We start from the raw sequence: 71,778 nt of genomic DNA on the forward strand, positions 1-71,778 counted from the left end.
TGCCCGATATGCCCCTACCGGCATATCAGGCGTATTGATATTTTCAACCTTGGGGTGGACCACTAGAATTTTATCTCGAGCAACCTTTAGTCAAAAGAAATTCGATGATAGAAATACATTTCTTCTCACAAAATGCCAACTTACTCGAATGCTGGTAGGGGCATATCGGGCGAATCAATACTGCTTTTTGTTGCTTTTTTTTTTATTTTTTTTTCACAACCAGTTCAGGGGGGACAGTTTAGGGCTCCTCCACACCCTGAACCAGTAAGACCCCCGATACACCCATTGTAGGGGTGTATCGTAGGGGAATACTATCGACCGATACGGGCCAATACTTTGAACCTTAGGTTCAAAGTCACCCCAAAAAAACAAAAGGGTGTATCAGCATTTGATCCGTACATTTTTATATATATTGGCCTGAGTACCATTAAGCATGGATTATTAACATATAAAGGAACTTGAAAAATAACCTTAAAAATGGCCGCATGGATTATTAACTTATAAAAAAGGAACTTGAAAATTAACCTTAAAAATGTCTGGCACTTTGGAAAACCAAGTTTTTAACAAGCTATTCGAGCTCGGCTCATGAAAAAATTGTTTCGATTCGATCTAAACCCAATTTTGAATCAAACTCGAGCCTAATATATAAACTCATTTCTCATTCGTTAATCAAGCCAAACTCAAACCCAATAAAGCTTGGCTCATGAGACTCACAAATTAATCGAGCTTTTACATATATACATATATATTTATATTATTATATATAAATATATAATAATAACCAATTTTCGTACTTCATAATTTTTTATATATATATTTTTTGTTTATATAAAATATTTGGTTCACAGTCAAATTCGAACCGAACTGAATTTGAACTTACAAGCATTAAACTTGAGTCAAATTCGAAGTCTAAGTCTAATTCTAGTCAAAAGCTCTAACTCGAACTCGAGCATAATGTTTATTGGCGAATCAAATTCGAATAACTAAATATTTGGTTCGGCTTGACTCGAATCCACCCCTTCATGCGAATGCAATATGTCGATAATTTGAAAGAGATTTGCAAACACACTTGATGTATCCACTTAAATCCAATCATAATAACCATTTAATCTAATACTCGGGAATAATGTGGATCGGTGGTAACTGGACATGAAACTCACATTATGCTGGTTCTAAGTCAAAACTTTCAATACCTGTGACAAAAATCAAGAACGATAGAGAGAGAGAGAGTGTTGAGGGCCCGGGAATAGGATCTCGTCACGGGTCAGTTCACAGGGAAAACCTCCTGTTTTCCCTTATTCCTTCATGCTCGTGATGAACCTATCTTGGCGCTTTCGGTGATTTGTCCAAGAGATCACCAACTCTCCTAACTCACTCTTGACTGAATAATTTGATATCTCATTCAATAATGGGGTCTCCTTAAATAGGAGATTACAAGAGTCCTAATCAAAGGGAGTCTCCTTGCTGAATAGGAAGACTTCCAGTTCTATCTTGCTAAGGATAAGATAAGCTAATCCTAATCTGATAAGCTACTAACAAGATAAGATAAGCTAAGCTAATCCTAATATGATAAGCTATTAACAAGATAAGATAAGAGATAAGAACAATAAGATAAGAACAAACAAAATGAGCTAATCTAATCTAGATAAGGCTGCTATTGCCGAACTGGGTAGGATGAGCATCACTGAATCTTTGCTACTGCTGGCGGTGGGCCCGGGGCCTGTTGCTGCCGGCGGCGATGGTAAGTCTTTCCGAGGAAGGCGTCCATAACATTACTCCCCTCTTGGACTACGAGCTTGTCCTCAAGCTCGAAAGTTGGATATGTGGCTTGGAACTCTGCCAATGGGATCCATGTGGCTTCTGTTGGTGGTAGATCACACCATTCCACCAAGACTTCAAGGATTCCACGATTGAAACGAGAGCGGGTGACAGTTTTAGGCTGGGAGACCAGTTTGCCATCTTTCAAGGGTGGCAGGGAGGGAACTTGGTCCGGGGGAACACCCGTAAATGGTTTCAGCAAGGAGATGTGGAAGACATCATGAATTCGGCTAGTCTCTGGCAATTCCAACTAGTAGGCCACACTGCCAATCCGTCGCAAAACCTTGTAGGGCCCATAGAACTTAGGGGCCAACTTCGGGGCAGCCTTGTGGCGCAAGGAGCGCTGCCGGTAGGGCTAGAGCTTCAACCAAACAAATTGTCCTAGATCGAACGACAGTTCCCGGTGGTGCTTATCATAGTGGAGCTTCATGCGGAGTTGGGCCTGCTGTAAGCGAATGCGGACGCCGGCGAGGAGGGCGTCGCGGTCTTGTAAGGAGTGATCGATTGCGTCCAAGCAAGTAGATCCGGGCTCGTAGGACAACAAGCGGGGAGGATCCTTGCCGTAAACGACGCGAAAGGGAGTCGTGCCGAGGGAGGAATGGTAGGCTGTGTTGTAGTAGTACTCGGCCCAAGGAAGCCATTCCAACCACCATCGAGGTTGATCGCCTACGAAACAGCAGAGATACATCTCGATAGTACGGTTAACCACTTCCGTCTGACCGTCGGTTTGTGGCCGATAAGCTGATGAGTAGGCCAGGGTGGTGCCGTGTAGTCGAAATAACTCTTTCCAGAAGGCACTAGTGAAGACTGGGTCTCTATCGCTGACGATGGATTCCGGCAACCCATGTAAGCGAAAGATATGTGTAAAGAAGGCGAGGGCAACCGAAGTGGCACTGTACGGGTGTGATAGAGGAATGAAGTGCGCGTATTTAGAGAAGTGGTCGACTACCACAAAGAGAACTGATTTGCCCCCTACCTTGGGAAGTCCCTCAATGAAGTCCATGGAGATGTCGGCCCAGATCTGCGATGGGATGGAAAGGGGCTGAAGGAGGCCTGTCGGGTGTAGGTTTTCCCATTTGTGCTGTTGGCATGTGGAGCAATTCTGGACAAAATCTTGAATAGAAGTCTTCATACCTCGCCAATGGAAATCAGTCCGGACGCGGTGTAGTGTTTTTTGAATGCCCTCATGGGTGGAGTTATGGATGCCAATGATGATGGTGGGAATCAACGGGCAGTCTGCTGGAAGATGGACTTGTCCCTTATACAGTACCAACCCGTCGTGAAGTGACCAATCGGGGTTGGTCGTGCCGGTCTGGATCTTCTGCAGTAAGAGCGACCATTCCGGGGACTGTGGTGCTACCTTCTTAATGTCGTCAAACAGAGAGATCCGAGGTTGGGAAATGCTACATAGAATCATCGCATCTTCTTCTCGCCTAGACAAGGCATCAGCTGCACGGTTAGAGGATCCCGCCTTATTTTCCACCCGGAAGTCAAACCCGAGCAGTTTGCTAACCCAATGCTACTGAGGGGAAGTGGTGAGACGCTGCTTTAAGAGGTATTTGAGGCTGTAATGATCAGTTTTGACGATGAACGACCGCCCCCACAAATATGGCCTCCAGTGCTGGATGGCTCGGGCAAGGCCGATTAGTTCGCGCTCATAGGCTGGAAGCTTCAGATGCCGGTCGGCCAATCTGCGGCTAAAGAAAGCGATCGGGTGCCCTTGCTGCTGTAGTACGGCCCCAATACCCACTCTGGAAGCATCGCACTCGACTGTAAATTCGAGGGCGAAATTAGGTAATTGCAGGACAGGGGTTGAAGACAGTGCATTTCGCAGTGACAGAAAAGCTTCATCAGCTGCGTCGTCCCATCGAAAGGAGTTTCTCTTCAACAGGTTGGTTAACGGGGCTGCCAATACTCCATAGTTCTGTACAAATTTGCGGTAGTAACCTGTTAAACCGAGGAACCCGCGTAAGACCTTGGCGGATTGAGGTTTGGGCCATTCTGTTATAGCCTGAATCTTGGAACTATCAACTGTTACACCCTGCCCATGGATGATGTGGCCGAGGTAAAGAACCTGTCGTTCCCCGAAGGAGCACTTGGACCGTTTTAGGAATAAGCTGTGTTGGCGTAGGAGTACGAAAACGGTCCTCAGATGGTGGACATGCTCTACCCATGATTTGCTGTAAACGAGGATATCATCAAAGAAAACTAAAACAAATTTGCACAGATGGTGTTGGAATACCTCGTTCATTAGTGCCTGAAATGTAGATGGTGCATTGGAGAGTTCGAATGGCATGACTAAAAATTCGAAGTGGCCATGGTGGGTGCGAAAAGCAGTCTTCTTCACGTCACCGGGAGCCATGCGAACTTGGAAATATCCGGACCTGAGGTCCAACTTAGAGAAATACTGGGCACCATGCAACTCGTCCAGCAGTTCGTCCACAACGGGAATAGGGAACTTATCTTTGATCGTCTGGTCATTGAGTTCTCTATAGTCAACACAGAACCTCCATGTTCCATCCTGCTTCGCCACCAACAGAACCGGCGAAGAGAAGGGGGAGTGACTTTTGCGTATGATCCCTTGGTTCAGCATCGCTGTACATTGTTTTTCTATCTCATCCTTCTATAAGTGAGGGTAGAGATAAGGCCTGACAACGACTGGTGCTGAACCCGCCACCAAAGGAATACGATGGTCGCAAGCTCAGGAAGGGGTAAGGCCCTTCGGTTCCTGGAACAGATCTGAAAACTCGGCGAGAAGTTTTTCCATGGCTGCCGGTTCTGTCTGGAGTGCATGAACCTGCGGTGTCTTTTCTTTAACCCTGCAACCGTGCCATGAAACTTGCTTGCCATTCAGGTGGAAGGTCATGGTGAGTGCGCTGAAGTCCCACAAAATCGGGCCTAGGGTAGTTAACCATTTGACCCCGAGAACAATATCGAACCCATCCAATGAGAGTACAAATAAATCAACAAGAATTAGTTCAAAATTGACCTGTACTGGGACATCTTTACAAATCCCTGGACTGTGAACTTTTTCACCATTTGCGACGGCTACCTGTAGTCGCGGCCGGAGTTCCATTGGTAGTTTTAACTGCAGGGTTGCATGTTCACTTATGAAGTTGTGTGTGCTCCTTGAATCGACGAGAATGCGCACCGGCTGACCTGCGATCTGTGCCTGTAACTACATGGTCTGAGAGGTTTTAATACCAGTGATCGCATGGAGAGAGATCTCTGGTTCGAATGTGACGGGTTCCCCTTCCTCCTTCTCTTGCTCATCTATGAGAAGGCAAAAAAGCCTCTTACATCTATGTCCTGCCGAGTAGAGGTCATCACAGTTGAAACATTGACCTCTCGCTCGACGCTCTGCCATTTCTTCCCTGGTCAAGCGCTTGATGGGAGGAGTGACCATGTTACTGCCTGTACTTGTCACTGCTCTAGAGGTGGTGATCGTGGGAGGCTTCATTTCCCGGCTGGTAGCATAAGAGGGGGTCGTTGCTGCTGGTCTTGGGGGCACCCACGAGTTCGGTGGACGACCCACATTAAAAATTCCGCGGCTGAGTTGCAGCTTGCACTCAAATGCACGGGCTAAGTTCATGGCTGTGACCAAATTTGGGGGATTCTACATCTCGACATCCACTCGCAGGGGTTTTGCTAACCCTACTGTGAACATATCCACTTGCTGGTCTGGTCGCACGAAGGATGCCCTCGCGAGGAGGGTTTGGAACTGTCGCTGGTATTCAGCAACTGTTCCGGTCTGTTTAAGGTTAATTAGCTCACCCAGTGGGTTGCGGGTCAATGAGGGTCCAAACCGAAGAAGGCAATAGGATTTAAACTGGGGCCAACTGAGCTTGGGTTCTTCTTGCTCTAACCGATAAAACCAAAGCTGTGCTTCTTCTGTTAAATGAAAGGCGGCTAGGCTTACCTTGTTCTGGTCATTTGTCCGTTGATTCCGGAAGAACTACTCACAGCGATACAGCCAGCCTAGGGGGTCTCCGTTGTCGTTGTACAATGGGAACTCCAGCCTGCTGTACTTGGAAATGATGGCTGTTCCATGGCCGATGGACTGCTGTCCGCCGGAAGACTCTGGCAGATCTAGCCGACGATCGTTAGTTGCTGTCCCTCCGTCAGAGTTCCTTTCCCTGCTGGAAAGAAACACCTCCATTAGTCGTCACAGTTTTCGCACCTCACCTTTGATCTCACGAACTACAGAGCTGGTCTCCACGAGTTGGTGCTCGAGGTCGTGGACCCTGGAAGGTAACTGCTCCAGATCTCCCATGACGCTTTGCTCTGATACCAAGTTGTTGAGGGCCCGGGAATAGGATCTCATCACGGGTCGGTCCACGGGAAAAACCTCCTGTTTTCCCTTGTTCCTTCCTGCTCGTGATGAACCTATTTTGGCGCCTTCGGTGATTTGTCCAAGAGATCACCAACTCTCCTAACTCACTCTTGACTGAATAATTTGATCTCATTCAATAATGGGGTCTCCTTAAATAGGAGATTACAAGAGTCCTAATCAAAAGGAGTCTTCTTGCTGAATAGAAAGACTTCCAGTTCTATCTTGCTAAGGATAAGAGAAACTAATCATAATCTGATAAGCTACTAACAAGATAAGATAAGCTAAATTAATCCTAATCTGATAAGCTATTAACAAGATAAGATAAGAGATAAGAACAATAAGATAAGAACAAGCAAAATGAGCTAATCTAATCTAGATAAGGTTGTTGCCGAACTGGGTAGGATGAACATCACTGAATCCTTGCTGCTACTGGCGATGGGCCCGGGGCCTGTTGCTGCCGGCGGCAATGGTACGTCTTCCCGAGGAAGGCGTCCATAACAGAGAGAGCTTGCAATTCAACAGTAGCCTAAAAAATGGAAATATGGAACGTAAATGTAAATCCACTGAATTAGTAATTACCCCACCATGAGTTTTTGTACAAGGAAAGAACCATTTCATGCGTTAAAGCTTCAAAAAGTAGATTCTCTTATATATTTACAAACCCAAATCACCAAAATGAACTTTCACAGACATCAATTTACAAGGAGATGAAGATTCAAGTCTATTTACTGAAACCAGCCAAGCACCTCGGATATACCAGGGTGTTAGTGACATTCTTTGACATGTTCTCCATATCATCATGCAACTCTACTCGCATTTTCTTGGGGACCCGACCCAGAGACGACCTCTACTGAACTGAAATTGCATAGAAATGAATTTACCACCATGTTAGCAATGCAAGAAATAAATGCTCCCATCAACGTTTAACCAGTGGGAAAATAGAAGCTATACCGTACATGAGAGATGCAGAAAGAGTTCTGTTAGCATCACTTGTTGCAAGCGTTGGGGCAGGAGTACCGTTGGCATCACTTGCTGAAAGCTTTGATGCAGAAAGAATTCCCTTGGCATCACTCACTGAAAACTTTGATGCAGAAAGTGTTCCATTGGCAACGCTATCTGAATGATTTGGTGCAGGAAGAGTTTCATTGGCACCTCTTGCTGAATGATTCTTGTAATGCCGAATCGAAATCAATCCCATTGTTGTAGGAGATCCATTGAAATTCAAAATTGAACGGCCTATGGAGCACATTCCTATTGAATCAAACATAAAATATCAAGGAAAGGGATGATTTTGGTGGTTCAAACTAACCTTAAGTTTGTAAGACGGTGCTTGAACTGGAATATGCTTAAGATCGGGGAAACATAAGTTTCAGTTCTGAAGATGAAATCCGATTTAACACTTGAAAGAAAAACAAAGATGAAATCCAACCTTACACTTCAAATTAAGAAAAACAAAGAGGTTCCTAGAATTATTATTGAGGTTGGATAGCCTTTAGACTGGTTGCAAAGTTCAGCTGATTATGTTTCTCTACCATTTGAAAATAAAAATGGTTGGTGTATTTAAACAACCAATGGATCCTCCTTTAAGACTTTCTGGCTACTCTTCAAACAAAGCACCAATTCAATTTAGGCGAAGTTTGGAAGTGCTTATTTGAAAAATAAGTGCTTATTCTAACAAGCACTTATGAGCATTTGGTGAAAAAGCATTTATTTTAAACAGGGCTAGTATAGGTATTTTAAAAATGATGTGGTGGGATAGGCTAGAAAGGAAATATGCACTTAAAAATAAGCCCAAAATTTGGGCTTCTCAAATAAGTGCTTATTGGTGTGGTTCCAGCCCAAAATAAGTGTTTATTCAAATAAGCACTTATTTTTAAGCACTCCCAAACTTAGCCTTGGCACAGTTCACAAAATGAATTTTCCACCAACAAAATAAATCATAATCGGTGGCATGGGGTTGCCTCAAAAAAGAGGTCTACTTATGTTTTATCCAAATAGAACCAGCAAACAAACGGTGAAGGAATAAATAAATGAAATGCTAGAGACCAATTAGAGATCAATAAGAAGTTTAGACCAAAACCCAGTAACTAATATAGTCATCTTAGAATGGGAAAGCCATTACTGAAAGGAACAGTGAACAAAAACAAACTGGGAATGCATCATTTCCACATCCACTAGCAATATCAATGCAACTTTAAACAAAGATGTACTAAGCCGCATATAATGATAAAAAGCAACAGACCTCCGACAGAACATTAAAATATCTACTAACTTTCTCACAAATTAATGTTGAAAAGAATATAGGATTTGAAATCCATCAGGACTTGTATAAAGGTAAAAGTTGGACTTCAAGAACGCATACTTCCATACAATCATTTGCCAAACATTTCACAGAGAAACACCAAGAAGACAGCTTTCCTTCAAGGCAATTACCTAATCAATTTGACAATGAAATCTATATACTACGACAATTTTTTTGGAAGAAGGGGATTCCAAGGTCGAACGGGGTTTGTTCAAAGAAAACATTACTCCCATGGATATAAATACATGCAATAAAGGAGGCAAAAAGGCTGACCGAGAAGCTGAGAATAACTTTCAATTGGACAAGCAAACAGCCAACCTTATGGCTGATATGCTGGTAAGACTAGTAAAATAGTAAATAGCATAGTTGTCAGGTGATTAGGTGATAAGGCCCTCATGGAGGGTCACCTCACTTGATTGCTTACCTTTTTGTACATGATGCTATAAAATACTCCTGTATTCTTTATTTCTTGGGATTATAATAACAAAATAGACATTATAACTAAACATGAACCAAAAAGCAAAATTCTGCCCAATCAAGACAGACACACACACACACACACACACATTTCTTAATTGTTAGAGTTGATTCAACTCTTTGCTGTCCTAAACCCTCAAAGACTTCAAAACATGAACCAATATGCAAAATTCTGCGCAATCAAGACACACAAACACACAGATAATAGGGGCTCAATCCACTCATTCTTTTCTTCTTTCCCTAGGACTAAAATAGGAACTCAAACCCTATATTTTCTGAATTTTCTTTGGTTTTCTAAATTTTCTTCTCATGAATATGTTGATTTTCTATGTCTTAATACGAAATCCCTATATTTTCAGCTCATGTAAGCCTATTTTTAGCTTTCCAGTTTTTTACCAAACATGGCTTAACGGCTTTCCAGGATTCTTAGCTCATGTAACACCAGAAGCCGCTATGTGAAAGCCCTTCCAAACAGGCACTAAAACTTTTGCTAAACTCTCATGAACATGGATCCCAGTTTATCTTTTCATGCTCATGCTAGGGCGTTCTCCACAAACTATGAAAACAGAACAAACCGGAGAAACAGGATTCATGACCCCATATAGTTGGACCCAAAAAATAGAAATGAAGACAAAGTATCAGCCATTCTCTATGGCCCTGAAATTCTTATTATCTTTAGCTCATTGTAGGAGAATACAATCGATGGATTAATTTACAGCAAGATCATGACGTAAGTCCTCAACATGGAATAAGAAACATAATTCACTGCTTTTTGGAAAAAGAAAGTAAACAAAAAGAAATAATGGTATCAAAATAGAAAAATAACTAGAAAGGAAAAACATCTCCTTTCTAGAATAAGTATCAAAATTATATTTAGTTTAAATATGAGAAAATTCAGTATAGAAGACCAAATTCAAAAGCCAGTTCTAAGCAAAGCCCGCTTATAGAAAATTGGAGCAAACTTCTAAGTTTTAAAAAGTGAGCATAAAGAAGAATAAGAAATAGGACCTATTTGTTAAGCTTAAACCAAAAGCTCACATAAAAACAAGAAAAGATTCAAAGAATCTGGTCTGATTCTGCGAAGAAAACTAAGAGCAGAAAACCGAGAGAAGAAAAACAAAAACCAAATATCCAACAGTTTTGAACTTCACTTCAATCTAGTGGCATATGAAACATAAACCATATTTAAGTTTCTTCTCTGGAAAATAGACAAATCATATTGAAATTTCTCAGTTGTTTTTTGAGTTATGGTCAATTGAGCATAAAGGGTAAATTTTGGGTTTAAAAAAACAGCTAGAAACATGTAATATCACATGCTAACAAATCTGGACAGATTATTAAAGATGTCTTTGTCTGATGACATCATCAGACAGGGATGTATTAGTTCAATTTCAAAAGTGAGGGGAGGTTTCAGTATTTATGAGAAAACTTCAGGAAGGTTTAAGTCTTACCAAAAATAGATACGAGAAGAACTATTGTTGTTTTAGGTGGTGTCAAAGAGTTAACAAAAATAAAAACACAGTTGCAAATTTCATTTCCATGTAACCAATGATTCAACATAACAATAGATGTCTCATATAATGGTCAAAGATAAATCAATGCGACGTATATTGTGCTCATAACTCAAAAATCTATTGAGACAGCTAATATAAATTTCTTATGCTTAATATATATATATATATATATGATCAGCAACTTAAAGAGATTTATTAGATCTTAAAAGGAAGAATAGACAACAAGTTGTTAGAGGTAACACCTAATACAGCAGAGAGTCCCACTACCCAACTAACATTGAGCCCAAAACAAATGATGTCTATTCACTCCTTGTTTAGCTAAGCCATCCACCAAACCATTAGCAGACCTCCTAACCCATCTTAACTGGAATTCAATGTTTTAAAATGTGGAGGCGTGACGCGAGGCATTCCACTACCTAGAGGCATGAGGCATAGTTCAGAACATAAGAGGCCTCAAGAACACAAGGAGGCGTAAGCCTCCTTAAGAAGAGGGGGATGAGGAGGAAGAAGAGGAAGGAGGATCTCACTTTTCTTTATTTTTAATAAAAAACTTTTATATTAAGAAGAATGAAGTTTCCCCCGGCCCACTTTCCTTCCCCTTATCTTTTCTTCCCTTTTCTTTTGTATTTTGTTTCTTCTCTTTCTTTTTCTTTCCCTTCCCTTTCCTTTCCTTTTTTTTATCTTTTTATATTTAATGTGCATGAGGCGCATGTGGTGTATGCCTCTAGAACACCTCATGAAAAAGGTGTATGAGGTGTATGCCTCTTGCACCTGAGCGTACGCCTCAGAGGTATCAGCGCCTCTGGCATACGCCTCAGGGCGTTTTGGGGGCACCTCGCCTGGAGGCGTGCCTCCAGGTGTATGCCTCCCACACCTTTTAAAACACTGAACTGGATTTGCATGTCTTGACAGCATCTTGAACTGCCTGAGATCATTTTGAATTGCAATAATACCCCTTCTCTTTTTTTAGCCAGCCAATGACTATTTTTGAATCTCCTTCTACTATTAATCTTGTAATCCCTATTTCCTTGGCTTTTTGCACCCAAACAATAGCTGCCAAGAGCTCAGCTCTCACTAAATCACCCTGCTCAATACTCAATAGCTCCGAAAACAAGCCACAAATGATCCCACCCCCATCCCCAATTACTCCAATTTCAGAGGGATCCAGATTACAAAACCACTTCCATCAAAGTTAAGTTTAATCCAGCCTTCACTTTGGGGGGGACCAAACCCCCAAGACCTTTTGTTTCCTAGAAGAAGAAAAGGCAATCGACCTCCAGTTTCGGAAAAAGTCCTCCATTGAAACATTCAGAGAATAGCTTCAAAGTCCTCACCCAATGAGCAACACAAACAGTAATAGTCTCCAAGATTATTTCCTTGTTTCTTTCTTTGTCCTCAAAAATTCTTAAGTTCCTTTCTTCCCAAATGGTCCACATGGTCGCTGCTCTCGTACACTTCCCTACAATTCTGCCCTTTCTTTTTGTGCATCTCACAAAGGATGGGCTAAAGAGACTTTCCAAACTAACAGGAGAGATCCATCTGCAACCAAAGAGAGAGCAGAACCATTCCCAAATACAACAAGCAGAACTATTTATTATGCTTAGTATTAATAAACAATATCCATTTGCAACTGTTGAAACCTTCTCCAGTGAATTTCACTGTGCCACTGACATGGGCTAAGCATAGATTGGATAACTAGAACCCATTTGAGCCCATCTACCCCATTAAACTGGCTTAAAAAAAATACCAAAACTGTTCATGTTGGCACAAGGGTAAAAGTGGTAGTGGGATTGAATGTCTAGAGCCCATATTACCCCATTAAACTGGCTTCAAGGGTAAAAATGGTAACAGAGAAAAAACAACCAAGAAAGTAGTTGCTGCAAAAGAAAATGGGTAAGGGAAATTGTCTCACTTACCCAAGAAAACTTTCTGACAAAAGAACATGGATAAATGCATTTATCCAAGTGAACACATTCCTGGCAAAGGAACTAGGCCTTGGGGATAAAATAATCATTCAAATAGCACATTTTAAAATTGAAATATTATCAGCATTCAGCTTTATTACCTATTTTAGAAGTTATCAAATTCCACCTAAAAAGGACCCATTCAATGCAATTTGGGCACAAACTTCTATTAGTATTAGACACTTGAACTAGGGAAAAAGGAAACCCAAATTTATGTAGTCATTATTAAAAGTTAATGATAATGGATTGTAATTTGGGCAGATCCCAATTTTGATAAAGGGGGTATACTCCTAATAGTAATCAATCAGTGCATTTTTATAATGACAAAAGTACCCCTATTTCTTCATATCTATCACTATAAATGGGTGCATCTTCTCTCTTCCTGTCCCTTGTTTGTCAAAAAATAGAATTTGCTCAAACCATGTCAATGTCCTGTCAATTGCAATCTAAGCAAAGAAGTTTGGATAGGAAAACTTCAAACCCAAGTTGCATAATGTCATAAACCAGGGAAAAAATAATGAGTTTCATTTAACAGCAACCAGTTGAAAGATTCCACCCAAAAATCAACTACAATGTAGTGTTCAGTTGTGCATCCTTTTTCAAAACTTTGACCTCTAATCACCCTGGGGTCCAATTCCCAGTCTGAGAAGTCTGGTGTTGCCCTATTCCCCCTAAAGTGGGTGCTTTCTGCTGGGAGGTCTACCACGGTGCAATTAACACCTGTGATCTGATGTAGAGGAAGAGGCCTGGCTGGTGCCTTTCTCCTAATTGGTGTTGTTTGTGTGAATCAAATGGTGAAACTACTCATCATACATTTGTTTCCTGTCCTGTAGCTAGCAGCATTTGGGATTGGTTTTTTTTCTCTTTGGATGCAGGTGGGATACCCCGGTGCGCCTGGGGGGACTGTTTGATGCCTCCACATTCAAATGGCCAAAAAGAAGAGGAAGAAGTCTATGGAGATGCACACGGGCAGCAGTACTGTGGATGTTATGGGAGGAAAGAAATCAGAGAATCTTTGAAGGGAAGAAAAGGTGTAAGGATCTACTGATAGAAGGGATTATGATTAAAGTAATTTCATGGGTGAAATCTATGGACTTATTTTCAGACTTTACTATGGATGATATAATCAGGAACTGGAAGACTGTAGCATCCTTGTCATCTGCAAAAGAGAAGGAAGTAAGAAGTTGGGATCCTCATGAATCTGGACTCCTTAAATTAAACTTTGATGGGAGCAGCTTTGGCAACCCAGGTGTGGCTGGAATTGGTGGGGTCATAAGAGATGACAGGGGAACAGTAGTGGGGCTGTACTCGAGCCCTATTGGTTGGGGAGACCCCATTACAGCTGAACTAAAGGCAGTGGTCTTCGGAATACAACAAGCCATGGAAATAGGGATCAGGAAGTTGGTTGTAGAAGGTGACTCCAAAGTAGTTATAAGTTGGCTAAAGCAAGATGGGAAAACTCCTTGGGTATTCAGAAACAAGATCAAGAAACTTAATCATATTACAAAGGATATGCAGATATTATCATACCAGTGGACTCCAAGAGAAGCAAATGGATTTGTGGACCAGCTAGCGAAACAAGGGGCTAATAGGGAACACTGTTTCTGGGCTCAGTTGTAAGGATGTAAAGCAAATCTTAGATGGAATCTTAAAGGAAAATGGGGTAGCCGAGGCTACTCAATCTCTGTACTAATTTTCATATCTCTTTATTAATAAAAGCACTTTTACTGATAAAAAAAAAAAAAAAAAAAAACAACTACAATATACTAACAACTCTCACCAATTTGCAATAGAGCATGCAATACATAAGCAGGCCTCTTGTGAAGGTTATGGAGGATTGAATCAGAGCTACTACAAAGATTGTTAGATACAAATATAATTTATTGATTAATAAATAATTCATCTATTAATAGTCAATAGTAAGAAAATACAATATAAAACTGTTACATGTTAGTGTTTCTTAAGCATAGTAGATCAAGTAGCCCATAATGGAAAATTATAATATCCATATTAACTGTAAGAATAACGGATGTGATCAGAACAATAATACCACAAGCTTTGAACAGTATATGCAGGATCCAGACCACAATATCCAGCAAAGACGAGGATAATCATATGATAGCTCCAATGTTTTCTTTTTTTCTTTTTTTTTTTTTTTTGATAAATGTATGATAGCTCCAATATTGCATGTACTAAGTGCAACATCAGATCATATTCACAGTTGAAAAGTAGTAACAGCAGCACAATCATAGTAGAAGATGGACAATTTTTTTTTCTGTAACGCTAAACAGCAGGTATATAAGTCTTTAAATATTAAATTTGGATTAACCAAAAAGTAGGAAAAATACAGTAAAGATCAATTATGAGCAATGCCACATTGCAATCACAAGTCAAGAGTCAAATCCTAACTAAATGAAATTAAGAAAAGTAAAGCCTTTTTAGAGTTCAGTCCCCTCAGATTTGTTTTATTGGTTTCTCAAATGTATTTACGCACCCCCCCCCCCCCCCCCCGTGAATTGGGAATCTTCCCCCTCCCCTTTAACACTGACCCGCACTGTACGAACGCGTTAGGAATTCCGAGGGGGACTGAACTCAAATTACCCCAAGCAAAAAATAAGACAAAGAAGAAGTACATAAGTTAAATTGAAATTCTAAAAGAGGGGATTACCTTGCAAAATAATTACAATGCAGAAGAGAACAGTGATGAGCATAGCAGACAAAGTGCTATTCGATGATGAAGCCTTAGCTGCTTTCATCTTCTTCAAAGTCTTCATCCGTTCAATTCTCGCCCTCTTCAACATAGCAATCTCCGATAACTCTTTAATCAGTTTCAAATCAGCCGCATCCAAAGATGGACCTCTGGGTGGTCGAGGAGGCTTTGGAGGTTTTTTAGACCTTGGTTTCTTACGTTTCTCCTTGGCCACTTTCTTTTCCGGGAGGCCGACCGATTCTTCCCCTCCAGAATTCTTGTCTGTCACAAACCCCTGATTCTCGGTGGAAAACTCACCAGAGTTCGAAGTACGGCATGCATTCATGCCATCTTCACCTCTGACTGAACCACTCCAAACCCTGTTCAACAACCTCTTTACTTGTCCAATGCCTGAAATAGGTTCTTTACTTCCTTCTTCGCTAGTAGTACCACCACTTTCAAGATCACTTGCATGATCTCTGTCTCTCAAAGCCATATCATCCATCAAACATACCCTATCTATTCTACTTGCGCGCTGTTCTCCCACTCTCTAAATCATGAAATCAAGCAACCCTGCGATCAATGCAAAAGGCTCATAATTCTTCAGTAAACACATTAAACGATTTCCAAGTCCTTTTTTTTAAGAATGTCGCTTTTATAGGACATTTGACTCAAGGAATCTCGTTCATAAACTAATCAAACCCTTCGAAGAAAATCCTGCATTTAGAGGAAAGGGAGAAGAAATCAATAAATTATATTGAAAATGGAGCTCTCAAGCGCACCACGCAGCATGGAGAAGAAAATCCTGCATTTAGAGGAACAGATAGGCCTGGAAACCCTAGAAAACATGCTCCAGCTTAAAGTGTAGTTTCAAAAGAATCCTCACAGGACAAAGAAGCTGGGCTAAAATCAAACCCTCCCCAACCCCGGCAAACCAAAATGTAGCTATTTTAAACAATCGCCAAGCTAACACCAGGCGGATAGAAAAGGAAAAGAGATAAAAAAAAAAAAAAAAACCAGAAATACAGCAACTGTTGATCAAACCTCAATCCTAGATTTTTTTTTTTTTTTTTTGTTGATAGATAACCAAAAAAAAAAAACTAGAACTCAGAAAATCACCCAAAACAAAACCAGTAGGAAGAAAGCATACGATGCACGTACCATAAGCAAAACGAAGAAGCCCTAGATCGCCAGGGCCCCCCCATCGATAATGAGAGCGAGGAGATAAGGATGAAATGAGGTTTTGGGAAATTTTACAGCTATACCTCTTCCTACTTCAGCACATAGAAATAGAAAGACGAGGAAAAAAAAACATCAAAAAGCGAAAGAAGGAAAAATAAAAGAACGTACAGACCACAGAGAGTACAAGGCTTAAAAATAGAATTATCCATTTCCATTTTTCTACCCAAAAAAATAAAAAAAAAAAATTTGGAATATCCATTCGAGGTTTAAGGAGAACCTTCGATAGCTCGTCGGTGGAGGGTTTCCTCTCGTAGGTCCCACCGCCGTGGTCTATACAAATTTGTCTGGTGGTTGGTGGTGACGTAACGTTACTAGTGCCACTACACGTGTGCAAGTGTTTGCTCACTACGTGTGTCCTTTCTATGTGTGGGACCCACAATTACAATCATACTTTTGTCGTTGAGTCTATGATCGATGAGATGCATTCATAGATCACACGTGGCAAAATAAGATATTTTAGAAAGTAAGTAATTTGAACACATCGACAAAACACAAAAGTACATATTTGGGTCCTCCTCAGACAGAAACAGAATAGAAGCTTGTGCCGGGTCGGTCTTACCCGACCGAGCCGATTATATCGGTTGGTTACGTGATTTTGTCCTGAACGGCACCGGTTCTTTCTGTTTTAAGACAAGAATCGATTATTGTGTTTGTTAAATTATTAAAAAAAATCGATTATTGTGTTAATTAAAAGGGTAAACTTAAATAAATAATATATAAGATAACTTGGTTAAAATTTTTGATTAATTAACAAATACAATTTACTATTTTATCGTCATTTTTATTTATTAAGGCTATATTATCAAAATTTAAGTTTTCAAATTTTTATAAACATAAATAATTATAAATGTCAATATAATTGAGGTTTTTTTAGTTCAAGTATAATTGATTTTAATCAAGTCAAACCTGATTATCCTCGTCAGTGTTTTTGAATAGTGGTTGACCCAGACATTTGGACCATTCAGCTAGAGAACCATCCAAGCAATCGGTTATGTTTCACTCTTAACCCTTTTTTTGGCCAAAAACCATTGACTTGGTTAGCGAATCATTGGTTTGAGCAATCAAACCATCAATCTACTCGACCCAGAGTCCCAGACCATGATTTTTGGTCTTTCCATTTTAATTATTTTTACTTTTTATTTTTTAATTTAGGATAGGTTGTCCATTCCAACCAGATGGTCAAACCACCGACCCAAAAGCCAGTGGCCAAAGCGGTTTCGATTTCGAGTCAGTTTTTAAAGCATTGGTCCTGATTAATAACCAGGGCAATTTTCAAGTCGGTGAGTTTATCCCGATTAAATGGCTATTTGAGAGGGCTTTTGGGATGCGTTTCTAGTGTTTAGAGCTAGGCTTCACCCAGGAACACCAAAGTTGTATTTACTAAAAATTCAGAAAGTCAACTTGGGCTTTCCAAATGTCCAAGTCACTGCGCAACTCGAGTTAGGATTTGCTCCTCACAGATTGCACCTCATACAACTTCCCCCTGTATGTTTCAGTTGTGTATCTGGAACATCTGTAATTGTAAATTTTTATTCATGGGAAGATGTTCCCATTGCATGGCTGAAACATGCTTTGAGGTCGATGTGAAGCATGCATTGTGAGGAACAAATAAGAACTCACTCAACTCCAAGGGTTTCAACCTCTTGATTGCCACCATTGATGAAGCCAATATATGGTTTAGGCTCCTAGGCCTCCCTATGGAATGTTGGACTTTGAAAAAATTGGGCAATGTTCTCTGACAAGTGGGACTAGTTCTCAAAATGGATGAGAACACTTAAAAGAGATATAGAACTCTATTTCCTAGAGCATGTGTCATTGTAAATTTGAAACGTCCATTAATTCGGGAAATCCTAATAAATATAGGAGGGATAGAACACACTATCAACATCATGTATGAGAATATTAATGACCTTTGCATAGGATGTGGGTTCCTAGGCCACAAGTCCTATAATTGCCCCACCATCATTGGTGAGGGCTGGAATGCAATAAAGAAGAGAAAAAAGTATACCACAAAGAGACCAAAATTTGGCAGAAATCTAGAGTTGAGGAATGAGGGAAAGGGACATAAGTTCACCTGGTTCAAAGATAGGGAAAAAGACCTTGTGGATAAAGATAAAGCTTTAGCCATAATTAAAATGTTACGGCCAGGCCATACCTCCCTTGTCCCTCCACACCCCAAGCTCAAATGTGTGGCAAAAAACCAAATCACTATCACTGATGATTTTGAACATTCAAATGTATTTGATGTAATGGGCATTAAGAAAGTGAACATTGAGGACAAATCAGAGAATGAGAAAATGATTGAAGGAAATGATGGTGATGGTGAGATTGATGATATTGAGGAAGATGATGAGGAATTTGTGAAAGATGCAAAGCAATTGTAGCATTACTTGATCAGTAGTGGGAAATTCAAAATGATGAATAGGACAAAAGTGATTTCTTAGTATTCTCTTCCCCAAGAGCCCAAATTATTGATAAAATAAACAAAGGGAAAAAGATTGCTGATATGGAAGAAATGTGTCCAAATTATGTGGCTGATGCAAACAACTACAATGAAAATATTGGTTGATGTCACCCCAAGCTGCAAAGGCAAGTTGCTGGTCTTGTTCGAGTCAATAAACCTAGAATAGTGTCTTTGTTTGAAACTAGGATTCAAAATTTAGATGTGAGTCATTTTGCAAGTAGATTACTGTTTGATGCATGGTATGTTGGGCATCCAGTAGGCTTTTCTTGGGGTATATGGCTGTTTCTAGAACAATGAAATATGTAATCTTGATGTTATTTATTCCAATGAAAGAATGATCTATTGTTTGGCTTCTCTTTTCTTTCATTCCCTTTAGATGAGAAATGTTTTTCATGTCTTTCAATGCCATGAGCCATACATCTTTCTTGATCAAGAAGACTTTACGTTGAGGTGAAAAATGAGATGGGGGCAAAATGAAATCAGAGAATTGATGTTTAGCCTTACTAGCTTAACTGTCTCGTTTGTTTGTTTGTTTATTTGTTTGTTTTGTTTTGCTTTCGAACAGGCTGACTATTGCCTAAATGAATGATAAGGGATCAAGGGAAATGATCAATTGAAAATGGTCTCCAGTCCTTTCTTTAATCAATCAACAATTGATAGTGGTTTTGATGTCTTTGATTTATGCTAACTCATGAGTAGTTGCTACTACAAGTCAACTCAATTGCCCTTATGCCTTCAATGCCTGTCACCCAGTGTTGTCCCATTCTTTGAACATTTTCTTCTTTGAATTTCCACTCAACAACCAACTTTTCTCAAGAACATATCGGTGGGACTTGTTACAAGTTTTCGATCATCAGTCTAGATATACTAGAAGGATAAATTGGACTCGGTCAAATTTATTGTTTTGTTGGGAGTAAGCATTAGGATACAAACATAGATTGACGAAAAAACACAAAACGAACTTTCATTAAGTAAAAAAATTGAGTACACTAAGATTTAAGGCATAAAGAAGGACAAAGTTCAATGCAAATGTGTTTTAGGCGGTAGCATGCCCACAAGCTCGAGCCCAGGGTTGTATTGGCCATCATTAATGAGGCGTTGAATAGCATATTTCAATTGCTAGCATTCATTAGCCTCATGTCATGGTTCTTATAGGCACAGTAAGCCTTCTGGTTGAAATTCCTTGGACCCGTAGGAAGTTTCCAAGACAATAAATGAAAGTATCATTTCTCGACCAAGATGGGTAAAAGTTGGGAAGGTTGGCAAGGTCACGAGCTAAATTTCTTCACTTCTTTCTTAGATGGTGTAGGATTTGAGAGAAATGATGGTGTAAAAACTGGTGGCGTTTCTCCTGTATGAGACATTGGCCAATCAACTTTGAAGGTCAACATGCTCATTGCTTTTTGAAGTTCTTCAGTCTTTAGTAGGTGTTGTCATCTTTCCTATTGGGAGCATTAGACTTTAGATAAAATGCAGCCATGCATGGAATTTCTAAACTATAAGGGTCCGTATCTAGAGGGTTTCTGGGTAGAAAGCCTAGGTTTTTTAGGAGAGGATGCTAAAAAGTATTTATTTGAGAGTCCTAAGGTTTTACATTTATTTCCTTATAAGGGATCAGACCAGTTGTAGTTCTCAAAAAGGCTATAAATTTGGTTATATATTTTAGTGATGCCTTAAGGGATACCGTCCGACGTTGATGAGATCTTGAATGTTGCCTTTGAGAATTGTGCAATTGTTCATCGAGTGCCCCGGTCCTTAGTGATAAGCGCAATGTTCGTTTAACTTGAAGTTCTTCAGTATAGGACTAAGAATTGGTTTTGGTGACAAAAGTGTTAGATATTTGTTCTCGATTAGTTGAATAAGCAATTGAGATTGCGGAGGAAGGGGAGTGAATCGTCTCTTGACTCTTCTTTTGAAATGATTAATTAAAGTTTGACGCTTCTGTATTGAAGAGGAATGTTGATATATGGTAACAACTACAGTAGGCTCTTTAAGTGGATTTGTGGATGCTATGCGGATTTTCTTGTGCTTATTTGAACTTCTTTCTTTTCTAAAGAAAAAAAGATATGTGCATTAGCCTCTTGCAATTGATGAAAGTCTTGAAAAACTCATCCTATCATTAATGAATAGAAGGGTTCTCTAAGTGACTTCATGAAAATCTTAATTGCTTCACCCTCTAGAAAGGGTTCCTTCACTTTGATAGACATGATTTTCCATCATTTCAAATACATGGAGAAGTTTTCATATGATCCTTGAGTAAAGTGCTCTAGATCACCCCATGTTGGTAATGGTTGGAAATCAAAACTCGTGATAAATTGTTCTACTAATTTGTTCTATATCTTCCGGGTGTCTAGGTTGAGTTGGGTATACCAATCCAAAGTTGTTCCTTTTAGGCTCCTGAAAAATTGTTAGGCTAACAATCTATCATTATCCAAGTTGAAACATATCTATGCAATAAATGAGGATGTGAGCTCTAGGACAACTAGATCCATCATACTTGTGAAATTTTAGGATTTTAACTTTCTCAGGAAGGTCAAAGTTGGGGTGAGGGCATAAAGCATTGAACTCAATTATCTCTTCTAGTTGGGATGCTCATATGTTCTTCATGTCTTCCTTTATCTTGGATAATTCTTCTTGATGGCTAGAGAACAATTAGTGGTGGATATGAACCGAGTATTTCATGAGCTATTCGAGCTTGGCTCGTGAAAAGCTCAGCTCGGCTTGGACCAACTCGAGCTTCGAGTCGAATTCAAGCTCTATACATGGCTTGTATCTTATTCGAGCCGAACTCGAATACTCCACAACTTGGCTCACTAAGCTCACAAGCCTAGTCAATCCTCTATATATATATATATATATGTGTGTGTGTGTGTGTGTGTGTGTGTGTGTGTGTAATATTTGTACATATATTATACTTTTGGAAAGAATGTTATTGGTGGGGATACAGATGTATCATGGCCCCATTCACATTTTATTCTAACTTTTAAATCTAAGAAAGATAACTGGGTTGGGTGGTTATGGGCTATATTATAAAATATATATATATATATATATATATATATATATATATATATATACCCTATACAGAAAGAGTGTTATTGGTGGGGATACAAATGTAGCATGGCCCTATTCACATCCTATTGTAACTTTTAAATCTAAAAAAGATAACTGGGTTGGGGGGTTATGTGCTATATTATAAAAAAAATATATACCCTATATGGAAAGAATGTTATTGGTGGGGATACAAATGTATCATGGCCCCATTCACATCCTATTCTAACTTTTAAATCTAAGAAAGATAACTGGGTTGGGGGGTTATGAGCTATATTATAAAAAAATATATATACCTATAGAATTAACATGCTCCCACACTCCCACACGTTAGTATAACTCAAAGAAAAAAAAACAATGACTAGGGATCCAGCATGAACAAGGTTGGTAACCAAAAAATTGGATATACTTAACATTTGAGATCCGACTCCATAAACTAGTTATATGGTGAACAAAAGTTGACAAAAGAAGAAAGGGTTGCAACATTAGTGTTGATTAATGACATAGGAAGTAGGAACATCCATTAATGACATGCAATGAAATTCTCAATTCCCATTCAGCATTAAACCATCAACACTCCATAAAACTAAAAACCTAAAACAAACACGAGAATAATAATTATAAGAAAGGCATCCATGAGGATACAAAACTAATTAACTCGAAAATCAAAACAGCCACTACCCAATATATCTAAAGTTTCCCACCTTCATTGCATCAACAGCAGTGTCCTTCCAACCAGAAATGATGCATGGGCATCAGCAACAGCATACTTCAACAGATGACCAGGGATATATCCTAAGAATCCCAATTTGAGTGAACTTCACTTTCAGCCCCGTTCGCTTTTTGGTAAGTTATTTACCCAGGTAAATGTTGTTACCTGGGTTGGGAAACACTTACCCAGGTAAGTGTATTTACCCATGCTTTTTTATTTCCCAAGTAAAAAAGAAAATGACCATTTTAACTATAAAAATCCATTATTAAATGGGGCATTTTTGTCCAATTTAAGTGTTGAGTTAGGAGATGAGTATACTCAGGAAAATAAACTTTCCCTGATCCCCACATTAATCTGAAAAAAGAACATGGTATTCTTGGTCAATGGGACCAAAATTCTATTGACCAACTTTCCTCCCTCTCAAAATAAAAAAAAAAAAAAAAAAAACCCAAAGGTTTGTCCATATTGCTACCAGCAACCACATGGACTAACTAACTGAGCCAGACCCCGCTTGCATAAGTTCAGGCTTATTGAGATGGCTTGCAGCTAAGGGGCCCAATTCAAGGGCATTCATACATTCAAGCTCGTAATCTCTTTTTAAGCCTGGCAACATCTTGAGTGATACCAACACCCACAAAAGTTTTATTAGGGTCTACAAAAAAATTCTTAAGCGATTGAGGAATCGAGTCTAAGTGAAGGAGTCGAATGATGAGACAGGCATGGTTTTTAAAAACGACCCGGAGACTGAACCTGTCAAGGGTCCGGTTACCGGGTTGAACGGCCGGACCGTTCGAACCGGACGAACAACCCATTCTAACAAAAAAATAAAAAATTATCAAATACGTTCGAACGGTTAACCTCCCGAATTAGTGGTTTGCTGACCAAAATCAATGGTTTTGGGCAAATTTCTAGTTTTGGGGAAAACCGAAACCGATCACCTAACCGGTTCCCGATTTTCTGGTCCAACCATCCGGTCCGATCTGGTTTTGAAAACCATGGAGGCAAGTGTTGCTTGCATAATAGAGTTGCAGGGTTGCGACCTTGCTATTGTGGGACGACTTCAAACCATTAAGAATTTAATATGAAGGTCCACTGAGTATGCAATGTGCGACTCAATGACATAAATGCTACAATCTTTTTAAGTGTGAGGACCCCAGTATTGAAAAGACCCATGCCTCTTTATGAATGAAGTTCAACTGATGAGATATACATAGGAATTAGTTGAGCTTAAGGTTCAAAGTATCGGCTCGTATTGGCCGATACATATCATCTGGCACCCCACCGATATGCCCCTATAGTGGGTGTATCGGTGGTCTGACCAGTTCAAGGTGTTGCGAAGACCTAAATCGGCTCCCCTGAACTAGTTGGCGAAAAAAATTGAAAAAAAAAAACACCAAAAGGAGTATTGATTCGCTCGATATGGCGTATCGGGCGTATCGATATTTTGAACCTTGCTTGAGCTCATTAGCACTACAAGTCAGCTGGTGGACTTGTTGAAAACATAAATCACTAACCCAAGAGAATCTCTCTCTCAAGGTTTTCTAGTTCCCCATAAGGTCATAACGATAAGTATTTTTAAAATCAAGCATTAGCAATTGAAATTCTTGGAGCTCACATTCTATGAAACCATGGGTGTACTGGACGGGTGCACCCTCGACTGAATATGTCATCTCATCGATCTTAATTGCGAATTAACAGAAACTTTCTTTGTTACCAGTCACTCGAATCTAAGCATCCATCCGCAACTCACTACACACTGGCGTCGTGAATGCATAAGCCACTGGCAGCGGAAAAGAAAATCCATCGTCCCCCCGCTCTCCCTCCCCTCCATTATCCCGTCCGATAGAGGACGTTACCCCAAAGATTCAGTCCCATTTCCTATCCCAAAGATTTGGTCCCAACGATTTACTGGACAAGGATGTGCCATTACTTCTGGAGCCCCATCACAACGGCATGACCTTCAGCAACAACGACCATGATGACGGTGTCGTTAAGATTAACAGCAAGGCCAATCAATGTTATAGCAACAGTAGAGTTGTATTGGATTATAACAAGAAACTGAAGTATGCAGCACTTGAAGCGGCGAACAAATCCCACGCGTTGTACAGTGGATGCCCATCTAGGGTGGCTCTAATGGACACCGAGGGAAAGGTCTACAAAGGTTCTTATGTGGAATTGGTGGCGTATAATCCAAGCCTGGGGCAGTTCAGGCAGCGCTGGTGGCGTATGTGGCGGCGGTGGGTACGAGAAGATCGTGGTAGGGGCATTGGTGGAGAAGAAAGGAGCAATGGTGGGACAGGAAGGCACGACATGGCTGTTGCTACAATTTGTATCGCCATGATGTGATTTTGTTGTATTCCAATGCAGTTCAGCTCCCTCCCTCAAAATATAAAAAGCCATGTTAATATGTTATTGATCGATTTGAAGATAGTGTTAGCATTATTAATTTGGATCGATTATCTTCAATTCGTTGTACCAAAGAAACTTATCTCTCCACTTAGGCAACGTCTCCTCAATCTGATTGCTTAGTCTCTTCCTGACCTTTTCCTCTCTCTCCAACTTCTCCTTCTGCATTATTTCCGGTAAATACAGAGAATTAGCCGAATTGGAACAGCTCCCAAAGAAAACCTGACGGAGTCTTTCAGAAGAATGGACGAGTATCAGACAGGATAATGGAGGGGAGGAAGAGGGGGGGGGGGATTTTTTCCTGCTATCAGTGGCTTATGCATTCATGACACCGGTGTACAGTGAATCGCCGATGAATGCTTGAATTCGGTGGAGGAGAGTCAAAAATGGGAAGGAGATTAAAAAATGGCCAGTTCAACCAACCGAACGACTGATAATGAGAAAGTTTTTGTTAATTCACAGTTAAGACGGATGAGATGAAATATTCGCCTCTCATTCGAGGGTGCACTCGTCCAGTGCACCCATGAGTGCACAGAACGCGATTTGGTTGGAATTGAAATCTGACTCTTGATGGCTCTTAAATGAGTTAAATCTTTCGGCACTGATACCTACCACATCACCGCTGGAGACTGGAGTAATGTAATCTGAACATTGGAATCGGATGCCAGCTTCCAAAGAACTAGCCTCAATCAGATGTTTGAACAGAGACAGGGTCCAGGAAAAGGCAACAGAGATGTTATCGATGCACAGCTGCAATGGCTGTTGGGACCAGATTTGAACTCAGAGTGGAGGCCATTTGATTGGTATACAATTGATCTCATGGTCAGAATTGATACATCCAAAGAAAATGCACAGATGATGTTGTGTACATTAAAAGGTCTTTATCACCTGATAGTAGGAGGAATGTCAATTAGATCGGATTTGGTCTAATCTGATCCGGTCCAATATGAGTCTATTATAAATGGATCAGGTCCAATCCAATCTGATGAATATTTTGAACTATTTTGGACTGGTCCAATTCAATGTCTGGACCATTCAATCTGTTCAAATTGGTTTTAATTTAAATTGACTCCAACCCAAACCTGGTCCATTGACAACTTTATTCTTAATGGACCATATATTGATTCAATCCAACCCAATCCAATATAAATCTATTGTAAATGAGCCAGGTCCAATTCAATCCGATAAATACTTTAAAGCATTAAGTCTGAATTTATCCAATTTAATGTCTTATTATCCCTCCAATCCTTCCAAATTGATTTTACTTTGACAGATCCAACCCAAAACCAATCCATTGACACTCCTACCCAACGGATGGATAATTAGAATCACAGATTGTTTCCACCAAGATCAAACATTTCCTGCAACCATCCAAAAACCTTCAATAATGAAATCATGCCAGTGTTTGAAAGAAGAGAAAAAATAAAACATATATCAATTGATGTTTGGTTTAAAACATTGCATGCTCACATTTCAACGGGGTTGCATGCAACCATGGTCGCAGACTCGCAGGAAATCTTTTCTCGTTTTCATCATCATGACTACTGAATTAGCTGCAACAGTCCAAAGACTCCAAACAACTATTTTATTACACCATTCCATTACCCAAAAAAGCGAGACAAACGGCAAATAACAAACATGGAGAGAATAAGACACGATCAACTCAGCTTATTGACAAGAGAAAGACGACCAGATTTATCTCCACTTATTATATTCTTCAATGGGTTTTCTTTTTTTTGCCTTTTCTTCATACATGGATTGATCCACATTATATAGACGGAGAGAAACTCAAGAGCATAGTATTTTATGGTATTTGGACAAACCTTTGCTTTTGAGCTTTGGGATGTGGAAAATAAATATGAGCCAAAGAAGCGTACTGTTTGTTTTATAAGAGTTGCCTTCAAAAACATAACAATCTAAACTCTAAACTCTAAAGCACCAAAACAAGGCTTCTTAGGCTTGTGGTTTTGGGCTTTTCTGCTTTAAAAGCACAAACCCTGAAGCTTATCCAAATGAAACCTTAATTCTGGATGCATTCCTTCAGAAATCTAACTATATTAAAACTTGCCGCAGTCATAAAGTATATGTTTGGTTCCGCTTACGTTTATTGATGATACCACATAGGCGCCCCATCAGCAAATGCCTCATTAATTGCATTTGTGTATTTTGCAAACTTCGGTTTCTGTACACCTCTCCCATTTCAGAAAGTTTCATTTTGGAGCTTCCTGAAACGGGTAAGAGTTTATTGGCATTTTGCTGATGTGGTGCCTAATGATGCATATGTGTCATAAACGCCTTCATTAATTATTTTTCTCGGTTTTACAATCACACAAGTACAAAATGTTTACTGAATTAACGGAACTAAACACCCTCAAAATCTATCGTTTCATAAGACCCATTTTCATTAAAAACAGGAACGGGGAAAGGGATGGCGTTCCTCGTCCAGCCACTCCAACCGACCCCAGGAACCTGCTCTCCGGGATCATCAATCATAAAAGGATTCCAAGATGACTTAGCTTTTACAATAAGAACATGGACGATGGAACAAAAAATTTGCATCGGAAACATACAAAGACACCTGATCAATGTCCAATATAAACAAGTTGCCAGCACAAAAAACATCCAGCAAATATCAAATCCAACTCAATATGGGCAAATAGTCCAACTCTTTGAACCATCAAGTATTGCTTAAAGGTTCTTGTGTGCAGGTGTTACTTCAAGAGGCTACATCAAGGAAATCGCAGTTAGGAGAACCTGGCGACCTCTTCATCTTCACCCTCATCAATTTCATCTTCCTCCTCGGTGAACCTCTCATAATCATCTTCCTCGTCTTCCTCTTCTCCTTCCCCATCTTCATCCAAAATGGTCTTACTACTACTATCCTTGTCCTTCAAACCTGTACTCAACACCACTGTTTGTCCTTGAGACTTCTCCATGTCCTTCCTCAGTTTATCCATGTTTTCTCGCCGCCGCTCTTCTTCTAACCGTTGTTTATCTGCCCGTCTCTTATCAAGATCAGCCCTGAAAACACAGATAAATTCAAACAAGTTCACAATATATCCAAAATCAGATAACGGAAAAAGAAGCCAGGCCCATCCAAATCAAATTCCCTATTTTAACTGCCAAGTATGGCTGCAACTGCAAATGGATCAGATTTGACTTGGCTGTACCTAGACCCAAACTTGATCCATTAATATTTGAATGTGAAATTGAATTCGAATCAAATCTTACCCTTAGATCCATTATATTTCTTGGATGGGATTCAGATATTAAATATCATTAATAAATTAAACTAAAAATAAATTTGATATCATATCATGGATACAATGACAGGAAAATACTTGTACAGAGCAAAAACAAAGTGTCAAAGGTTAAGTCCATATCAAGTCCTTCCCTCCCAAGACCCCGAAAGCTGGGACCAAGATTGGGCAATGGCCATTTTAGACTTTAACCTATGACTCTTTAGTAAACATACAACATTTAAACCAGCTTTACAACTAGATAAATATAAACTTTTTTTTCTTTTTTTTTTTTGTATCCATTAGAAGAAACATAAATGTTCAAATATCATTGGATTAGATACCAGATCAGATTGCAATGGAACCATAGTCAGTCCAATTATAAACAGATTGAATTTGGATCACCTTAATCAGATCAGGTTCAAATTCAGATTCAGACAAAATGATAAATATTTACAGTCGTAACTTTAAAGAGGAAGCAAAAGATGTCTTGTAGGCAGTACTTGTAAGTATCCATGTAGTCGTTAGCACTAGCTTCAATGACCTTAAAGAAGGCTTCCATTCCAGCACCTGAAACTGCAGAAACTCCAACAGAACGGAGATTTTTATAGAACTCGTCAAGCACAAGAGAGAGGCTCCTTGTCAGGGTCGATGTGTATGAGTTGTCAGACTCTAAGGCAGCATGAAATACCTCAAAGTCTTCCATCCACTGTTTCCGCAACCCACAGTTGAGGTGAACATAATACATAATTGAAAAAAAAAAAAACAATTATTCATATAAAACAAGTAACATAAAAGGACAAAAAGAAATAGAGAGAAGATCCACCTGCATCCATGTATGCGCACTATATAGTGGAAAATTTACTACTCTAGAAGAGGGTAACAAGATTGTACTGTATTAATATGTTAAAGAAATCTGATGACCAGATGCATACAACAGCCCCCTCCACAAAACTGAAAAAGGCATAAAGCTGTTGCTATATAGAAACAGCCCCTTCTGCATGCAACTTGACAAGTTTGATCCATCCACCTTATCTGTAATCAAGATAGGTGCCATGATCTCCCTAATCTCATTAGTATAATAGGAAGGGGAAATGGACCCCACATACAATTTTAATCCACCTAATCGCATTACTTAAATCTGCTTCAATAACCAAGGTCCCAACCTTTCCCTTATTACTTCTATAAATAATTGAACCTGAGGCTGAAATGAAATCCTATAATGTGATAAACTTCAAAAAAAAAAGCATATGTTTCATCTCAATAGAAATAGAAATGGAGCATATAACCCCAGAAATCTAAGAGAAGAAATAGGAATGGTGCACGAACACAAGATAATTAAATACTGACCCATGTAATTCTGCTGTATTTATAATAATTTAGATGTTTCTGTGTTGCTTAAGAAAAACAGACCATTGTAGATGGCTGGGAATTTACAGAACGAGACATGAATAACACAAAAAATATCTCAGATCAAGAGAGATAGATGTTTGAATTGTTGAGAGATTATTCCGAAGCAGAAAAGAAAACAGGTAGGCGATGGCCATGTTATGGTACTGAAGTTGAATAAAGTCCTCTAGCCCCCTTTTCTGTTCCTGAAATATCTGAATATGATACCCAGACATGGAAACCTGGATATGGACACGGGAAATGAGTATATGACTCTCCACTTCCCAAAATCCTTAACATAGATACGGGTACACCGGTACAGGTATCCTATGCAATAATACACTTACATCATGATTTTATATCTAATTTTTTAATCTAATTCCATTTTTCAAGACTCATCTCTTTCCAAATTTAATTAAATGTCTTAACATGTTTAGATATTTTTATGATATAACTTGTTAAAACTTAAAACACACCACTTTACATTTTTTAAGTGTGAATGTTTTAGAGAAATCCAGAAGTATCCATGCAGCATCCAGTATTGTGTACAATACTTACTGGGTATGACACTTTTTTTATTGTCAAAGATACAATACTGGTGTGCTAGGCTTGAAGAGGTATCCAGGTAATGTTCACAAGGATTATATGATTTGGTTCAGGACCTGGGTGGTGGTTCAACCCCAATGAAATAAACTCTTTTACACAAATGTTTAAAGGCCTAATTAACAGAGTTTGGGATGCAAACAAAGATGGTACATATGTGTTCCAGAGATTCTGTAAGATATTCAAAGCCTCAAAGGTAATAAAAGGATATATGCATAACCCTACTAGCTTTACTGATGTGGACGCGTATTGGGAGCAGCAGCAGCAATGATCCGGTATTCTCATCCTATCCAATTCGGCAGCAACAGTCTTATCCATTCAGCAGATTAGATTAGACTATCTTGTTATTCTTATCTTATCTTATTAAGTTAGTAGATTAGATTATCTTATCTTATTAAATTAGGATTAAGAGAGACTTATCTTATCTTATCAGTCTTATCTTATCAAGATAGAGTTGGAGGTCTCCTTATTCAGCAAGGAGTCTCCCTAAGAGCAGGACTCTTGTAATCTCCTATTTAAGGAGCCACTATTATTGAATAAAGGCATCCAAGAATTTCAGTCAAGAGAAGAGTTGAGGAGAGTTAGGGTGATCTCTTGGACAAATCACCCCTTAGGTCGCCACGATAGGGTCTGCACGCAAAAGGAGGGGCAAGGGGAAACTAGAGGTTCTCCTCGTGGACCGACCCGTGACGAGATCCTACGCCTGGGCCCATAATATTTACACACAGGGAAGAGATGTTTTTTTTCCAATGGGAACACAATTTATACTGTCAAACCATATAAATGTAATGATTCATGAGAAAGCCGGGGAGTCTCAATTCTTACTTTGATTTCACAGTGTCACAGCACTTAACTAACATTTGCACATTTGTGGCTGCTGCACTGTGCCACATAAGCTGAAGTTGCAGACAGGAGCCAAATAGCAGCTGAGGCACCAATACCATGAGATTTTGAAACAATACCAACAGATGCAAAAGAATTCCCTCTTGAAAAACTTCTTTTGCAGTCTTGTGGTCATTAAAGAATTCACTCTCTTCCTCCTTGCTAAAGGATAGTCAGCAAGAGTTCTAACCAAGAACTAGAAGTACAACCATACAAATACCCTAAAAAACAAGTTTTCACAATCATGTGCTCAGGATCCTTTTAAACATTTGGGCACATGAACTTTTACTTTCTTAAAATCCATAAGAACTATAAAATAATAAGGAAAATCATAAAGTATTGATAGAATATCTTCAAGATTTAGAAAGTTGAAAAGTAATATTAGTTTAAATAGATAAAAAACCATGCAATAAGAAATTAAGCAGAGTTCAGATACACATTCCCCAATACAAAGTCTGAGATTTTTTATTTGTTTAAATGGATGAAAGAGGAGTAGCATGCTGCGGAAATTGGTTCTCCTTATTTATCCTTTTTCTTCATTTTTAATCTTTGTGAGGTTCTGTATGCATGATTGGTTAGTATCGTTTTCAAACCATAAAGCACATAAAGTGCTAGCTGACAAGACATTTCAAAACTCAAATTACAACATTAGGTAGGATCTATTGACAGTTTGAAGGCAGTCATAAGAGAACTTACCATTAGACACTTAATGGCCGAGGAGAAAAGGTAAAGGGCAACTGTGGAAGAAAAGGTGGAAATTGTATAATCCTGTACAGAGAATGAACCTTGAGGGAAGGCATACCCTTCAAGCAAAGAACCAGATCATGGTCCACTGTCTAAGTCCAACACCAGTTCACCCCAACCTAGGGTCAGACATGCTAGGTTTAAAGATAAGGATGAGTAGGTAATGATCATTATGTTGGTTCCTTGATGATGTCTCAAAAATGTTTGATCCCAACAATTAATCTCAACACAAAAGAGCCCATAGGAAAAATGGAACCACATAAGACCATACTCTAGCGGCTGGTTAGAGAAGATGAGACACCGTAAGTCTTTTGACCATCAAGTTTGTGAAAATCCTGCATGTTTCAGATAACTCCCTGAATCTTCTAAATTGGTTCTTTATATGGTGTAATCAGGAAAGAATGAGAGAGATTGAAGTGTTGCAAACGGGTGATAAAGTGTCTGATCCAACAACAGAGATGAAGATCCCAGAAAAGGATAAGTACCAAATGGGAATGGAAACTCAGAGGCACTGGTAGTGTACTAGTGTATGAAGAGGTTTGGTGGAAGAAGAGGTTTAATTTATTTTACTGCAGTCAATGCTTAGAGGCCATAGGGCGTTGTTCCTTGCACTCCAAACAGAAGATGCTACTGAAAATGAGAGAACAATCAGAAGGCCTAATTCTTGTCTCTCTCCTAACTGGTGTATGTTGTGTAAATCCAATAATGAGAGTTGCCATCACTTACTTATCTCTTGCCCTTTTGTTGTAGAGATTTGGCTTTAGTTTTTCTCTTTGTTTGGGTGCAGATGGACCTCACCATCAGAGGTTAATATGCTATCCAACCCCTCCTTGCTTACATGGCCCAAAAAAGGGGAAGAATAATGTGGAGATGTGTTAGAGAAACCTTGGAGTGGACTATATGGGAAGAGAGGAATGCTAGAGTATTCTCAGAAAAAGAGAGAAGCAAAGAAGCTGTTAGGAATTGTGCAATGGTCAGGGTAATCCATTGGATAAGACTTTGGAGTTGTTCTCCCAATTCTCCTTTGATGATGTCTGCAGGAATTGGGAATTAATTGCCAAAAGTTCTTCAAGAAAGGAAAGTGTGGTGATTCCTTGGTTACCTCCAACAGAAGGCTTTGTTAAACTGAATTTTGATGGGAGCAGTCAAGGTAATCCAGAACCCACTGGTATAGGAGGGGTATTAAGAGATTCGGAAGATAAACTTACAGCTTTGTTTTCCGGCCCTGTGGGTTTGGGTGACTCTCTCAAAGCAGAGTTGTTGGCAGCATTACAAGGGGTGCAGATTGCCAATGAGTTACATCTAGCAAATGTGGTGATAGAAGGGGATTCAGAAGTGGTGGTGGGGTGGCTAAAGAACCCGGACTCTAAAATCTGGTGCTACAGGAATGAAATGAAGAAGTTTAAGTGGCTTACTAGGAACATGAATCTCAGGATACAATGGGTGAGGAGATCTGCAAATGGGATGGCGGATGCTTTGGCTAAGCAAGGGGTAAATAGGGATTTATTGTTTTGGGCTCCATTGTAATTTCTTTGCTTTTACAGAGATGTAGCATCTCGTGCCTCTCTAAGGGATGCTTGTAAAGCCTTTTCTTGAAGTTTAATAAAAGCTCATCTCATTCATCAAAAAAAGAAAAGAAAAAGAAAAAACAACCAGAATATGGGCAGAGGAGGTTGAACTGCAGAATTCTACTGCAGTTGATGAAAGAGTGGTGGCCTCAGCCTGGATTGAGAAAACATTTCGGTGGTTGGCAAGTTGTTAGGAATATCCTTTATGGGCACACAAAAGGAGCCATGGTTTTATTTATGGAAATCAAGATGAGAAATACACGTGGCAGAGTGGAGGCAACAGCTACTCCTGAACAATGAAATCCAAGAAGGTAAATGAGATACATCAACTGGAGTGGACCTTGCAGGAAAGGGGAGAGAGTAGCTCATGCTGGAGTATATCAAATCATGTTACTCATCAATATGAAAGTCATTTTTTACAGTAGAAAAAAAAAAGAATTTTATTGATCAAAATAAGAAATAAAAAAAAAAAAAAGTAAATGTGGGTGAGGTGGTAGCACCCAACCCTAGAAAAGCCATAAACTTTTTTTTTTTTTGATCAGCAACACAGAAAAGATTTCATTAATTATGAGAAAAACATGATTACAACAAGAAGTTGTAAAATAAACCAGCTATAGAAGCTGTCCCAGTTCAGTACTACATTTGAGCCCAAAAGGCCAAAACATATGTGCTCTATGTACCCTTTGCTTGGCTAAGCTATTTGCCAAGCTATTAGCAGTCCTCCTCACCCATTTCACTCAGATTAACATGTCCTGTGGTAACCATTTGTATTTTCTGAAATCATTCCTCAAATGCCATGCCACCCCCTCCCTCTTAACCAGCCACTTAACCACAGTTTTAGAGTCTCCCTCAATAATCAGCCTACTAATACCCAGTTCTTTTGCCTTCTCAACCCCAAACACTGCAGCCAAAAACTCTGATCTTGCCACATCACCCTGCTCCGCAGGGCCAGAGTATAAAGCAATTATCTTCCCGCTTCATCCCTAATGACCCCCCCCCAATACCTGAGGGGCCTGGGTTACCCAAACAGCTCCTATCAAAATTCAGTTTCTTCCAACCATTTATTGGGGGAGACCAAACCTCGACATTCTCTTTGATTATCTTTGTTAATAACATTTTATAGAAAAAAGATGACATTAATTGTGTCTATTAGCTGCTAACTTGTGTTGAATAAGCAAGGATAAAGTGACAAAAGTGTCATTGAAGAATCCATGAAGTGTCGGAACCAGACACATGTCTGAAACAGACACAGAAGACTCCATGCAACATTGCCGACAAGAAACAAAAAGGGAGGTCTGCAATAGGTACTGTGGGAGAAAAGGTACTTTTTTTCTATCAGTTGGGAGAAAAAGTACTGTAGATGGATAGTTCTACAATCAATTTGAACCCATGGGAGACTTTTATGATGCAAGCTGGTTCTGGAGGTATCCAATTGAAAATTTGGAGCTTTTTATTTATTTATTTATTTATTTTTTTTTTTTTGGGGGGGGGGGGGGGTGATTATGCTGCGTAATACCATAGAAGATCAGAACAATTGGATACAATTTAGTGTCTGTGGCCCTATCAGAATAACCTCGAGGCATATTCTCAGATGGAACTTGAAGCAATTTGAAATGTCTAGGAATGTCCCCTGATGGATAAGTGGGAACTTTAGTATTATAAGGTTTTCCTTTGAAAATAAAAGTGGTGCAAGGGTTGGTTCTAGGGCAATATTAGGTAAACGGGTCTCAATCCAACAAAACCTCTCTCCTTTTCTGTAAACATTTGAGGACATGTCACCAGATGATGTTCTCCTCACAAATGTGTACAGCAAATAAGAGAGAGAGAGAGAGGTCTGGGCTTGAGAACATTTAACACATCCTGCTGTAGGACCAGCTCAGTTCTAGTCCTTAGAGAATGTGAATGGTCTTCTTGGATCAGAATTTTATGGCTGTTGATGGCTGTAATGGTTTCTTGAAGGAATAAGAGAGAAAATAGGGAGAGAAAGAAGAGAGAAAATACCTGGAATCACTCACAGGGTGCCTAGAATCACTCTAGGGCATGGGAATCACTCACCATAGCTAGCATAAGCTGAAGAAAACTCAATAAACTTCATTGCCTTTGTGTAAAACGTCCATACATATTTATAGACTCTAAACTTATAATAATCCTAGGAGTCAAACTGTTAGACTCATAATAGTCTTAGGAGTCAAACTATTAGACTCAATAATCCGAGTAGGACTCAAACTAAGTTGTCATATCCTATTTCAATTCAAAGAAGACTCAATAACTCTAGTCCTACTTATGCAATGACTCTGAATTTTTAAACATAAACAAACTGTAACTATACAAATTAAACCCTATCAATGGACCCCACAAAAAATTACAAAATGACAAAAATACCCCTACTGTCCAAAAATACAGAAATACATAAATTTTCATAAAATTCCAATTTTGATTCTTCAACTCCTGCATCACATCCCAATATGCAGAAAATATGGAGATCTACACTTGATTGTGAGCCATTACCAGTCAATGTCTTGTGAGACAGATGTTTGGAAAGGTATCATGCAGGTTAAGAGTCTTAGAGATGACTTTATCAAATAAATTGCACCATCTGAAATCTCCCAAATTTTCTTTTGTTTGCTGGGTAGGGGACTGATTTTTGCACCTTAAATTGCCAAGACTTCTCAACATTGCTTAGTATCAGGTTGCCACAATCAAAGATTGTCATAACAATAATGTGGTTTGCATACCATGTCTCCAACGAAATGTTAATCATTGAAGGGCTGGTACATTGATTTCATTACTATAGTGCCTAAGCTAAAGCCAATCACTTTGGAGCTTGACGTATCCAAAAGCGGATAGCAAGAGCATTGACACTTGGTCATTCTATAACCCTATCCTGGGTTCTACTGCTGAGAGTTTATTATGGAAGTGGGTATGAGAGGCTCATATCCATTCTAAGGGGAAGTGGTATTAAAAACAGCTTTAGGGTTTAGACAAACTCTCACTATTAATCATCCGATCTCTAGGGGAAGTGGTATTAAAAACAAATGTAGATTTTCTTAACAGGAAGAGAAATCAATTTGTTATCTCCCTTTGCAATGCCAACACACTCTTTTCATCTAGTCTCATTTTGTTTAGGATAAAACAGATGCCCCAAGGATATTCCAAGCTAATTTCATCATGACTAGTGTGGGATTTTTTTTGTGCTAGGGGACCCATTCTCTAGAACTTCCTTTTGCCTTATGTTGGTGCATTTGTTAAGAACTAAAATCTCACATTTCTTAAAGAGAACAGAGTTGTAACTGGTATCTTTATTGGTAGGAGTAGGATTATTAGGATGTTGACAATGGATGCTAACCCCCCAAGGACTTTGAAGGCTTTTCATTCTATCATTTTAGAGACAGGAGGATATTTTGCTTAGTTCATCTTCTGATGCATAGGGGAGTATAGGTGTATTTGTGTAATATCTCTGTGACTTGTTGTTCTAACTTATTGTTCATGCAATGCCTTTTCTATTTTGGGGCATGTCCCCTATATTTTATTTGATATAAAAACATGATACATCTCTTCACCAATTATCAGAAATATATATATAATCATCAAATTATGCCTATGAAAGAACATTTCCAGGGTCAATAACCACAAACATATAACCATGATGCTTTCTGTTGCCACAGTTGGTGCTCAGTAGATGATAAATTAGCATTAGACATATTCAATCAAATTATTAAGCAAGCCATACCTCCAGAGCAAACTCATGTTTGGCAATGTCTGTCTTGTTAAAAGCCAAAATCAGAGGCAAACGTGTTTTGTAGAGTATGCTGCATGCATAAAGCATGTTACTCATGAAAGTAACCGGGCTTGCTGAACGAGGGGTATCAACCACATATGTAATAACTGTAGGAAAAGTTGAAGCAAAAGCCTCAGTAATTATTGCTCCAGAAGCTGACCATGTGAAAATCTCAATTTGACCAGGAGTGTCCACAAGAACATAATCAAGCTGATCTGCTCGCTTCTCAATAACTGATATAACCTGAAATTAGACACTCACTAATAAAACTTAAACACATTTTTGCAAGGGATAGAAATATGCATTAGGAATTCCACACAGCTTCTGTCTTGACCCAATGGTTTTGACAAGGATGTAGAGTTAGAACCCAGACAGATGGATCTCTTGTACCAAAATTCTAAAACCCCCAGTGCTTCTATAGTATCCAATCTAAAGATCTCATTTCAAACAGTTGAAAATTACACCTACAGTAATTCAGATAATGCAAGAAAAGAAGAAAAGAGAGAAGAAGAAAGAAGTTTCAACAATAGGTTGTGGAAGAATAAAAGAAGGGAAGAGAGAAAAGAAGAATTCGAACCTCTCTCTCTAGCCCCTTTCATCACTTTTATTAATAATTCTAAGTCTGAGTACAATTACTTGGATGCCCTTAATGGGGTGGCCAGCACTAAAGAAATGATTAAAGAAAATAAAAGAAGGCCCATAACTAAGAAACATAATTTCTAAATACTACTTAAAAGAAATAAAGAACACTAAGGCCCCTTCTCACTATATAAACATCTATCAAAATCTCTTTTTCCTGATAAAATGGATGCACCGCATAGTTTTCAAGGCACCAAGGTGAGGCTAGGCAACGTGGGGCACCTTGTCACCTAAGTCACCTAGGTGGGTGCCTCGGCATTGCCAATGGATTTTTTATGTAAAAAACATAGGTCCTAGGGTAGTTCCCTAGGTACCATAATTATATTTCCTTAATAATTATTCATAATTTTCATAAGAAAATTATAAAGTTCATGTTAAAGTATAGAAAATCAACATATTCATGAGAAGAAAAAGAAGGAAAATAAAATTCAAAAAAATATAGGGGCTCAACCCTTATTTTTGTTAGAGGAAAAGAAAAAAGAAAAAGAAAATGTAGAAGAAGAAGAAGAATATATATGGAAGAAGAAAATGTGTTGATTAGACAAAATTTTAAGTTCTTCCTTATTGGTTCAGGTTATTAAGTCTTTGGGGGTTGATTAGACAAAACAGTTAGCAATGTTTGTGTTGATTAAACCCTAACAAATAAGAAAATAATGAAAAGAAATTAGTATATAAACACACAAAATGAATATTTTAGTTTAATAATGTCTATTTTATAATTAAATCTCAAAACATAAAGAATAAAAAAGTATTTTATAATGGAAAGTACAAAACAGATCGGTGATTAGGTGAGGCAAGCCTCAAAGTGTGCCTTGTTGCCTAGGTGTCACCTTGAGTCCTTGACAACTATGATGCACTGGCATCAAGTTTTGATGCATGAAATCTTCTGTATAGGCGCATAAAAATAGCACAAAAAAATGAGTACTACAAGTATGGCAGAGTTGAGCCGGATCAAGATTAGAAAGAAGCCTATTGACCTAAAGAAAGAAATATTATAGAACAGAATAAAACCTCATATTAGCAAAGCCCTACCTCATCAAACTTGGTAGAAAACAAGTTTAACGATGTGAGTATTCCCCCATTAGGTCCAAGATTGAACTGCTTCATTACTTCCTTGTACCGAACAGTGTCTCTTATATCAATGTTTGCACCAAAAGGAAGTGTCATAACAGCAGGGTCAAGGTTTAATACGTATCCCCGAAGATTTGAAGCTTGTGTATGGCAAACCAACCGATGAAGAAAAGTCGTTTTTCCACTCCCTGAGATAACCCCAAATCCATGCTCAACTCTTTTAGCACTAAATAATACGGTTATTTAATAAACTCCATCGGTGTCATAAATTCGGGAGAGAATTAGAAGTTAAGAAATGTAAATGACGTGCCTGCCATTCCAACAACAATGACAATAACTGGTTTCCGTTTGAAATTAGTTGACAAACTGCCCGCTTGACCAGAGGAAGATTCCTCAATTTGTAGTTTCTCCATCGACTTGGAAAGATCATATTTCTCTTTTCCCTTTGACTTAAAAATAAGAAAAATTATAAAGAACATTTGGAGTAAGTTCTAACTCGCGTAATACAACTTAACACAGCAAATAAGAATTAAAGTTTCATAAGAAAAGGAAAAAGTAAGTACTTGGATGCTCGAAGGTTCCTGGGAATCCATTTGCGTTGCCATGCCTAGCCGTTTTCAATCCGAATTGCAGGAATTAGTATCAATGTCCAGTTATCAGCAATGAAGTGCCATTGAAGACTTTCTGAAAGCTGACAAGGAAAAAACCAATAGAATTTCCATTAGGATTTCTAATAGAAAAAACACCAACAGCATTTGTTAAAAGGAGAATAGCTTGTTCATCTTACTTGTCAGAAAATAAATAAGAAACCAAACATTCCAAAACAGGAAGTTGTTCTTTCAACAAACAAAAGAAACCAAGGAGAAATTTCGAGGTTTCACTGATAAGATTATTCGACTTGAAGAAGCTAAAGAATATATATCCAAATCATTGTAATTCAACTCCTAGAGGCAAGTACAGAAAGAAGTGATGCAAGAGAAGGTAAGGTCTCCTTTGAACCGGAGAGGCAGCGAGACTACGAGGGATTACTCCTAGCGATAGATTTGAATGCTGAGTGTTAGGAGGAGTGTTAAAAAATACCGTCCTATTGGACAACAGCAGTAACAGACAGAGTAGGGTATAAGATAGATGGTTGCTCGATTCTCCTTCTTGAACTTCGGTTCTGAAGTACTAGAACGAAACAAGTAGTGAAAAGCCTAGGGGAAAAAACGAACGAGAGAGAGAGAGCTAACCTTTCAAGTTTCAAGTTTCTATCCAGCCAGTGAATCGCGGTTTTTCCGGCCAGTTATTATGGCGGTGTCCGACTGGGGAAACGACGGAGGGGAAATAAGGTCGAAACTCGAAAGTCGAAAGCCGTGGCCTAGCCTCGTTCTACTTTGAGAATTGAGGATGTTTCGAGCGATGTTGTTAAGAGAATCTGACTCGTCCGTGCAAGAGCTCCTAGCCGCCCGATCTGCTTGATATCATATGGGGCTTTGGTGAAAGGTGGACTATACCGCTAGTGAAAGGTGGGTTATACTTGGACTGGATTTGGTCCAATCCGATCCGGTCCAATGTTAGTCCATTATAAATGGACATGGTCCAATCCAGTCCAATGAATATTTTGGACTATTTTGGATCAGTCCAGAGACTGTCCAATCTGTTCAAATTACTGTTAATTTAGATTGGTTTCAACTCAAACCTAGTCTATTGACACCTATGTTCTTATCTTCTATCAAGGGACCAGATATTGGCTCAATCCAATATAAATTCATTATAGACGGACCAGGTCCAATCCAATATGTCATATTGGTCTGTCCAATCCATCCAAATTCAATATGTCTTATTGGTCCATCCAATCCGTCCAAATGGATTTTGATTTGGATGGAGTCCAACCCAAAACCGGTCCATTGACACCCCTAACTATACCGCTATATTAGCGGGGATTTGTTAAGTTAAAATAAACAATAGAAACATGTAAGAGTATATGATTGTTTTATATAATAATTAATAATTATTTATATTTCATATACTATTTTTAATAATTTTTTACAATATAAAAAAATAATAATAAATTTAAATATGGTTATTTATCAAATTTAGGAATGGCAATTTTCCCTATTTCCCTTATCCTTGTGGGGATCTGCCTGAATGAGGTGGGAATGGAGATAGGAAAATTTTCATCCTTGTTGGCGGGGACGGTGTGGGGACGGGGAGAGCACTCCCTACCCACGGGAAGCCCAATCCCCATCCCATGGGATCCCCACTAATATATATGTATATATACGCATACGTTTATATATGTATATACATACACATACATCTATATGTTAATATTTTTAAAAATATGGTTGAATATGTTTAAATCTTTTCTAGTAGGATTATAAATTTTAATTATTTTATTTATATTTTTTAAATAAACTAAAAAATAAAAAACATAATGATTGACATTATAAATAATCACGAGGAGTAGGGACCCCTACGAGGATGGGGATCCCCATGGAGACGGGGATGGGGATAACTTTGCCCCCATTAGAGGGGAAGGGATTTTCACGGGGACGAGGACGGGGAGAGGCTCCTCATCCCCACCCCACCCCATTGCCATTCCTAATCAAACTAATGAAACTGACCAACCCGATTTTTAGTATTTTCAGTCAGCTTTGGTTCAACAATTTCCCAACTTGACTGGGTTGGATCAGTTTCACTTTGGCCATTTGTAAACTAACTAAAATTGAACGACCCGACCATAGATATATATTAATATTTTATATTTTAAATATATTTTTTAATATAGGAAAGTGGGAAAATGCCAATATTTCTTAAGCTAAAATATTTTATATCATAAATTTAATTTTTAAATTTATTTTTTAATAATGCCATTGTAATATTTTAAATTTAAACTTAATTTTTAAATCTTTTGAATCGACCGACGAAATCAAAAATTGACCCAAATCGATATAACCTGAGTGACCAACTCCCCAACCTGACCACGTCGATTTGGTTGGCCAAACAACCTACAACTAAATCGAACCAACCCGTGAACAATAGTTTAATCTTCAATAATTATTAAAAATTTATATCGAAAATACACAATAAATTAAATTTAAAAAGCTAAATAGCAATAGTTTAAACTCCAATAATTATTGAAAATTTTCTATTAAATAACAAAATGAAAAAAAGATTTATACATAATTATTGAAAAATATAATTATCAAAAAAATAATAAGTAATTACTAAAATATAATAAATATTAATTTTAGTATATATAAATATATAATAAATATAGATTAAGTTTTTAAAATTATTATTAATAAACATTAATTTTTTTGAAAGTTATTTTCTAGAATTATTAATTGGTATAAATGAAATTAGGTATTTACAATATTATTTATTTATAGAAATAATATCATTATTTAATTTTAAAATATTAATTACTTGTTGAATTTAATAATCCATAAAATTATAGTACTATTAATACATAATTTTGTTATTTTAACTATCTAAAACCAAGTTATGTTAAATATTTCATTGTTTAAAATATTTAGTTATTTAACTAAATATTTAAAATCTTAATCTAGTTATTATAATTGAAAATTATTCAATAACTATTTAAAATATTAATTTTAATATTTTGTTATTTAAGATATTTAGTTATTTAAATATTTAAATAATATATCATTTTTAATGCTAGATATATTTGAATAATATTTATGTTGAATAATCCAGAAAATCATAATTTATATTGTTTGTATATAATTTCGTGATGAGTTTTGTAAAAATATATAATTATTAATAATATGAATATTGTTAAATCAATTATAATTATTTTTGTCTTTTTAATAAATATTTTAAAGTTGTTATATAATTTTATTAGAATATTTAAATAATTCTTAATTTTTTAATTCAAACTTTCTTTACATAAATGTAGATAAAAAGTGGGGGAAAAGATAAATAAGAATTAGAGATAATCTAGGAGAGAAACTCTCTACTAAATTATAAATAACTTAAGAGAAAGTTTGAGATAGTGGGGGAGGTTGTTTAGGAGAAATTTTAGGATAGTAGATTATTTAGGTTATTGGAACGTGTGGGAGAGAGAGAGAGAGAGAGAGAGAGAGAGAGAGAGAGATTTTAGGAAGAGTTTTATGGGGAAAGTAGAGTTTCTAATTGGTAGTTTCAAAAATAACATGGATTAAAAAATTAAAAATTCAAAAAAAATGAGAAAATTTCTAGACTTTCTTGTTTTAATATATAGATACTGAGAACGATGCCTTGATCAGAAGTTGGTAGTTGTTTTGTGTTCACGAGTCAGTGTGGTTCAGTTGAAGGCTATTTCGTCAATTGAACCGATTTGTCGGGGTGGAGAATTGGTTATCGATCGATCATTAGTGAAAATTGGCTAATTCAAATTGTATTGATTTTGATTAGTTTTTGGTTTGATCGATCAGTTCAAAAGATTTAAATTTTAAAAAATGCAACAATATTATTAAAAAGTAAATTAAAAAAATTTTTATAATATAAAATATTTTAAATTAAAAAATATTGGAAATTGTTTATTTTCCGATATTAAAAATTTTTAATTTTAAAATATTAATATGTATTTATGGTTGGATTGGTTTTGATCAATTTAGAAATGGCCAAATCAAAACCAACCCAACTTCTCGAGTTAGCATAATAGCTGAATCGAAGTCGACCGAAATTATTAAAAAATCGACCATCTTGGGTTGAGTTGAATTAGGTTGTTGGTTTCATCAGTTTGATAAACAGGCCTAATTTATAACACCACTCTACTAACCTTAGGGATGGCAATGGAGTAGGTCTAGGGAGTGTAGCGAGTGTTTTGTAAATTCCAGACCCTATCCACCTCCCTAAACCTTCCAACCCATACCCACCCAAAGCCCGTATCAAGTTGTATTTTGATAATCCAAACCCTCACCACATATAAAAATGCAAAACCCTCCCTAACCCTACCCTCCCCGCATTCAAGGGTAGGGTGGGTTGGGTTTAGAACTTATATCTAAATTCCTATTATTTCTTGTTATATGTAACCTATAAATAAGTAAAATAAGATAAATAAATAACACAATTTTCAATTATTTGATTAATGCATATAAAAAACACAAACAATCAATTATACTTCATATAAAATTCAAAATATTATTAAACTTAACACCTAGTACATAAAATTTATTTGCCATCCAACAATACAAGGGTCGGGAAAGATCAGGTATACCCTAAACCCACCCTACCCCGAAACCCATCCTTCAAGCAAAAACACCACATCGTCGGGGTGGGTAGTGTGGATACCCACCGGGTAGGGTAGAAATTGCCATCCCTAACTGACCTCCTCGATCCAATGTGAGTTGCGACTTGTGAATAAGCATGGCGGTATCGAAGAGCTAAAGTTGTGTTTAGTTTATGTAGGATAAAATAATTGAGAAAGGGAAAATTGTGGAAAATTCTTTAAGATGTTTTATGAAATCCCTTGAGAACCATTTTATCACTTTTCATTCCTCATTTATTTTTTTAAGAAACCAACTTGACATAATTCCATTCTTTGGAATTCACTTTTTTATTGTTTTCAAGTTAAGACCGAGGATTATATACTGAACATTTTTAAACTAAAATTAACCACAATGCCAAATTTGTATTTATCTTCTTTGAATTTATCAAAGAACTGTAGTAGAAAATTAGAGTTGAAGTTTCAATTCTTTACTTTAATTGTGCTTAAAATTTATATTTTATTGGAAATTTATAGGAAACTATCATACTTTAGGGGTAATGACACTCAAGGGCCCAAACTTTCACGTGCAACAAGGAACTACCCTATACTTTCAAATCAAAGTTTGTTTATGTATTTAAACATTTCTTTTTATATCCTCATACTGCATGTATTTAAACATTTCTTTTTATACTTCATTCCTTATATATTCTTAGACTATTAATGATTATTTGGTTTACTTTATATTATGTTTTTTTTTATAAAACTAAAACTTACCATTCAACCAAAACCTTTAATTTCTATATCTAGGAATATATTCAAATTTCACCAAAAAGTTTGCAATATATATATATATATATATATATTGATGAAGCACAATCTAGAAGCTCCTAGCTGAAAGGTTGTCTAGACATTGCTCACGTGGCGAGCTAGATCAAACTACAAAATAAGGATCAGAGAGACCGGGGTGGATGATCTAGTGAGGTCACTTCGATGCTTAAGTTAGTATTCTTGCTGTGGTTGTGAGCTAAAAGCTTGAATGCTAGAGAGCTTGAATGTAAATAATCATGCATACCTGGGCCCTGGAGGGGTTGATGCCCTTATATAGCTGAGCTGCCGTAAGCCTCACGAAACGGTTACAGGATCTTTGGCCTAAATAGATGAAATCCATTTCCGCTTTAAACGAGGAGTAACGTATCAATCAATGAAGTTTATCGTTACCGCCCGATCTGGGTGGGGAGAGGATAAGGCCTGCCGTTACGCGGCGTGATCCCGGGAGGTTCGAAGTCCATTGAGAAGCTTCTGGAGTCGATTACGTGTCACTTCGGTCCCTGGACCCCAAATTGGCTTAGGTGCCGAGGTGCTTTTGTACCGAGGTGACCGAACACCCAAGCTCTGAAATCTGTCTAGGCTCCTCTTGTTGAGTTGTCATCCTACTGGTAGATCGCGTCCACGTGACCTCTACTTACTAGGTCGTGCCAAATTACCTCTCATCAATTGCCCCCCACTCCTCGTGCCAGGGGTCCTGACCCCGTGCAGGGAGTTCATGATGAGCCCAGGTGGATTTTGGCACAAAGTTTAGGTGGTACAGAGGGCGGACCTTTGGTTGGACCTGTTCAACTGTTTGGCTCAACCAAGAAGTGACCCAGATCGCATATCAGGTACGAGCGGACGTCAAGCCGATTATAAACTCTGTGGACGTCAAGGATCATTCTTGAACCATAAACTGAACCAGATCTGAAAAAAAAGGAGTAGGAGAGGATTATACTTGATACGGAGAAATAGTATCTCCCAACGAAGGTGTTCACGCCCAAGGAAGGATCCAAAGACTGCTCCCACTAAAGATGGCGCAGTGCAGGATGGAGCAGAATCAGCAGTGTTCTTTTCCAAGAACTCTGTCCTTCGCAAGAATCAGTAGGATGGCACGTGAGCACAGCTTCCTATCAATTCTTTCTCAAAGAAATGATGTCAAGATCGAATCTTGACTTCTCCCACAACTGGAGACCGAACTGGCAAACTGGGCGGCAAGAACAGGGCGGTGGCAAGAGAGTATTCGCAGGGTGCAGAATTCTATCTTCTTGTGATTTCAGCACTCAAGAAAATCTGATTGTGTGTTTTTTAAAAAGCTGCCGCCCCTTCCTTCTTTTGTTAACCTAAAAGATCAGCTCCTAATCCAATTAGGAGCTGCTTATCCAAATCATATTTGGATAAGACCTCTTTTAGGTGATAGGATAAACCCTTATCTTATCTGTAGATTAGATTAGAATTCTCCTAATCTCATTAGGAGGTTTCTAGATCTGAATCACATTCAGATTTGGACTCTATGAGTGGATAGGGTCAAGACCCTATCCTATCTGCTAATCCATCTCAGAATTCACCCCATTATTAATTAATAAAATAGCCCAGTTCGAAATGGGCTTTAGGCCCATTAAGCTTATGTGCTCACCTAACCTTCCTAACTGCTGCCCAGTTGGGCTTCCTTGTATGGCGTGGGACCCAAGCATTGATCTACACATCAGCCATATGGGTTCGGCCCAACCTTTGTTACAAGGCCTGACCGAATACACTGTCATGGACAGTGCACCCCCGAAAACCCATCAAATGGGCTCTATGGGCCCAACACTTACCCTAAGTGGTCCATGGGCCAAGCCACCTTGTAACACCCAGGGACTATGGGCTTATCCTCAATGGTCTTACACTTAACCTCCCAGCCCATAATGATCATACACTGCCCAACAAGAGAGGACCTCTCCCTCGGCTGCAAGGAACAGTGTTGCACTCTCTACTTATATGGATCCCGGGAATTAAAACCTTCTTGCAAACCTTTTAGAAACCATAATATATATACTTTTATATCTTATATAAAATATATTTTGCAAAACAAATCTCAATGATTGAAATCGGCTGCCGGCAGTCTTGGTTTCCATCAGTGAGAGTGCATCCCCGATCATTACCTTTGTCCGACAAAGGGGTTGATCCTGCCACTATGATCACCCACTCAGATGAATTCTCGGACTGTCCCAACATACCCAGGTTTTGACCCCCGCTAAGGATCTCACTGAATGGTATATCAAAGACAGCCCAATCCGACACCTAGTGCAGTATCATAGTCGAGTCTAGGGGTCGGGTGTAACTTTCCAGTTTTGCCCATCAATCTCCAAGGTCCAGGGCAATACTGGAAATCTGGTCCAGTTCATAGATTCAATTAATCCTACACTGTATGTGCCTAGGGTCTCACCCTGGCAGCTGAGACAGGCCACCCCAACCGACTTGGTGGCACCACAGTGTCAGCCTTGTCAGGATAGGTCTCCCCAGACCGACCCACTGGCTGTGAACATTCTAAACTAACACGAGTCTCATTAAGTGTCCAGTTTAAGGTATACAGAAACATGCCAAGGGGACATGAATCAAATATGCACTTTTATTCATTTACAATAAACTCATAAAGTACATCATTCTAATTGAAGCTAAGGGCATACAAAACTGTCTAACAACCTCTACTTACTAGGTCGTGCCAAATTACCTCTCATCAATTGCCCCCCACTCGTTGTGCCAGGGGTCCTGACCCCGTGCGGGGAGTTCATGATGAGCCCAGGTGGATTTGGCACGAAGTTTAGGTGGTATAGAGGGTGGACCTTTGGTTGGACCCGTTCAACCGTTTGGCTCAACCAGGAAGTGACCCAGATCGCGTATCAGGTACGAGCGGACGTCAAGCTGATTATAAACTCCGTGGACGTCAAAACGCGTTCTCAACTGATTTCAACCTCGGGTAGCGTGCAGTCAATTTTCCTAGGAGCCATTGGATCGTGCAGATCTCGGTTGTTGATTTGTAGATATACTGGCTATAAATAAGGGTCGAAGGGCCCATTTTCTTCGCCACAAATCGTGAATCCAAAGTCCTTGAGGTCGCGTTCAAGTATCCTAGCTCGGTGTAAGCTATTCCTAGGTCCGAGGTCGTCTTGCTTTCTTCGGTATTCTTTCGGTGAGTTCATCTTCCTTTGCTTTTGATTCCATTGTCCTTTCCATTAGCATGTCTAGTCTTAGCTTAGATAGCCTTTTAGATGGGAGCGGTGAGTCCACTAGGGCCGAGATGGGTACCTCGGCACAGACTACGGAGCCTCATCCTGTTGAGGTGGGAACTTCGACACAGGATGTGGACTTCAATCCATCCGAGGTGGACTCACCTCAGTGAGAGCAAGAAGCCTTCGACAAGTCGGTGTGTGCCTCACACTGAGGTCGTCTGCCCGACAGCTTCAGTCCGTATACAATGACAGCGGATAGGCTTTTGGCTTTAGTAGCTCGGTACAGACTCCCCAATAACTTAGTATATAGTATTCCCTTAGGCAACTTTCCTTGGGATCATGGTCATGACGAGCTCATGGTCTTCGAGGAGCACCCTTTCATAGTCAAACTCATTAAGTTCTTTGACATTGCCATAGACCAGCTACATCTGAACTCCATCCGTAACATCGTATGTACCATTTCCCTTTTCCACGATTACAGCCGACCTTTAAATCTCGACATCTTCTCTTCGATCCTTTCCATCAAGAAGAACTCGACCTGTTCTCTAATCGAGCATAGGCAAAGTTATTATATGTCTCCTCGCCTTAGGTATAAGTTGTTGCACGAGCTCCCAAACAAAGTCCCGGCCTGGAAGAGATGCTACTTCGTGGTCCGTAACACTGAGGGATGGCCGTTCCCGACCCATTGGAGGGCAGCCATCCAGGACCTAGCATTAGATTGGACCTAAAAACACGGGAGGAGAAGCTCGTACAAGCCGGTCTAAGTCCTCCTGGTAGGTCGCCAACTGTTGTACTTTTCTTTTTCTTTGTTTTGTTTTACTTTGATGTCGTATCTAACATGGTTCGTCATCTTTTTGCAATTGTCATGGCTGATATCCCCGCCGATGAGCTCTTTGGGAGCATGCAGAAGGGGAAGAAGAAGAAGAGGGCCTCCAAGAAGGCTCGCCTCCACACCGAGACCACCACCTCCGACGTCGGCGCCTCCGTCCCTGAGTATCCACTAGTTGTTGAATAGCCTCCCATGATCGACTTAGTTAAGGAGGACCAAGGCAAGGCTACTCTGCCTCGCGTGCCCGAGGAGACCACATCCTCTGAGCCCCAGCCCGTGTAGGTGACCACCACTTTGTCGAGTATCGATACTTCTGCTCGGAGCATTTTGACTCCGAAGTTCGGCCTCCTTAAAATCAAGGATGCGGTGTTCTCCGAGGAGGTGCTCATTGGGCTAACTTACCGGTCGCTCAGCTCGGGGCTAGAGCAGCCACACACTGCATGATGGTACGTACTTAACCTTTAGGCTACTTTATACTTAGATTTTCTTTATACTTATACATGTTTTCTTCTTTTGGCAGGTAAATTCCTCGATCCATGCCCTGGCCTACCAGTCCGAGGTAAACTTAAAGTGAGCTCTCGAAGCCGAGGAGTCCTCCCGAAATGCCCACTCTGATCTCAACTTAGCTCGCAACGAGATCAACCAGCTAAAGATTGATGCACGAGACAAGAAGGAGCTATTAACTCTGCTAATAGTGGAGAAGAAGGAGCTCGAAGTGGAGAAGAAGCAATTAGAGGAGTGCGAGGTGACTCTGAAGATCGAGAACGAGAACCTCGAGGCGTTGGTGAAGGAGTGGACTGAAATTTTGCTCCAGGCGGTGGAGGAAGCCAAAGCCAAGGCTATCAAGGAATATAAGTCTTCGGTGGAGTACCGCGAGAAGTTGGTCGAGGCTGTGATAGTGGGCTACCGCAAGGGGTTTAAGCTCAGTAGATGGTTGACCCGACGTGAATTTCCCCACCTCGACCTCAATGCCATCACAACATTCAAGATCACTAAGGAGATGGCCATCGAAGACGCTAAGGACCCGGACTTCGAGGAGGAGAGCGACGACGACCTTCTCGACGATGAGACAGCGGGAGAGGGAGAGGGAGCTAATGCCACTGAAAACCACATGGAGACTGATCTGCCCGTTGACGCCTCTACTAGGGATGATGAGCCCCGAATTGACTGATGCCTCTTTTCTTGGACCCCCCTTTGTAAATATTTGATGTCCCGAGCCTCCAAGCTCGGCTAAACAGTTGTAATTTTTTTTGTTACTATGTACTCGAAGTGTTTTATCAATGGAATACAAATATTTTGCAAAACTTTATGTGTGCAAAATTTTCCAAGTGTATATTTCTCCCGAACTGGCGAGCTAAACCAAATAGGAGCAAAATTTTTCTAAGTGTAGATTACTCCCGAGCTGGCGAGCGAAACCAAATAGGAGCAAAATTTTTCTGAGTATAGATTACTCCCGATTTGGCGAGCTAAACCAAATAGGTGCAAAAATTTTCTAAATATAGATTACTCCCAAACTAGCGAGATCGACTTGAATAGGAATAGTCTAATCGTTATTGTACGCCGGGGTGAACAGACACTATAGGATACATGCCCGACCTATCTATGCCCGGGATACTTCGCCTTGCCCATGCCAAAACGACTAGGTTTTAATAAGCTCGTGCCGAAGAGAAGACCAGGTCTTAAGCTACCTATGCCGAAGAGGTGACTAGGACTTCTCTACCCAGTCGAAGAGGCAAATAGGTCTTATATCGTGCGGAGGTCTCTTGTCTGTTTGGCACCATAGCCCTTAGGCTTCTAGGAGTGACTTAAGGTCCTCTCTCTAGTTCATCATCCATAGGATCAGCTCGGTGATCCTATGGACTTAGTCGTTTTTGCATGCGTTGAGGTTTACAGGTAGTATCTCCTTAGGTTGTCAATGTTCTAAGCTCGAGGTACCTATTTCCCTTCCATGGTCTCGAGCTCATAAGTTCCCTCTCTGAATACCCATCGCACCTGGTAAGGACCTTTCCAATTCGGACCGAGCTTACCCACATCGGGATCATGTACCATTACCTTATGGAGGACCAGGTTGCCGACTCGGAGTAGTTGCTTCCTGACCCGGGCGTTATTATACTGAGCTACTCGCTGCTGGTAAGCTGCAGTTCGAATGTGAGCCAGATCGCATACCTCCTCGACGAGGTCCAAGTTAGTTCTGAGCTCGTCGTCATTTGTCTCTTCGTTATAAGCTTTGAGCCACAATGTCGGTACTTCAATCTCTGTCGGGATCACGACTTCTGTCCCGTATATGAGGTTAAAGGACGTCTCGTCGGTCATGGTCTTGATGGTAGTCCGGTAAGCCCAAAGGGCACTAGGTAGCTCATCCACCCACAACCCTTTAGCTCGTGCAAGGCGAGCTTTCAGTCCACAGAGGATAGCCATGTTCGTCACTTTGGACTATCTGTTTGCTTGTGGATGTGCTACCAAAGTGAAATTTTTCTGAATTCCCATCTCGATGCACTAGTTCTGGAATTCGATGTCCTCAAATTGCATCCCGTTATTTGAAATCAAGACTTTGGATAGTCCGAAACGGCACACGATGCTTTTCCATAAGAAATTTTGCACATTCCGGACTGTAATGCTTATCAAAGGTTTGGCTTCCATCCACTTCGTGAAGTAGTCCACTGTCACAACCAAGAACTTCCCCTGCCCGGTTGCTAACGGAAAAGGGCCGAGGATGTCGATTCCCCACTGCACGAAGGGCCACGGGCTAGTAAGATACTTCAAATCGGCAGCAGGTTGATGGAGGATGTTAGCGTGCCTCTAACATCTATCGCATTTCTTGATGAGCTCGAATGCGTCTGCCTTCATTATGGGCCAATAGTAGTCCTGCCTTAATGCTTTTTGGGCAAGGGCTCTGCCCCCCAAGTGTCCTCTGCATAATCCTTCATGGATATTGCAAAGTACAAGCTTAGTTTCTGAGGGTCGCAGGCAACGTAGGTAGGGGAGCGTGAAGGATCTCTTGTACAGCCATCCGACTATAAGGACGTATCGGGCTGATTGACGCTCTACTCTCAGAGCTGCATTAAGTTCTGCAACTAGGATCCCGTGGAGCAGATAATCAACAAGCGGGTAAATCCAGCTCGGTTCCGCTTGCAACACAAGAGCGACCTCTTCTGCCCCCTTGAGAATGCTAGGCCGAGGCAGGTCCTCTATGTAGATAGTTCGCATGATGTTGTCACTAGTACTTGCTAGTCCTGATAAGGCGTCGGCCTCAGCGTTCTCGGACCTCGGAAATTGCCTAATGAAATAAGAGCTGAAGCCTGGTAGAATCTCCCTGACTTTTGTTAAGTAGGCTTCCATAGTCGAGTTGTGTGCTTCATAGTCGCCATTGACTTGGTTAACCACTAGTTGAGAATCGCTGCACACGATGAGATGTTCTGTTCCCATTTTCTTTTGCTAAGTTTAGCCCGACAATTAGTGCTTCATACTTCACGTTGTTGTTCGACGCCTCAAATCCAAACTAAAGAGCGTACTCCAGCTTCACCTCGCTTGGGCCGTATAGTATTAGTTCCACACCGCTTTCTCGTTGGTTGAATGAGTCGTCTACATGGAGGATCTAGGGCTCCTCGTCCCAGGTCAGTACTGCTCTGACCGGAACCGGTGCCACACTGGTGGACGCCTCTGACGCGTTAGTGGGCTCAGTCAGTTCAGGGGCCGGTGTGCTGAACGTGCATTCTATTACAAAGTCCGCCAAGAGTTGGGCTTTGATTGTTGGCTGTGGCTCGAACTGAATGTCATACTCGCTAAGCTCGATGGACCACTTTGTCAATCTTCTTGACACCTTGGGCTTAAGTAGGATGTGTCTCAGAAGTCTATTAGTAAGGACGACGATGGTATGGGCTTGGAAGTATGGGCGTAATTTCTGAGCTGCTACTACTAGCGCGTATGCCAGCTTCTCGACATTGAGGTATCTGGTTTCCTCATCCTGCAACACTTTACTTTCATAGTAGACGGGTCGTTGAACCCGGTCTACCTCTTTAATTAGTACCGAGCTGACCACCTCATCACTCGCGAAGAGGTACATCTTTTTAATTGCTTTAAAATGGGGAGACATCGACCTGCCGATTTAGACGGTTTAGGGCAGCTACCCGACTAGTTAGTCATTGTACCTCCTTAATTTTCTAGGGTGGTTGCATTTCTAAGATAACCTTGATTTTGTCCAGGTTTGCTTTGATGCCACGTTGGTTCACTATGTAAACGAGGAACTTGCTCGATGTGACCCCGAAGACACACTTATTTGGATTTAACTTCATATTGTATTTCCTTAAAATTTGAAAAACAACATCTAAATCGTCAATTAAAGATTTAGAAAATTGGGTTTTGATGACCATGTCATCAACATAACATTCCACTTTATTGTCAATCAAAGGTTCAAAAATTTTGTTTACAAGTCGTTGGAAAGTTGCTCCAACATTTTTCAAACCAAAGGGCATAACTTTATAATAGTACAACCCGAGTTTGGTTACAAAAGCAGTTTTGTCTTGGTCAACTGTGTCCATCCTAATTTGATTGTAGCTAGAGTAGGTGTCCATGAAACTCAACAACTCATGCCCTTAGGTCACGTCTACTAGGTGGTCAATTCTGGGCAAGGGGAAGCAATCCTTTGGGTATGCTCTATTCAGGTTGGTGTAGTCAACGCACATCCAACACTTGCCATTGGCTTTCTTCACAAGCACAGGGTTGGCAACCCAGCTCGGGTAATGGACCTCCCTGACAAGTCTACGGCGAGGAGCTTCCCGACCTCCTCATCGACTACCCTTCACCGCTCCGGGGCAAGGTTGTGTTTTCTTTGTCTAATTGGCCTGACTAAAGGGTCCACTTTAAGTTTATGAATTATCACACTAGGGTCAATTCTGAGCATTTTTGTTGTGGACCAGGCGAAAACATCTAAATTGTTAAGTAAGAAACTTATTAGCTGTGTTCGAAGCGGTTCGCTTATCAGTGCACCGATCTGGAGAGTCTTGGTCGGTTCGGTCTCAGAAACCGATATGTGGGTCGTCTCTTCCATCGGGGCAGCTCGCTCCTCGGTGTAGTCTGCTGGTTGCTCCAGTTCGACGTCTTTTGCCAGTTTTGCTTTTCCCTTGAGGGCAACCACAATACTTTCGGGATTCGAGCTGATCGCCTCGTATGACCCATACTCCATAATCTGTCGGAAACTTCATTGCGAGATAGTAAGTTGACACTATTGCGCGTAAGACATGTGTAATAGGCAGACCTATGATTGCGTTGTAGGGGGATGGAGTCGTGACCACCAAGAATGTGTGCTTGAACCGGACAATAGTCGGCCATGTGCCCGCCTCCACTGGTACTATGACCCGACCTATAGGCCTGACTTCCTCTCCGCTGAACCCTACTAGTGGGGCATCTGCTGGTTTTAGATCGCTCTGTTGTCGTTGCAACTTGTCAAAGGTTCCTTTGAAGAGGATATCGGTCAAACTGCCTGAGTCCACCAAGATCTGCTTCACTTCGAAGTCATTGATGATCATCTTTATGACTAGGGTGTCGTCATGAGGATACTGAATCCCACGGGCATTGTCCTCGGTAAAATAAATGGGTTCTTTGATCTGAGGTCGCTTGGGTGGGTTCTCTGCCTCGTTCTCCAGTTCTCGGACTGAAGGTTTTCCTGTTGCTGTTGTGCACCCCGCTACAATGGATCCTCTAGTGATCATATTGATCACCCCGCGGATCAGTCTTTCTTCTAGTAGCGGGCGAGGTGGCTGCTCGTTCTGCTTGCTGCTCTCTGGGACATCTTTTTTTCGGTCCCCCTGTCCTTTCTCCTCGTGCAAAATGTATTTTTTCAAGTACGCTCGGAGGATGAGTTCTTCGATCTTATCACAGAGGTTTCTACAGTTCTCTGTGTTGTGACCATGGTCCTGATGAAAGTGACAATAAACATTTGGGTTCCTGGTTGTTGGGTCTCCCCGTAGCTTGGGTGGCCATCTGACGATGGAGGAATCTTTAATGGCCATCAAGATCTCTCCCGGCTTCGCGTTAAGGAGAGTATAGTTGGTTCTCTCCACTGGCAAGGTTTTGGAACACCGACCCGACCTGTAACTTCGTGAGGGGGACTTACTCCTTGAGCTCGGGGACTTGCTCTTTTTCCTTTTCTTCTTGTTGCTCGTTCCTTCTTCCTCTCTCTTCTGGTTTATTTCCTCTTTTGTACTAATGAACTGATCGGCTAGCTTGAGGAACTCGGTGATGTTCTTTGGCTTGTTTGCCACAACTTGCCACTTGAACTCTTTGTGAGTAATTCCTTTTTGTGCTGCGGTGAGACGTACTACTGGATCAAGGTCTGGTATATGCAGGCATGTCTCATTGAAGCACTTGATGTAGCTTTGAATTGATTCTCATTCCCTTTGCACCACGTTCAGAAAGCTCTCATGTGACTTCGGGCACTTCTTACTGGTGATGAAGTTGGCTATAAACATGTCTACGAACTGCGCCCAACTTTTGATGGAACCCAACACGAGGTTTCTATACCAGGTCCGAACTACTCCTCTGAATGTGGTGGAGAAAGCCGTGCACATGCAAGCCTCATCGGCCCCGACGAGATGCATCTGGGACTGGAATGCGTCTATGTGATCGTTGGGGTCAAAAGACCCATCATACTTGTCTAGCGACGGTACCTTGAAATCTTTCGGCATTGGGGCCGCCAGGAGCTCAGGTGACAGGGGGATGGCCGGCTCAACAGAGCAGGCACCATTCTCGTGGCCACCGAGCTTACCTCCTCTCTTTCTCGACCTTGATCTACTGGATGGTTGGGCTTCGCTGGTGGACTGTTCCTTGCTGAGGAACGGCGAGTCTTGCGACGTCGCTATTGCTGCTTCTTTGGTTGTGCAGTGTTTGTACTACCAGCCTCAGTGTTGTCAGGTATCTCGATCTTGCTCCGAATGGTAGGGCGAGGTGGTTCAGGGGTTCTTCTCACCGCTTCTTCTTCACCACGTGTCCAATGCTAGCTGTCATGGGGAACCGAGGGGTCTCCTCTCAAGCATGTGCCTCAGGCCCCGAGCTGACAATCTACATTATCTTGATGTGGAGCTTGCTGATTGCACCTCTCGGGCTGGCTAGGTTTGGGCCTATCCCTTGAGCTCTCTCTTCGGGAAGTAGGGGGAGTATGTCGATCGCCTACTATACCCCGCGGCGAGGTCTGTCCCGAGGGAGGGACCGGTACCTACGAAGTTCTCTCACCTCGGGGAGGAGACCGGCGGACATTCTGATGAGTCTGGTGCTAATTCTGGTTCTTAGTCTGCCCTTAATGATTATTTGTCGGTTGGTTCGGTTGCAGTGTTGGGAACTGCTCCTAGTACAGTTGATAGAAATAGTACAACTGAAACTGCTGGAATTAGTGGATCTGCTGCATTTAAATCTGCATCGTCTGGACGCTCTGGACAAGGTCGTTGAATTGGGAGTGCCCGACCCCAAGGGGAATCACGGAAGGCTTCGTGAATGTGGCACTCACTTGGGGGAGCGGGACACTCACCTGTTAGGTAGTGTGCGGCACGGACAGCGATGGAACCCTGGAGACAGTCAGGGGGATGGTGAACGGGGCCGATGCTCACCAAGGAACCCTAGGGAGTGACTGTTTGTTGCTCTTGCCCCCCCGATGACGTTCATGTCGCTCTTTCCGTTGTGGCTAGAAGATGCCATTGAGGTTGAGATTGGGATTGAGATTGTGACTAAGATTGGGATGACCTTTCGATCATTTCCCACAGATGGCACCAATTGATGATGCGCAATCTGGAAGCTCATAGATGGAAGGTTGCCTAGACGTTGCTCACGTGGCGAGTTGGATCAAACTACAAAACAGAGATCAGAGAGACTAGGGTGGATGACCCAGTGAGGTTGCTCTGATGCTTAAGTTAGTATTCTTGCTGTGGTTGCGAGCTAAAAGCTTGAATGTAAATAATCGCGCATACTTGGGCCCTGGAGGGGGTTGGTGCCCTTATATAGCTGAGCTGTCGTGGGTCTCATGAAATGGTTTCGGGATCTTTGACCTGAGTAGATGAAATATGTTTCCGCTTTAGACGGGGAGTAACGTATCAGTCAATGAAGTGTATCGTTACCGCCCGATCCGGGCGGGGAGAGGATGAGGCCTGCCATTACGTGGCATGATCCCGGGAGGTTTAGAGTCCGCTGAGAAGCTTCTGGAGTCGATTACATGTCACTTCGGTCCCTAGGCCCTAAACTGGCTTAAGTGCCGAGGTGACTCTATGCCGAGGTGCCTTTGTACCGAGGTGATCGAACACCCGAGCTCTAAAAGCTAACTAGGCTTTTCTTGTTGAGTTGTCATCCAACTGGCAGATCGCATCCACGTGACCTCTACTTACTAGGTCAGGCCAAACTACCCCTCATCATATATATATATATATATATATATTTGATGTGTATGTATGTATATAAATATATATATATATATATATTTATATACATACATACATACACATCAAATGCCAAAAATCTAGGATAACCTCCAGATTGCCAAAATTCATAATATTTGTAGCAAGAAGACTATCAGAGAGGACTAAAACATTTTAAAGATTCCTTTCGAGAAAAAAATCAATAGCTGCCTTGATTGTGCTCAACTCCATCTCTAGAACAAAACATGCAACCTGATACCTACCCACAACTGCCATTAGGGATGGGGTTCAGGGAAGATTTTGTAAATTCTAAACCCTACCCACCTCCTTAAACCTTCCAACTAGTACCCACCCCAAAACCCATAGCGTATTGGATTTTGAGAATCCAAACCCTCCCTACATTCAAGGGTAGGGGCGGGGTGGGTTTAGAACTAGCATCTAATTTGCCATTACTTATTGTTATATACAAGTAATAAATAAGTAAAATAACATAAATAAATAACAAAATTTTCAATTATTTGATTAATGCATATAAAACACACATAAACAATCAATCATCCTTCACATAAAATTCAAAATATTATTAAATTTAACACCTAGTACATAAAATTTATATGTTTTCCAACAATATGTGGGTTGGGAGGATCAGGTTTAGCCTAATATCCTATCCTGCCCATACCCGTATGGATTATAGAATCCCAAAACCCGATCTTCAAGCGGAAAGAAACCCTATCGAGGCGGGTACCCACCAGGTAGGGTAGAAATTGCCATCCCTAACTACCACAAAATAACCCAAATGAGATAAGCACACAAAGGGGGTTAGGGGGATTTATAGGTTTGTTATGTTCCTTGTCTTTATCTTGGGGAGGCAGTACAGTCATCAACTCATTCATTGCTCTCTGACTTTGAGCCACTGCCTTTGAGGAAGTCCAAGTTTTGTTTCTAAAAACCATATTATTTTTGAACCACCAAACATGATAAACTATTACAAAGAGCCAAACCAGGAATCTAGTCTGATATTGTTTATCAGTCAATCCCCCAATTATAGAGATCACAAAGTTAATAACCGACGGATGAATTCTCCTTGGTATATGCCCAATTGGGGAAGCAAACCAGATAGCTCTTGCAAAGGAGCAAGAAAAGAATGGGCATGAAATGGTTTCCACATTAGCATTATAGAAAACATAGATAGAAGTGTAGGTAAGACCAACGAAACAATTTATATCTGTGAAGACCAGTAAGGGGCAAAACTTTGTGAATTAAAGAGATATGATGTTGACTCAAGCCATGAGTCCTTTTAGAGACCATTTCTTGAATGGTTGACCTACGAGAAAATTTTCCTTTCAGGCTTAAGGTCCAATAGAAATGATCTCTGATATTAGATCTAAAGACATGGGTTTGATTAATCAGAGCAATCCACCCCTCATCAAAGAGATGAATTAGTTTGCCTTTATTCCAAGTCCTATACCCATTTAGGACTTTTCTAATGGTTATGCAAGCCTCACCACTCGAAGGAGGTCCCATGGAAGTAGAAAATCCTTCTTGATTGATGATCCAAGGAATGCCCCATAAAGGGGCTTCTCCTAACAACCCTACTTTATAACCAAGAAAAGGAAAATTTTCAATTAGGGCTTTAGCAAGATTCTTCCAAAAGAAACAAGTTTTTTTGGGGGGTTGTAGAAGGGAAGAGTTCATTATTCTTCAGATACTTGCTTTTAATTAGCTTAGCCCAAAGAGAGTCCGTTTTATTAAGAAAGGTCCAAGCCAATTTCCATTGAAAATGTATGTTTACTTCTTTAGCCCTTCTTAAGCCCATGCCACCCAAGTTTTTAGGGAGCAGATAACATCCCAATTAGCCCAATGGAAATATTTAGTTTTTCTGGTTCCACAAAAAATCTCTCTAGATTTTATCAATGTTCTTATTAAAGCTGTCCAGAAGTTTAAAGACAAATATAACATGATTAAGGACAACTTGGAGGATAGATTTGGTAAGAACCAAATGTTCTAGAACATAATTAACTGATTGGGCTATGCTCTTTTTCCAAATTAGGGAAATTCCCAAGTATTTATCTTGACAATCTAGATTTCCCATCTTAAGTTGCCTCCTCAGCAACTTAGCCCCTTTATGATTTGCACTTCTGCTACCAAGAAAAAAAAAAGATTTTCCACAATTGATTACTTGCCTAGGCATTTTTTAGAATTTATTCAAAACATCTAAAAGGTTTGCTACAATCTCCTTAGAGGCCTTGACAAAAATAAAGACATCATCCGCCAAAAAGAGAGAGAGAGAGAGAAGTTGGGGGCATTTTTTGCATATTTTAATTCCCTAGATTAGATTTTGATTTTCTGCTTAAAAAAGCATGTAAGGTAGATCCTCCATGGTCAGAATAAAAAAAGGTAAGGGGATAGTGGATCCCTTTTGCCTCAAACCCCTAGAGGGGGCCCCGCATGCGCCGGGTAATCCACTCCATAGCTACCCCATTAACAAGAAAAGAAAGAGACAGAAGAAATACAAAATAAATGAAGCTACACCAATGATTAGAAAAGCCCAAGGCCTTTAGGACCTCAATGATATAATTCCACTCAATCCTATCATAAGCTTTCAAGATCCCGAGCGCCCTCCTATATATTTTATATGATGAAAGATTCACGAGTGATAACAATATTATCCAAGATTTGCTGGCCTAGGACAAAAGCATTTTGAAAAGGGGGGGACACATTTGTCGAAAAGAGGCATGAGGCAATTTGCCAAAATTTTGGAAATAATTTTTTAAGTTGCATTCAGAGACCTAACAAATTTTCTATTAGCAAAATACTCTTGGAAAAGCTAAATTATATATAATTTTAATAGGTCCCAAAAATATTTAAAGAAAACTGATGGATAACCATCAGGACAAGGGGCCTTGAGATTTCCTTCCCGAATTTCCTCCTCCATAGGTATGCTAGTAAGCCAAGAATTCCTTAGACCTAACAAATTTTCTATTAGCAAAATACTCCTGGAAAAGCTAAATTATATATAATTTTAATAGGTCCCAAAAATATTTAAAGAAAACTGATGGATAACCATCAGGGGCCTTGAGATTTCCTTCCCGAATTTCCTCCTCCATAGGTATGCTAGTAAGCCAAGAATTCCTTTGATCATAAATAACTAGGGTAAAAAGGTTTCTAACATCCTCAAGCTCATCACATCCCTGAATAATGAACAAATCCTCATAATAATTCAGGACCACCTGTGCAATCTGATTATTACTAGAGACCCAAGGAATTATAATCGTTCAAGTGTTGAAAGCATATAATAAAGGTTAAGAAGTAGGGTTTTAGAGGCTCGGCGAAGGAGGGTAAAACAGTCTCAGATATTTAAATATGCACATGACATCACATGCAAATCTTTTTGCTACTTCACTAACAAAATTGCTAACAACTGAACTTAAGGGTTGGAATCTGAAAAGAGGTAACTCTTTATTGCAAGCAAAAGCTTGAACCCTTAGTTTCATTATCCCCAAATCACTGGGTAAATCCATAAATTCTCCCTCTTTTATTTTTTTTAGCCTTTACTATATGGGTTTAACCATGATACCGAAACGACATGATATCGAAAAACTTATGACCAATCAACCGGTATCATAAACGTATTAACCAATTAGATGGTATTTATCAAAATTCACAAGTAGGTTTTAATTGGTCCAAACTCTTTCGTTACCATGTCTTTTGGCATCATATATTTTTCATTTCTTTATTAATTATTGTTATTATTATTATATTTTTTTCACCAACAATCTCTTCTCAAGGTTGAAACTAAGGAGAGACTAGGAGTGTGAAGAGAGAGAAAAAGGACATAAAGATTAAAGCTACTCTCTCTCTCTCTCTTGGGATAAAATACATGTATGATATTTAACAAGAACAATCTTCCTCCAAGGAGCAATGCACCATCAACTATGTTATCTAAGGGCCACACCTTAAAAATGATGGGTCACAAAATTATGTCCAATCTTGTTGAACACAATAAGAAGCAAGAGTCTAGCAACTTGTTGGAAATTTGAAATGGATGGACTCCATCAATTCGGAGTTAACTCTACCCAGATTTTTTTCTGATAAAATCTTACCAAACACACACGAAGGTGTTTGTGCCGAAGACCATTAGTGATAGAAAGCCCTTGTAAGAAATATCCTTGTTATTCATATTACCTTTGGAGAACTTCTCAAATACAGAGTTGGGAGCAAGAACCATTAATATCAAACTACTGATTTAAACATGGCCATGGGAGATGTAGTAACTTCCAATCTGCAGTAAATCCTAGAAAACCCCTTAAGGACAATCTTCTTAATGAATAATGAATTTGGGAGACATAGCAAATGAGTGATGGGTTTGATTTTACAATGAGTTAATCAAAATATGAAATGATCACAACATATTACAACAGAGTGGCAAGTGACAAGTTCTTTTTTTGGGTAGATAAAGAAGGAGTTGCACAAACCTGGGGGTAGCTCAGCCCTAAAGGTCACACCAACAAATGAATTCTAAATGACTAAGAAGGGAGAAAGGATTGAAACTGATAGGGGAGTTTGCTTTCAGAGCTTTATGCGCCATCCAATCCGCATCCTGGTTTGCTTCGCGGTCATGAAAGTACACAGTTCCAAGATCTAGCTTCTCTACAAGCTTGTCGCATTCTTCCAAAATGGCTCCAAGTCTCTATAGAATATTGATCTTCTTCTTGCTCTTGATCATCGACACAAGCTTGATATTTTAATATTGTGATAGATTTAATTCGATTTGTTATTCAAATTCAAAAGTTGCTTTTGCCCAATTCTAATAACATTAACGAGTGAACTTCAACTAAAAAAAGATATTATCTAAAACTTACCATGACGTCTGTACATTTCTTTTAGATTCACCATAACTTTTCAAAATCTCATTTTAGCCCCATGTCAATTAGGGATGCGAATGGATCGGATCAGATTCAAATCAGGGTATATCCGAATCCGATCCAATCGAATTGATAGGTAAGGATCTAAATTTGAATCCGACCAGAAAGTCGGATATTCAAATCTAATCCAATTTGATCTGTTTTCTTTAAAAATTAATAAATTATTAAAAGAAAAATAAAATATACCAATTTAAATAAAAACAAAAAATATAAGCATTTTTAAATAATTTTCATCATATATATACATATTTTTTATAAAAAGTAAATAATATGACAAATTTACAAAAAAATATAATATAAATAAATAAATAACATATATATAAATAAATATATTATTTATATATATAAATAATATAAATATATTATTTATATTTATATAAATATATAACATATATCGGATCGGATCTTTTCAGATCAGATAGGGGAGTGATCCAAATCTGATCGAATTTTTGATCGGTTCCCATAACCTAGTATGATCCAAACTGAAAATCCAAACAGGGGTGATCTGAACCCGACCAAATAGGAACAGATCTCAGATCAGATGATCTGGTCCATTTGCACCCCAAATGTCAATGTTCTACTATTAGATAAAAGATTTTAATAAATACACATGATACTCCTCTAAAAGTACAATTGATGACATGCAACGATGTGTCACATTCAACTTAGATACCAATGACCCACAACATGGAGGCAAAAACGATTCAGACTCCAGATCAGTTTTTAAAACATTACAACAACCAAACCTAATGTACTCTCTCTCTCTCTCTCTCTCTCATTCCTCCCCTCCCACTTTCTCCCCTTTCTTCTTCTCTACCACAACAGTCAACAGGACAAAGAGGACTATCTTCCTGGTCTTGATCCTGCTACGTAGTAATAGTTTTCTTGCTCAGAGATTTTGGATGAGAAAACGAGTCTGTTTGAATAGCTTTTCAAGGATGCTTCAGATTTCACCAAATGTGAAGAATCCAGGTTTGCCTAGTGGTACATCTATAATGGTGTCTATCTTCCCCAAGCCTCCAAGGAACCCGGGCATCGGAGTGGGATACTAGCTTCAAATTCACAATGTTTTATGTACCATGAAGAAACCTCACATCAGGCATTCTTTGACACAACTCACTTGAATGATTGATTTAGATATAAGATTTCTTTGATTTTTTTTTTCAAGTCTTGAGTTGCTCAAGTTTTTCACATATAACATTATAGCTCATCACTATTCACAATATGAATGTAGGCTGTGAAATTTCGTACAACTAAACATCAATTTGTCTTTTTAATCGCACCTGCCTAAGTTCAATCTTGCTCCGGATTGAGCAGACCATTGGCTTATCATTCTTCTCATAATAGTTAATACTTTATAATAATACCCTTCGTAAAATCAGTGCTTAATAGTTATGAAGAAATGACCTAAACGATTAGGTTGCCACTAGTCAGAACAGAAGAGTGCAAGCAAATAGTCAAATACCACGTCCGCCCCTGGTTAAAAGACATTTTTTAATCAAATACCATATATATCCCACAAACTTCAAACAAGCTTGACTAAGGCAGTATTGTATTTGGTATAGATTCCATTTATTTGATAAACGGTGATATTTGATAAACGGTGATATCATTGCCAAATCAGCATTCAGCATAATGCTGGGAAAAAACTTTGGGCCCGTTTAGAAAGTCTTTTTGAGAAGACAGTCAAAAGACATTGAACTTTTGACATAAGATTTGGGCAGCCCAAAGACCGTTTGGTAGATGTACGTCTTTCTGCACGTTGTTTTAGATCTTTCTGCATGAGATTAAAACAAGAAAAACGCAAAAAGCTTCATTTGGAGCTTCCCAAAATCAGCCAAAAATGGGCTTCTCGTGTCATTTCGGTGTCCCATCTTTTGGTAGCTAAATCTTCCAGGTACCAAACAAAAGTAGACCAATTTTCAGTCTTCTCAACTTGTAAACAACTAAAAGACCACACAAAAAGACACCAAACAGGCCCTGCATTTTAAGGATTCCCTCAATGGTTAAACGTTTATTCACTGGCGCCTAATAGCACCTAGTTGTCCGGATTATCAAATACTTGGTTTCGAAGACAAATCTAGTACAAATGTTTATAAGCTATACCAAACACACAAGTTTGCATGGTAGTGCTCCGTGCTCTGCTAGTTGTACCCTCACCGGTAAAGACGTCAGCCAATCTAACCTGTTCGGTTTTACAAGAATATGTACGAAATGTTGAAGCAACAAAGTCATAATCTAAGAAATTTATCTGCAAGCAATCCTTGGCTTTTTTTTAAGAGTAAAAATCCATAACCATGTAGCATTGCTCTTAGTCTTTAAACCAAAACATATGTAAGCTTCTGTTTACCAACAAAGATCTGCAATAATGCAGAACCATAACCAGTCTGAAATGTAAAAAGAACGTAGTAAATATCGTAGTGCTCCCAAGTCCATGAGCCAAACATTGATTTTTTATCAGAATCGATAATTTATGCACTTACCCAGAGTTCAGGCTCCCTGCACAACCATAGCCAATCGACATTTGGGCCCTGAAAATTTTTGGAACAAAATTTTAAGCTGAAAGCTGAAAAAGAAAGAATCCTTTGATACCCAAATATGTTTCCCCTCATCTTTAAATCCACCCCACCCTTAAACAAAATGAACATCCCTCTAGAAACCAACCAAACTACTTAGACTGCATACTTCAGCAAACTAATACTGCTCGTTGGGATCTAGGAATGCCTTTATGCAAGGCAGTCTCATCACTTTCTTCTTCCCATCTATCCAAGACCCGTCCACATCATGTGAACTTCGACCAAATGTGGGATAGAAACATTGCGGGACAACTGGTGCTTTGTGACCATAGATTTTACTAGAACACATCTAGATTTAAAAGTTGGATACAAAATGGGGTTAGATAACTCACCGAACTCTAACAATTTTATCTAGTATCGGTTGTATGCTTTCCCAAAATCTTCATGTCTCTGACGCTGGAACTCCCCGTAAGTATCATGAGGCCTAGTCGGATAATTTTCAAGAGGATATGGATACCTACCCCTTGAATCGATAGGTATATTGGCCCCTGTATAGGACAGATTGCCTGATGGCCGATCATAGTCAGAATAACCAGGGTGATTATAACTACCAAACCCTGATGCAGACATATGCTGTCGAGCCCGTTGACGCCTTTGGACATCAAATTCAAGAAACTCCTCCCACTGCTTGGCATGCATGCCCCTTTGGATAACTAGTTTCTTCATGTAGTTTTCCCTTAATTCTCTGATGGCCTGTAAATAGAAAAAATAAAGTTCTTTCAGGAGAAGAAATATTATACCAACAATCACACAACTTCATGAATGCAGAAAAATTGTGCAAAACTTCATTAGCAAAGAAAAAGTTTAATACAAATAAACACTACGAGTAAAAGGGAAAGTTTTTCCTGAAAAACGCACACCTAGGTTTTGGCCTTGTTCTTTTTTCATAAAGCTATTTACCTGAGAAACACTTACCTGGGTAAGTGAATTTACCTGTGTTCTTTTGATTCTCAGGTAAATTATACAATGGCTCTTTTATCCATAAAAAATCATTGTTAGAATGGGCAAAGTTGTCTCTACACATCTTGTCAACTTTTCTCCAGATGTAAAAGTTACCCACCTGGGAGATGGGCATCACTTGCGCAAGTAAGTGAAATCTAGGGACAGTGATTTTTCCATGGGTCCAAAATGAACGTGAAATCAAAAAATGGGAAAAGCAGTCAATAGGAACCACAATCCCATTGACCGACTCCCCCCTGCCCCTTCAGAATCCAAAAAGCAAACAGGACCTTTGTATCAAGCTAGAAATGCTTAGATTAAGAACAAAATCTAACGCTTTAACTTGCACACTTTGTTTAGAATTAGAGGCTATTTTCAATTTCTTGAATTCTCCTGCTCAATATTTTATTTAGTTCCCTTATATCATTCTTATGATATTGAAAGACAAACCTAAAGGTATTTGTTAGCCATCAACAAAGACCTACTCTTGATTAATGTCCCACAGGTACAGAATGAAATGCAAGCTATTGTTTCCAAGATGCAATCAGTTTTTATACACGTAGCATACCCATACAAGAATGGAGCAAGAAAAAAGAGCAACAGATATAAATCAATTGACATTTTGAAATCACAGTTAACGTGTCAATAGTTGAAATGGTGTTGAGCCTGTTATAGCTCCAGAGGAATCTCAACATGTGCAGATGATTCTGGAGAAGGAAAAAGTACTTTAAAAACCTTGGGGTGATGCCTAAAATAACACTAGATTCTTAAAGCTGAAAGAGAAATTTGCTTTCTCCAATTTTGGAATCTAAGGGTAGAATTATAATTTTCTTACAAATGCATAAACTGGATAATTTCTATTCATGGGTAATTTTTAATAATTTTTTAAGTTACAATCTCTATAGTAGGTAATTCTAGAATGTGAAAAAAGTTTCAGGAAGTAGGAATTGATTGTCATGATGAGTTGTTAGCTACTTTATACTTGGGGCAAAGGAAGATTTCTTTCTTTTGAATTTTAGTTTTTCACTTTTAAATCCAACATTATTCTTTTATTTATTCTCCTATTAAACATACAGACTTGAAGGGCTATCTCTTGGTGTGATGGTAAAATCTAGAGTTGACCAGTTCAGAATATATGTTCAATTCTGAGAGCAAACACATAGGAATACAATTGATACGAGGGAAAGTCAATATGCAGTCTACCCCTCAACAACCAGATCAGCCCTTTTAAATTTCCCAAAACACAGGACATACAAGATCTTAGCAATGCAATAGAGAGACAGCATTCATGTGGTCAACCCCACAAAGTTGGCATTAATACCTTATTGAGTTGAGTCATGCTGTTCTCATTAACAAAATTCTGCTATTGATAGAACATAGAATAATCACATAAACTAACCTACCTAGTTTAGGCATCGAGGCATGACAAGACTGTCCAGAATAAGGTTCAAACAGGGTACTAGATTACCAATCAACACCTCCAAATGCCTAACTTGATGGTCCATGTCAGGCTGATGAGATGCTCAGCCACTTGAGGGGGAGGGGGAGAAAGATCCTTCAACTTGGAAATTAATAAAAAAAAATAGACTATAAAACTGGCACATTAGTTTCAAATCATTTACTCAAGTAGGTGTATGTTGATGCCTACTCTTTTTGTATGATTCTATCATAGATTTCTGACAATTTCATGATACATCCACAGACCCAGAGAAGCTTACAATGTTTCATAAACTTCTATAATCTTTCACTATCTAATTCTACATATGGAATTTCAGACCAAAAAAATCGAAGTCCAAAACCTCAATCGAAGTCCAAAACACCCAATGCTTAACGAGTAAGATGACCAAGAAGTAACTATTTGTAATGGCAGTTGTTAAAGTCATGGGCAAGAAAATAGCAAAATAAGTTATTATTAATATACAAACTTGCACATAAAAGACCGATCCGATGTTTGGTCCCAGCTATCTGAAGTCTAAGGAGGGCTAGACTGGACTTTTTTGGTAAGTTTAGGAGGGGTAGACTGGATGGCAATAAGAAAACTATAACTCCTTTGCAGTCAGACGCTTAACACTTGAACTAAATTAGAACATGCTAAAATAAATAAACATACCTCACGATGCTTGTAATTCTCTTCATCTTCTTCCTTGTCCCGAATTCTTCCAAGTTCCATTGCCTCCCTTTTATATTCCAATTCTAATTCCTCCAATGTTTGTGGGTAACCAGGGTGGTCAAACTTAAGGCCAGAATGCATGTCAGGCCCATGTCCCTCAGCATCCCATCCATCACCTTTCTGAGCCCCAATACTCTGATTACGATCATTGTATGAATTATACACACTGCTAGCAAAAGCAGGCCTTGCGGGAGATTTCGAACGGCTTGGTCGACCTCTAGCTCCATCACTACCATAAGCTTCACGAAATGAAGAACATGTTAAGTGAAATTCCACTTCATTCCAGATGTCTAACGTGGTAGCGTAAGTATATATTCTATCTTATATTCAAATCCATCCAACGTAAACAAGGCCAGGTATTCTTTCAGTAAAATCATTTCATTTAACGACAATCCAACCAGTTCAGACCCACCCCAAATTACTTCACATTCGAACATACAATGCTTGAATTACGAACTTACCTCTTGCTGCAAACACAATGACAAGCAACAAACAACAATATCAGGTACTCAATAAGACAAAAAACAAAATAAATTCAGTAGACCTAATATCTGCAAAAATGGGTTTACCAGCTTTACATGGATGCTGTAAACAAATAGTATCCTGTCCCTACCTTGTGGAGAACCCCTTGACACCTGTTTCAGATCCTCCCGTAGACGGTCCTCCACAACCTTTTCTTGCCTTCCAAATTTTCTTTGGAACCCTGATCCATTTCGTGGACTAGAAAGAGACCTATGCAATTCAGAACGTCCCACACGCAAGCCAACAGGGCTTTTTTCAGGTGACCTAGATCTGGTCCTATGGGAACTAGAAGAACCATTTTTGTTACCCTCTTCCTTAATCACTTTGTGCACAGCATCCACACCTTTTGCCAAGCATAACCTATCTTTTCCACTGACAATAATAAACTTCTCCTCCATTTTAATTTTGCAACCAATGTCCTTTTCAATCTTCTGGATCACTTTCTCTGTGAATAGTGCCTTTACATGTTTTTCTCTTGCAGGTACTCTTTCAAAGAAATCTTGAGATTTTCTATTTGCTCCAAGAGTGGATGGACACCCCTGCAAAATATGTTGCCTATGTTGAAGAGCAAGATAAATAAACCATTTAAAAAAACTAAAATAAAATAAAAATAGTGGAAATCAAGACGTTAATGGTCACAAACGGTAACCTAGGTGAAGATATTGCATAGCTATGGTCATTCCTTCACCTAGCCTAGACCTCAGTTAGATTATGCCCTAGGCAAGTGGTGGCCAAGCTATAGCATTTCCCCCACTGCCAAGATAATAAGCAACAAGTCAACAAGGTTATCACTTGATTACCACTAAATGGCACTAGTATGGTTAGTGAAAAAGTTGGAAAAGAATTTTCCCATATGGTTTGGATAAGGCTTGATGATAATAATCTTAGAACATATAAAAGGTAAATGAGAATCTTTCCAAAGAAACCAAAACAAAATTGGCACACTAATATTTGGGTCTCGTCTTTCTTTTACCAAAATGGAAAAAAATATTCAATGAAGATTGTGAATCTGTTATTGCAAACGTTAGTAACATATATCTTGCACATCCAGAATTGGAGTTAAGCAGTTGAGATTTTCTTAGTATCAGATTCAGATGCAGGACCGGAGTAGTTAATCTACATGTCTAAGGCCCCAATTCAATTTTCTGATTGAAGCATGCAATCAAATTGGTGGTCTTCCATTGCTTCCCTGAATACTTCATATAATTTCCACCCCTTTTATTTAACTCAGTTGTGCACTTTTATCTTTCAATAAAATAATCCTTTTGAGCAGTCATGTATTTTACATAGAACAACCCATTCCGGTATTTAACAGATACCATATTTTCCAAGTATGATACTCCTTTGAATGGTCAGATCCCACATAAGAGAAATAGTATAGAAACTTACCCGAGATAATAGCTAATAGGCTATTTCAAGCAAGTAAAAATTCCAAATTAAAATTTTACTTGATGTGTTGGATTTCTCAACTATGAAAGTTTACTAATAACTAAGTCCTTCAAAGGCACAAGTCCTTGAGATCCTTTCCCCAAAATAGTCCACTTGGAACTAATCACTTCAAGAAATTTTATGAATTACAAAATTGAAAAACTCTCTACACGAAAAAGTAGAGTTTACAGCACAAGGAACTAGAAAGTTAAGAAACTGAAAGAATTATCACATTTTTTAGCAGTATCATTCTTGTCACAATTAAGAGATTATAATAATGAAAGGCCAAGCATGCTAACATTAAAAACTCGACTTTCTTGTTGTTTGTCCATAATATTGTATGTCACTTGACATCCTTTCATGTACTCATAAGTATTATGCATATGATGCTTTTACCATTCATAATACATTGCTAGTAAATTTCTGAAAAGAACCTTCCTTCCTAGCTAATATCATAGGAAACATTATCCAGCCCTAGAAAAGGATAAGGACAAGAGTTTGCCATCAATTTGGTTAAAAAAATGTAAATTGGAAAATCTTGAACTAAAAGAAAATTGAAAAAAAAAACATCATTCCTTTTCATTGTCCTTACCTCCTTGGAATAACAAAATATACATTTACCTACCCAAAAACAAATACAAAAGGAGCTAATATATAAGAAAAGAAAATATAGAAGGAAAAAAAAAACAAATAAACATCCTATGAGATAATAACTATGATTAAATTAGCAAAATGAAAACACCATACCTGTGTAAAATGACCTGATTCTCCACATATTTTGCATATCATTTCTTCTTCTTTTCTCTTTTTCCAGTTCCTCTCAGTGGCCTTAGATTTAGCCTCCCATACCTTAGCTTCTCGGCTAGTAAAATCAGTTGGGACAGCATTTGGGTCACGTGGCTCCTCTTCCTCATCAGAACTTACTTGAGGCCGTTTGTTTCCTTTTGTTTTATCTTGCACACTAGTGGCATTTGACACAGGTGGACCAGTATACTCTTTATAAATTTCATTGAAGTCATCATCTATATCAGATGAGGGAGTCCTTGCCATTTTGAAAAAATCCTACTATGAGTAGAGAGATTCACACCTGCATCACCTTCAAGTATAGAAGTCTATAATAGAAAATTCAGCTAGAGTTAATTATCAAAAAAAAAAAAAAAATCAGCTAGAGTTCATGCATGTTGGGTACCAGTTAATTATTAGTAAGTAGAATGTAATTCAGTAAATTTTCCATTAACAAGGAAATTGCAAGATGCTAAAAAATATAGAGTACACTAAGAGTAGGGGTATGACTTGGTTGGGCTCGGGTTGAGAAATTGTTAAAATTTGAAGGCCTTTTTAGAGTTCAGTCCACCCCAGAAATGTATTTGCGCCCCCCAATAAACACCATCCACCCTTAAATTAGAGATGGAAGAGAAAGATGCAAATGGAATTATCATGCAACAAACCAGAAAGTAAAGGCTCTAATAGTGTTGCATGGACTCTCCAAAATGGATAAGGTGTCTGTCAGACATGCATGAACACCGACACTTGATGGATTCTTGGGTCACTTCTATGTGAAATTTTCTTTTTTTTTTTTGTGTGTGTATTGACAAGTGAAGGAGTTATTATTATCTTCTACATGACATCTTCTTTCTCCAATTGTTTATTTGATGGAAATGAAATAATGTACATATTGATTATCAACGAAAGTTTTAAGAACTTTTTTCAAGGACTATAACGTTAAAATTCAACAAAATGTGGAGTATTTTAATAGTTTAAACTTGCCAATAGACATGTCCGCGAGTCCATATCTTGCCAAGACAGACTCCCGGACACGCATTGGATTCTGATTCTCGTGTCCGTGTCTATGCAGCACTAAAACAAGGCTAACATAACTTTTCACAACC

The 71,778-nt window shown here is 39.3% G+C and overlaps 5 protein-coding genes across 13 annotated transcripts in view; all 5 read right to left on the reverse strand.

Annotated features, from left to right (window-relative positions):
* Positions 1 to 6,261: 6,261 nt before the first annotated feature.
* On the reverse strand, positions 6,262 to 16,524 carry LOC104605027 (uncharacterized). Of its 5 annotated transcripts, XM_010269619.3 has the most exons (5): positions 16,259 to 16,524; positions 15,077 to 15,814; positions 7,108 to 7,402; positions 6,909 to 7,006; positions 6,262 to 6,677 (listed from the first exon to the last, which is right to left on the reverse strand). In XM_010269619.3, the coding sequence occupies exons 2-4, from the start codon at positions 15,600 to 15,602 to the stop codon at positions 6,949 to 6,951; spliced, it is 879 nt and encodes a 292-aa protein (XP_010267921.1). In that variant the 5' UTR covers positions 15,603 to 15,814; positions 16,259 to 16,524; the 3' UTR covers positions 6,262 to 6,677; positions 6,909 to 6,948. The 5 variants fall into 5 exon arrangements, with proteins under 5 accessions (XP_010267921.1, XP_010267919.1, XP_010267922.1 ...); XM_010269617.3 differs by lacking the exon at positions 6,262 to 6,677 and having other exon boundaries at positions 6,694 to 7,006; positions 16,259 to 16,454; XM_010269620.3 differs by lacking the exon at positions 6,262 to 6,677 and having other exon boundaries at positions 6,694 to 7,006; positions 7,103 to 7,402; positions 16,259 to 16,454.
* A 10,846-nt stretch (positions 16,525 to 27,370) lies between these two features.
* LOC104605028 (GPN-loop GTPase QQT2-like) lies at positions 27,371 to 40,317 on the reverse strand. Of its 3 annotated transcripts, none has more exons than XM_010269621.2 (7): positions 40,118 to 40,317; positions 39,449 to 39,576; positions 39,196 to 39,334; positions 38,847 to 39,073; positions 37,128 to 37,418; positions 28,715 to 28,920; positions 27,371 to 27,993 (listed from the first exon to the last, which is right to left on the reverse strand). In XM_010269621.2, the coding sequence occupies exons 2-7, from the start codon at positions 39,488 to 39,490 to the stop codon at positions 27,717 to 27,719; spliced, it is 1,182 nt and encodes a 393-aa protein (XP_010267923.1). In that variant the 5' UTR covers positions 39,491 to 39,576; positions 40,118 to 40,317; the 3' UTR covers positions 27,371 to 27,716. The 3 variants fall into 3 exon arrangements, with proteins under 3 accessions (XP_010267923.1, XP_088759389.1, XP_019054599.1); XM_088903263.1 differs by having other exon boundaries at positions 38,847 to 39,069; positions 39,192 to 39,334; XM_019199054.2 differs by having other exon boundaries at positions 27,506 to 27,993; positions 28,678 to 28,920.
* A 10,551-nt stretch (positions 40,318 to 50,868) lies between these two features.
* On the reverse strand, positions 50,869 to 51,351 carry LOC148800745 (uncharacterized). Its single transcript, XM_088903832.1, has one exon. It carries the CDS (start codon positions 51,349 to 51,351, stop codon positions 50,869 to 50,871), a length of 483 nt encoding a protein of 160 aa, XP_088759958.1.
* A 2,597-nt stretch (positions 51,352 to 53,948) lies between these two features.
* LOC104605154 (uncharacterized) lies at positions 53,949 to 54,941 on the reverse strand. Its single transcript, XM_010269793.1, has one exon. The coding sequence runs from the start codon at positions 54,939 to 54,941 to the stop codon at positions 53,949 to 53,951; it is 993 nt and encodes a 330-aa protein (XP_010268095.1).
* A 9,559-nt stretch (positions 54,942 to 64,500) lies between these two features.
* Positions 64,501 to 71,778, reverse strand: part of LOC104605029 (Zinc knuckle (CCHC-type) family protein) — an 8,173-nt gene continuing 895 nt past the window's right edge. Inside the window, exons 2-6 of one of the 3 annotated variants that reach the window (XM_088904164.1) lie at positions 70,637 to 70,976; positions 68,553 to 69,000; positions 67,880 to 68,178; positions 65,163 to 65,523; positions 64,501 to 64,785 (exon numbers count right to left, since the gene is read on the reverse strand). In XM_088904164.1, coding sequence (XP_088760290.1) covers positions 65,182 to 65,523; positions 67,880 to 68,178; positions 68,553 to 69,000; positions 70,637 to 70,939 — 1,392 coding nt within the window. In that variant the 5' untranslated portion in view covers positions 70,940 to 70,976 and the 3' untranslated portion in view covers positions 64,501 to 64,785; positions 65,163 to 65,181. Of the gene's footprint in view, positions 64,786 to 65,162; positions 65,524 to 67,879; positions 68,179 to 68,552; positions 69,001 to 70,636; positions 71,002 to 71,778 lie in introns of all 3 variants that reach the window. The other 2 variants (XM_088904163.1, XM_010269625.3) reach the window with 2 other exon arrangements.

Source organism: Nelumbo nucifera, chromosome 4 (genome assembly GCF_055504915.1).
Source record: "Nelumbo nucifera cultivar China Antique chromosome 4, China Antique-T2T, whole genome shotgun sequence".
In the NCBI taxonomy this organism is placed as follows: Eukaryota; Viridiplantae; Streptophyta; class Magnoliopsida; order Proteales; family Nelumbonaceae; genus Nelumbo; species Nelumbo nucifera.

Coding starts and splice junctions, on each gene's coding strand:
- LOC104605027 (XM_010269619.3), bottom strand. CDS start 15,602: ATGGATGATATGGCTTTGAGAGACAGAGATCATGCAAGTGATCTTGAA. Junction 7,403..15,076: donor CATTGTAATTATTTTGCAAG/GTAATCCCCTCT, acceptor TTGATTCAATAG/GAATGTGCTCCATAGGCCGT. Junction 7,007..7,107: donor ACTCTTTCTGCATCTCTCAT/GTACGGTATAGC, acceptor ATGCAATTTCAG/TTCAGTAGAGGTCGTCTCTG.
- LOC104605028 (XM_010269621.2), bottom strand. CDS start 39,490: ATGGCAACGCAAATGGATTCCCAGGAACCTTCGAGCATCCAA. Junction 39,074..39,195: donor CATTGTTGTTGGAATGGCAG/GCACGTCATTTA, acceptor GGGTTATCTCAG/GGAGTGGAAAAACGACTTTT. Junction 27,994..28,714: donor GACTACATGGATACTTACAA/GTACTGCCTACA, acceptor CTGTGTTTTCAG/GGCTGATCTTGATAAGAGAC.
- LOC148800745 (XM_088903832.1), bottom strand. CDS start 51,351: ATGGCTATCCTCTGTGGACTGAAAGCTCGCCTTGCACGAGCTAAAGGG.
- LOC104605154 (XM_010269793.1), bottom strand. CDS start 54,941: ATGGCCATTAAAGATTCCTCCATCGTCAGATGGCCACCCAAGCTACGG.